The following is a 69043-nucleotide window of genomic DNA, read 5'->3' as shown; positions in this document are numbered from 1 at the left end:
ATAGTGTTTACTATGTAATAATTCAACTTCAATTACTTCATATGGCAAATAATAAAACCCACTTCACAGAGGGATATTATATTTCAAAACAAGTATTTTTACTGTTGAATTCTATCTTGTGTATATGCATTTTCCTGAGATGAATGGAGATATGAGAAAATGGAGATGTTGGGAGGGATGGAAATGAGAGGAATAGAGTTGATAAGGGTGATGGAGATAATGGGAGGAATGAGGGTGATGGAGATGTGGGATGGAGGGGAAACTGAGGATGGAGATGAGAGATAGAGTGATGGAGATGGTGAGACGAGGGATGGAGATGAACTCATATGATAAGGGAGATGATTAGAGGAGAGATGTAGATGAGAGGGATACATATAAATAAGAGGAGTGATGAAGATGAACGGGGATGATCATTACTATCGTCATCAACATCATGAACATTACCATCATCATCAACACTAACATCACCATTGCCATCTTTATTGTCATCAACCTCATTATCATCACCACCAACATCGTCACCACCATTACATGTATAACCACCACCACACTTGTCACCATCATCCTCATCACCACCAAAGTCATCTTGATCATCTTCATGATTATTTCGTCCAAATCAGGAAACAAGGCAAAAGACTACTCTTCTTTTGTCATTTCTGTATATCTTTATTAAATTTGCATGAAACCATCTTGCACCTTGGAAAATCACACCAGGAAATTGCATAAAATATAACACACTGAAAATCTAATAATTGGCATTTTAAAAACATTGCAAAATTACAAACATTTGTGAAATAATAAGGTCTAAGTTTTGATATATTGCCACATCATTCTTGTATTACAATACAATAATGGCCCAAATGAATAATTATTGTTAATTATTAACTGGTATTTTTCTGGTTGCCCGAGTCGAGCTCTACTTGTTAGGCTACCTGGTTTCCCAAACTAGGCCATCAGGTTATCCTTTGGGGTCAATTGAAATTATTTTTTTTTTCCAAGAAAATGCATTAATTGCCCTTTTAATTTGTTTCATTCATGCTCCCTAAATGTGCATGTGCCAGGCCAAGCTAGTGTTTTCCTGTTTGCCAGAGTTGAGCTCTACTCATAAGGCTACCTGGTTGCCCTAGCTAGGCTGTTGCCCTGGGGACACTTGAAAATAATACATTTCAACAAAAACAAGGTGAACCACCAGTCTCGCCTGATATCACAATCAAACTAAAGTGTATGCTATATGATCTTTTGACCTTATTATCCTCTTGGACATGCATATGATATTTAATCCCCAGTGGTTATCTGTACAAAGTGTAAACACAACTGATGCAAAAACAAAGAAACAGCAATGAGAATCGATGACCCCCATGGACACATACGCATATTTTGGGGCATGCAATAAACTTTCTGTGAGCTATCAAAGTTTTAATCTTAAGCATTTGAAATAGACAATTTAAATTATGTGAGAATATTTCACATGAAAAAGTAAATGAGGAATTTGCATTTGATGCGTCCTGATTAAATAGCGTTTTTTTTAATGAAAAAATAATTGAAGATACATGTAGTCTGAAAGAAAATAAATCTGATAAAAGTTCATTTCAAATACTTGTATTCATGTGAAATTCTTAGTAATAATGTGCTCTTTTAACCCTACATGTAAAACCCGGGGGGGCAGGAGGGGGCATAGAACTATGGTGGGGGTAGGGTGAATTCAATTCAATTCAATTCTTTTATTTCATTTCCATTCAAAACATAATACAAAGTAATATAAAACAATATAAATCAAATACAATTTTACAGAAGGGCATTCTTACTTCGTAAAAAAAACACAGTATAATATAGAGCATAAATGGATATGGAAATGGAAATGAGGGGGATCCACTAAAAAGCAAAGCTTGTAAAATTGTGGATCCCCCTTGGAAAAGAAGAAATTATAGTCGACTTACTATATGCGTACATGCATGTATTACAGGAAAGAAAAAGAGAAAAAGAAATCATATTGACGGAAACATAAAAACTGAACAAATGCAAAGCTTTTCACACAAAGAGGTCTTCGTTGTAAAGGATATGTTGCGCAAGACAGGAAAAAACAGAGAGAGGGGATGACAAGACGTAGAAGACAAGACAAAACAAGAGACAGGACAGTACAAGACAACTAGTTTTTAAAAGGAGTAAAACTAAGAATGGGAAAGGGCTGACCATGAACCAGTTTGATCTGGTGAAATAACAAAGGATATGACTGGACAATATAGATGAAAAAAGATAAAATAAAAGTGAAAAATGTAAGGATTATAATCAAGATAATGAAGTGTTAGTTCCGTTGAGAAGAATTATAGGAATTAAGCAGGATACGTTTGAGTTTACGTTTGAATGAATTCAAGGAGACACTGTCTTTAACATTATTAGCGAGTGAGTTCCAGAATTTAGGACCGTTGAATAAGAATGTATTTTTGGCCAGTAAAGTTCTGTAAAGTGGGATGTGAAGTTCGTCAGAGTGTCTCGTGGGGTAGTTATGATAAAATTGATTTTTAGGGAACATGGCATCAAAAATATGGGGAAGTGCATTATTATTATAACTATACATGAAGTGCCCTAACTGTAGTAAATACAGGTCTTTGACTTTCAACGGTTTACTTTCTAGAAAAAGTGGGTCCGTATGAGAACGGAAACATGTACTATGAATAATACGAAGTGCTTTCTTTTGCAAAAGCAACAATTTATCTAATAAATATTGATGGGTATCACCCCAAATAAGAATCCCATAGTTCAAATAAGGCAAGATTAAGGATGAGTAGAGCATGATTAATGATGTGGAGGGAATGCAAAATTTTAGCCTATTAATAATACCAATATTTCGTGAAATTATTTTGGATATATTTTCAATATGATTTTTCCAAGAAAGTTTACTGTCAACTGTTATTCCAAGAAATTTGGTGTAAGGTACCATTTCTAATGGGGTATTATCAAATATAATGTTCATCGGTAACTTGTCTATGGAATTACTAAATAACATGTATTTTGTTTTGTTAAGGTTCAAAGATAATCGATTGGCTCTTATCCACTCAGTAACATTAATAAGTTCAGAATTAATAACATCAACTAAAGTTTGTGGATTCTGATGAGAAAAAAATAAGGTCGAATCATCTGCAAACAAGATAAGGGATAATATTTTGGATGATCTACAGAAATCATTTATATAAATTGTGAAAAGAAGTGGGCCCAATAAGCTACCCTGGGGGACTCCACAGTTAACATATTTCAAATTGGAGTTATGATCTTTAACAAACACGTATTGTTGTCTGTTAAGTAGGTAGCTCCTGAACCACTCCAAGGCCTTCCCTCGCACACCATAGTGAGATATTTTTTTAAGTAGGATTTCATGATTAATGGTATCGAAGGCCTTGGAGTAGTCCAGGAAAATACCCACAAGGTGACTAGATTTGTCTAGAGCATTGACTACTTTGTTGACAAAATTCATCAGGGCATGAGTGGTGTTGTGCTTGTCGCGAAACCCAAATTGAACATCAGATAAAATATTATGCATTGACAAAAAATTTTCTGTTCTGACGTATACTATTCTTTCAAGGATCTTAGAAAATGTGGACAAAAGAGAAATAGGTCGGTAATTACCGACATCCAACTTATCACCTTTTTTAAATAAAGGAATTACCTTGGCTATCTTCATTTGATTTGGTACTGTACCATTTTCTAAGGAAAGGTTGAATATATGCACCAGCGGGGAAACAATAGAATTTATTACGGATTTTAAAATAAAATTATTAATTTCATCAAATCCAGGGCTTTTTTTATTTTTCAAACCAGATACTATATCAATAACTTCTTGATTATATGTTGGAGCAAAAAATATTGAATTTGGATTAGGCGGGCCGAGAAAGTCCGAAAAACTTTTCGTCGCGGGAGGAATATCTTTAGCTAGATTTACGCCAATGGAAGAGAAATGGTTATTAAAAATATTTGAAAGGTTGTCACCATCATCAACAATGACATTATTAAATCTAATTTTGGAAATACTTGATTTATTATTGGAGAGATTCATGGTCTGTTTTAGAACCTTCCATGTGTTTTGCATGTCGTGTTTATATAGAGCCAACTGCCTCGCAAAGTAATTTTTCTTTTCAATGCGTAATATTTTAGTAAGTGTATTCTTATAAGATGTGTATTTTATTTTTGATTGTTCTGTACCTTTCATTTTGAATTTATAAAATAAGCTATTTTTTCTATTAATCGAACGTAAGATAGATGGCGATATCCATGGTGACTTAGAAATCGTTTTGTATGTATTACGCTTATCTTTTTTAAGGGTATATGCAGGTCTAATTTCTCATTTATTATATTCATAAAAAGGTTAAAGGACGCATTAACATCTACAGAATTGTATACAACTGACCAGTCGACATTATCCAAAGAAGCACCTAGACTGGCTGTATTTTCGTGCGTAGGTCTACGTCTTCGTTGTTGGGAGTGTATCGGTCTAATTGGTCGTCTTAATGAAAAATGAGTAAGAATCGGGAAATGGTCCGTCATGTCAGAAAGTATTATAAAAGAATCGGGAGGAGGGAGAATGTTGCAGAAAATATTGTCAATAAGTGTAGCAGTTTCATTAACTACACGAGTTGGTTTAGAAATCAGAGGCAAGGAGGCCGAAAAAAAAGTTTCAAGAAAATCTTGAGATATATTGTTGTGTTTCAATAAATCAATGTTAAAATCACCTATAAATATTACATCCTTATTAACGAGAGCTGGATTATTTGTTGTTTGGGAAAGGTAATTTAGAAAGTCATTTGTATTTGAGTTTGGGGGTCTATAAACTACACCAATAATCATATTTTTACTACCAGGAATATTAATTTCAATAAATAGAGATTCTACAGTGGCGTTCATGGAGTTAAGATAATCACAAACCGTATACTCGTAGTCATGTGAAATATAGAACGCTACCCCACCCCCAGGTCTGTCTTCTCGGTTATTCATTACGAAATCATATCCGTTAAGAGAAAATTGATGGTTAGAATCACACGATATCCATGTCTCAGTAAGGCCAATTAAAGAAAAGGGGCATTTTTTAGAATTTGAAGTGTTATTCAAAAGTAACTGAAGTTCATCAAAATGTTTATTTAAACTTCTTATATTAGCATGCATTATGCTGAATGTATCGTCGTTAAAATTTTTTGTAAGATTATTTAACTGATTTTGCGTAATATACTCAGAAGAAGGATTTTGCAATATGTTATGATCCTGTTCAAAATCGAGATCTAATTCTTCCGAAGCTAAATTTATATTATTAGTAACAAAATTATCATAAAATGAAGGATTCATTGGGTTGTTAAGTACAGTATCCTGAGGTCTCAATTCGCTAAAGAGGTCATCATTATCCAATGATGTAAATGGAAACTGAGGTGTATTGTCTATGCTAAGAAGTCAGTACATATCCGAAAGTGTTGTGTTATGTCCAATAAAGTGTCGGTCAAGGTCATAAAAGAGGCAGTAAAGCAAAGTAACAAAGTGAGGGGAGAAGGCAAAGAACACAAAACACATATAGAACATGAAGAAGGACGAGGAGGCGCAACACAAAGGATTCTTACGCAAAAACGAGAACGTAGGGCAAAGACCTCTAAGTGTGAACGATGCAAAGTCAGTGAGAACGGAACGATTATCGAAACAGACATTGGCGGAGGAGATAAAGTGAGAAGCTCCAAAATAAAATAAAATGTAGTGAGATACACCTATAAAATAGTACATTCAAATATCAAGATATAATTTCAAATACGTATAGTGAGTAAAGATTAAAGGAATACGACATACATGGCATGATAATTGAACATATTTGAGCACAAGTCTTCTAATAATCTTTGCATTCTAATAATTGAACAAGAGTACCAATCACCAAATACTCAGAAATTATTTCATAGTTGTGGCAAGAGCGAACAAAAACAAAGTCAATGAGTTGAAAGAAGGGGACATGCCCAACATGTTGAAATGTCAAATGGATAATAGAAAAGGAAGATTGTCATTTAATGTTAATAAAAGTAATTATTAACAAGAGGCAGACATTTCCTTTTCAAGTATTGTGTAAACAAAATGTGGATTATTCAACTTGTAATCCATAGTAAAACTGACAACAAAAAGTGATGCAAGCATGCCTGGCATGATCAAGAGCAAGTAAACACAGATTATTTTTTTTATATATATAATTGGGTAATGCTAATGTTACAAAAATATGGAAGTCAAAATTGGCATTAATCGAGACTGAAGACATTGTAGTTCATGATTTGCATAACTCAGACGCTGTTTTATGATCTTGCAAGATACTGAAACATGTGAGGGATATAACATGCATGGCATGATAAATTAACGTAATCAAACAGGTCCTTTATGTATTCTGAGAAACAATCAGGAATACCAAATTCACAGTAATTATTTTAAAGATGTGGCAAGAGTGAACAAAAAGTTAGGAGTTCACCATGGACCCATCCACACAGGATCATCCATTGCTACGAGGGAGGGGGGGGGGGCGCTGAGACAATGCTAAGCAAAAACAGAAAAATCCCCCGTGGATGGGACCATGGAGTTATAACAATTGAAGGAGAGGTCATGCCCAGCATGTTCAAACACCAAATGGATAATATTAAAGGAATATTGCCATTGGTGAAACAGCCATTGGAAATTATCACAAAGTGCAGACATTACCATAATCAAGCATTTTTTTAAACAAGGTGTTGATTATTCAATTGGAAAACGATAGTATAATAGACGAATAATGAGGCAGCATGCTTGACATGGTCAAGAGCAAATAACAAAGATCTTTACTCATAAAATTGGGTAATGTTAATGTTACAAGAATAAAAGAGTAAGTCAAGCATGGCATTAATCGAAACTGAAGACATTTGTAGTAAATGATTTGTTTATCTTTGGCGATCTTATATGATCTTGCAAGATACTAACCATGTGAGGAATGGCATGCGAGGCATGATAAGTGAACATGATTGTTTAAGCACAAGTCCTTTTTGTATTCTGATAAACAATCAGGAATACCAAAACACCAAATACTCAGTAATTATTTTATAGATGTGCATGGCAAGAGCTAACAAATAGTAAGGACTTAACGTATTGAAAGAAAGGGTCATGTCCGACATGTTCAAATACCAAATAGATAATATAAAAGGAAGATTGCCATTTGGTGAAGCAGCCATTGGAAGTTATCACAAAGGGCAGATAATTACCAAGCATTTTTTAAACAAAGTGTTGATTATTCAATTGGAAATCGATAGTAACATAAACGAATAATGAGGCAGCATGCTTGACATGGTCAAAGCTAATAGCACAGATCTTTACTCATAAAATTGGGTAATGTTAATGTTACAAGAATAAAAGAGTAAGTCAAGCATGGCATTAATCGAAACTGAAGACATTTGTAGTAAATGATTTGCGTTATCTTTGGCGCTCTTTTATGATGTTGCAAGATACTAAAACATGTGAGGAATGGCATGCGAGGCATGATAAGTGAACAAAATTGTTTAAGCACAAGTCCTTTTTGTATTCTAATAAACAATCAGGAATACCAAACACCAAATACTCAGTAATTATTTTATAGATGTGAATGGCAAGAGCTAACAAAAAGTAAGGACTTAACGAATTGAAAGAAGGGGTCATGTCCGACATGTTCAAATACCAAATAGATAATATAAAAGGAAGATTGCCATTTGGTGAAGCAGCCATTGGAAGTTATAACAAAGGGCAGACAATTACCAAGCATTTTTTAAACAAGTGTTGATTATTCAATTGGAAATCGATAGTAACATAGACGAATAATGAGGCAGCATGCTTGACATGGTCAAAGCTAATAGCACAGATCTTTACTCATAAAATTGGGTAATGTTAATGTTACAAGAATAAAAGAGTAAGTCAAGCATGGCATTAATCGAAACTGAAGACATTTGTAGTAAATGATTTGCGTAACTATCTTTGGCGCTCTTTTATGATGTTGTAAGATACTAAAACATGTGAGGAATGGCATGCGTGGCATGATAAGTGAACAAAATTGTTTAAGCACAAGTCCTTTTTGTATTCTGACAAACAATCAGGAATACCGAACACCAAATTCTCAGTAATTATTTAATAGATGAGGCAAGAGCTAACAAAAAGTTAGGACTTAACGAATTGAAAGAAGGGGTCATGTCAACATGTTCAAACACCAAATGGATAATATAAAAGGAAGATTGCCATTTGGTGAAGCCAGCCATTGGAAGTTATTACAAAGGGCAGACATTATATAATCAAGCATTTTTTTTTAAACAAAGTGTTAATTATTCAATTGGAAATCGATAGTAAAATAGACGAATAATGAGGCAGCATGCTTGACATGGTCAAGAGCTAATGACACAGATCTTCTCTCAAACAATTGGGTATTGTTAAAGTTACAAGAATAAAGAAGTCAAGAATGACATTAATCGAAACTGAAGACATTGGTAATTAATGATTTGCATATCTTTGGCGCTCTTTTATGATCTTGCAAGATACTAAAATATGTGAGGGATATGGCATGCGAGGCATGATAAGTGAATATAATTATTAAGCACAAGTCCTTTTTGTATTCTGACAATCAGGAATACCAAACACCAAATTCTCAGTAATTATTTTATAGGTGCGGCGAGAGCGAACAAAAGGTTGGCAGTGAACGAATTGAAAGAAGGATCATGCCCAAATGTTTAAACACAAATAGATAATAGAAAAAAATGCCATTCTGGTAAAACCAGTCATTAGAAGCCAATATCAAAAAAGGGTGGTCATTACGATAGAAATAAAACAAGATGTCGATAATTCAACTTGAGATCTATAGTAGAACAGACAAATAGTGATGCGAGCATGTTTTGCAAGCATGGCCACGGGCTCACAACTAAACACAGATATTTACTTATTCTCTAATTAGGTAATGTAGTTATTGCAAGGGCGAACAAGGAATGTTAAATAATGATGCAAGCATGCTTGGCATGATCAAGAGCTACAGAACACAGGACTTAAACTAATTTTTAAAATTGGGTAAAAATTGGTATTGCATATGAAGGTGAGGGAAAAAAAAGAATTAAGAATTAACGAAACAAAAACAGTGATTTCAAATTACTAAAAGGGCATGCCTGATAGAATCAACTTTCAAGAGAAGGTGAAAAATATATGCAATGATACCAAGCCAGGTTTCGGTCACACGAAGAGGAACTTATGTAAATAACTAGAGTAGATCACTAGATATTACAGATAGATGAATAATAGATGCATGAAGATATTCATCCGTTTGTGGCAATGATATTTGAACGTTCAATACTATGATGCTAAATACTAAAATAAAAGAATGTAAGCATGGTGTGAACAAATTCATTATGTTAATAAAGACAAAATAATAAGGTAGCAATATAAAATTTGTGATACCAGCCAGGATATGATTAGCATAGCGAGAAATGGTCAAAAAAGGGTGTTGAAATAAGATAAGAATTAAAAAGATAATAAAATAATAAAAAACTTAATCAAGCATTGTAATGAGTAATAACAGTTACAAATAACGTTACCATTTAGATAATGATATTGGTGTAAAAAATGAATAAAATGAAATAAAAAGGGCATACATGACATGACAGAGGAACATACATGAATTTGTCAATGTTGCTTACCTCTAAATGTACATGTACCAGTCCCATAACTTACTATGGCTATTAGAGCTATGCACAAAATCTAATCTAAATGTAAAAGGGAAAATGAAATAAGTGTTCATGGAGATAATTAACAAAATAGATATAATTAGCGAAGCAAATAATGGTGAAGAAAAGGGTGTTGTAATGAAAATAAAGATTAAAACAAAATAAATAGCCATGCATTGTAATAGTAATAATAATAATAATAATTAATAAGCAGTTGCTGTACCATTAAACAACATTACCATTTGGATGATATTGGTGAAAGAAAAAAAAAATAAATAAATAAATCTGATGAAATAAAGGAAGTATGCATGACATGGCCAGAGGAACATACTAGTACTAGTAAATTAAATCGTCAATATTACTTACATGTAGCTGTAAAGTATCAGTCTACATAACCTACTATGGCTTTTTGGACTAAGCACAAAATCTTATATGTAACTGTAAACTACCAGTCTACATAACCTACTATGGCTTTCTGGACTAAGCACAAAATCTTTATCTAAATATAAAAGGGGAAATGCAATAATGTATTCATTAAAGACATAAAATTCCAATAATTTGTAAAATGAAATGACATTAATTATTGGAGAGGGTCAAACGAAACTAGAATTCAGTAAAAATAAAGAAATGCAGTTGTATTGACAAGCTAAACATATACTATAATCATAGCAATAGAGGTTATTGTTTCAATATATCAGTCAACATAACCTACAGTGACTTTCAGTGCTATGCCCAATAAGTATAGTCAAATTGTAAAAGGGAAATAATGTATTCATTTCAGAAAACATAAAATTCCAATTGTTATGCATGAAAAAAAAAAATGACATTAATTATTACTGGAAAGGGTCAAACAGTATAGGATCCAGTAATAATGAACCCCCTCCCTCAACATATTCCACAACCATTCCGCTGTGCGAAATTTTACAACCATTCTACTCGCAAACTTTTTACTTTGAAGTCATGCACATCTTTTGAGATCAAATTTACGATGCATGGGCATGCTGTTGGAAAATTACTCAACTTTACATAAGTGCATGTCTGACCCAAAATTGCTCCAAAACGTGATTTTGTGTACAAAGTCAATGTTCAATTTTCTCATCTTCTTCATATGGACATGATTATTTTTACTTTCGCATGTGAAATTACTTGATTTCAGCATAATTATGCTTCAAAAAAATGTTCTATAATTTTGGCAAAAAACAAGTTTGAAAAACAAAGATATACATAAGACATTTATAAAACAATAAAATACATAAGAAATTCATTTTCAATCTAGGATTTTTTTTTTCATTTTGATTGTTAGCAATGGTATAAAAGTATGATTTATGCAGAAATTAGCATAATTAATTAATGTAAAAGATCTGACGATTTCAGAAAAATTAACCAAACAGCATTGCACAGGACATCCCCCACTATTATCATACCAATTTTCAAGGCGTTAATGTGATCATTGGCAGAGATCTCAAGAGAGGTTGATTCAACCCCCTCCCCACCCCTGAAAGTGTTAAAAAAGACACAAATAGATAATGAAATTCTTACTTGTACATTACAAAAAATACCTGTTCTAGAGCAAGTCCACTGTACAAAAAAAGTTAATGTGAATGGAATAGAGATAAATAAAACATGCATGACACTGAAAACGTCAAAATAGGATGTAAAATAAGAAATTAATTAATCAAGTGGTAAAACAGGTGATATGCAAACAAGTCTATATCACACACTCACTCTTTCTTCTGTAGAAATATATTATAATGCTTGATATTTTACAGAATTCACAATTATGAGAAAACTCTTCATCGAATTGAGAGGAAAAAATCATGATACTAGCATATTACAAAAAGAAACACTGAGTGGAGAACGTCACTTTGTCACTCATTTGCATACTGACCAGGATGTGCATATATCTGTTTTGTGAAAATAAGCGAAACTTCAAAATGTCAACACTTTCTCATTTTACATCAAATTTTGATGAAATGTTCATTGTTATGCTCATTGGACTTTTCTCTATTATATCAGAGAAACTTTTTGTTGGGGTGGACTTGCCCTTCAGGAAAGTACAAGGCTTGTTTCCCTCCAGGAATTCTTGTATAGACATGGGTCCCATCGATCACTCACACAGTTGTTGTTGGGTAGTCTCAATCTCATCTCTGGTTGTTGAAGTTCTCACAAAACTTCTTTTTTCTTGCTATGGCTTGTGAAACATCTTTGATCACTCACAGATAATTGCAACACTGATGCCTCATCACCACATATTCCCTGAAATTATCCTGTAAATGAAGATATATTGCCAGAAGTTGCATCTTACGCTGCGTTTTTATTTTTTTAAGATGACAAAGAGAAAACAAAATGTAACTATTCTATTGTCTTTACATTGTAAGATTTGAAAAAAAAAATGGTTCCAATATGGAATCCTTTAAAAATTACTTTACTGGTCTAAAGGCTAAGCTTATCCGTATCCCATAAACATTTGTGTGACAAACATACATTGAGCATAGCGATGCAATACTTTTTTCAAATAACCAAGATAATGATGCAACCTCTCATATTTTTTTCTTTAATGTAAATTAGGGATTTGGAACAATCTGTCCACAATGGATGACAAAACATATAGTTCTAATTTACATTTCTGATTGCATTATCATATTCACAGTTCATTGTAAATTAAAAACAGGCAGTTGCCAAAATTTATTATCACTTTTTACATTGAGTCTTCTTTCTTACAAGAATATCACTAATACTTGCATACACTAGGCTTGTCTTGAGATGTTATTGTCATATAACTTTCTTATTAAATAAAATACTTACACCATACGAAAGCAGAATTGTCAATACATGCAGAGAGAAAGGTAGTCTACCACTAGGCCCTTTGTCCCTCTTCAGGCTCAGATCATTTTCAAACATGTTGATGAGGTAGTGTGTGGTCTCTTTTAAAAAGTTTCCTCCTGTCAATGACTCCTAATTGCAGTTCTTGTTGGCATATTCCTATTGAGTTAGAGTGAGAAGCAAAAGAAAATATTTAAACATTGAAAAAAAAATGTATTCTTAACTACCTTTACTGCGTACTATCAAAATTAATAGGCCTACCTTTTAAATCTGCATATATTTGGTCAGTTGACTTTTTTTGCCAACAACCTAATCAGATCGCCATTCTCATTAAGTTAAATTTAAATTGATCAACTGGATCTACAAATATTTAACATTTAGGCATTATACTCTATGACCATGTGACATGGAATTTAGATCAATTCAGTCACTGTCAGATGTGTACATCAACCAAGATTGAAATTGATCAAAATAAGTGGTTCTTAATCATGACAACAAATTTTATGATAAAAGAGTTTTAGATGGTGATAAAGAAAAAAATTAGAAAATAGACAATAGTCCACATAGAAACAACAACAAAAATGAACATACCTCTCTAACAATCCTCCTTTAATAGTCTCTCAGGACAGCCTGTGCATGTTGTAAGATGTTTTCATCCATTCAAAAATTTACTGCGGAAATAAACAAAGTACAGATAGATCTACATTAAATTAAGTTTTAAATCTAATGGACATGAAACATAATTCAACATCTCTTCAAACCTGCCAGATTTCCAACCAAAATGTAAATTCTTATTATCATTTGGGGTGATTTGTTAAAATAATCCATTCAATTAATTGTTCTACAGAACGGTGCTTCATAACGTAGCTCATCGTATTGTAGCTACATCATGTAAACAAAGCGAGTCAAGCCTATTGTTTTACGCAGTGCGCAGCAAGGGATGGGAAGATTTTGCAAAAAAAAAATGGCCACCAGATCGATCTGATTATTTAGGCCCTATAAGAATATTCATTCCTTTTATTATATAAGGTGTAAAAAAGGTATAAAACTTAAATTTAGTGTATTTAATCAATTTGCAGTGATATGGATATTGAAGGGGATTCCATCATTGTTTACCAGCTTCGACACACACTGACACAGCCCTAGGACCTACCCAAGGCCAGGGCCTAGACTAGCGACAGCGTGTCTAACTTGGGCTACGGCTTCATGATGAAAAAAAAATCATAAAAAAATATCAGAGTCCTCGAGGGGCGCGAGGCTAGATCTACTCCATTTCTCAAGTTAGATCTGAATAAGTGAATTTGGAAAAATAATTTTTGCAATCACTAGACTACTTGGAGACAGGATCTCAGGTAGACCGTTTAGTGTTTTCCCATTCACTAAAATTTGACCCAAGCCCAAGGCAATTTTTTTTATGCTGTTACTTTTATTATTATTATTATTAATTCTGCAATTTTGTGCAGTTACTTTAGACTACTAAGATAAGGTACAAATTAATTAAAAACAAAATTTTCTTGAATTTTGCACAATTGTGGTTGAAAGTCTGACTAATTTGGCGGCTTTGTCATGTTATCGCTATGCAGCAAGATAATAATATAAGGCCTATATCACAATGCCTTCTCCTGAGCGAGTCGGTGGGATCTGGGACAGCTCTTCGTTATATTTTGACAGGGCACAAAACTTCACGCGTGGGACTAAAAATAACTTGCGTGCGATAATGCTTTTTCCATCCCAAGAACACCGTTCCACTCTTAACTTTGCATGCATTTACAGCATTAATTATAATATTTCTTCACAAACAAATACATGCAGACGCAGAAAAATATATTCATTGTCGCTATAAAATGGTAAATTACTTACGATGTTCTCACAGCTCGGCAAATACCGGTATTAAGCACTTCGCTCCTCTTCATTTCGTGCAAAGCTATTTATCGTCGTCTATGCACAGCTTGCTCAGCTAGCTAGCAGCGCTCGCTAAACTAGGCCCAGCAATGTACCGAAATACTGTTCTGTGATTGGTCAATGTGCCTAAAAACCATGGTTTTCCTAAAACCCACGGTTTGAAACCACCTAAAACAGTTGACTCAAAATCATGCCGAAAACCCACGGTTGAAACCATGGTTTCATTTGAAACCACCTTTGTGAATACCAAAATCAGCAAAACCCACGGTTGAAACCATGGTTTCTGCAGAAACCACCTTTGTGAATTCGGGCCGATACGACTGGCGTTCATTCTTATTTATATGTTTGCCTGGTCGTCTATTGACCACGCCATTTTTTTTATTACCGCTTGCTAATAATTGTGTCTTGCAAGTAGTTGTAAGTAAAATTAACATCTAATTAGAAATTTTAATATAATTATACTGTATCTGTGAAATTAAAAGAAGTGATTTTATCATACGCAATGTTAGTTTGATTTAAATGTTTCGCAACTCTGTGAGACTAGATTCCGGTCTACCAGGTCTGTACACAAATAAATAGAACGTGATTACAAAGGTCACTCAACCGTTTTTTCCCCTCTCACTCACAGCTACTATTATTATTTCTGTTACATGCATAAATAATGATATTAATGATGATCATGCTGCTGATGATGATGATAATGATAATAATGATGTGCTACATTCATATAGCGCTCAAAAATGCTTCTAAGTTTGGCATACTATTACCTTGAATTTAGCAAGGCTACCCTAATCGTGTGCTCAAGCATACAAGGAATATCTTCAACCAGGTACCCATCTGCTACACCTTGGTGCAGAGTGGCAGACGTTAATAAACGCCCTTACCAAACAACGCAAGTATCATGGTCGGAGTAGAGTTTACCTTTCTGATATTTGTAGGTATTCGCCTATTATAATGATAACCAATATTTTGCACATCCGGCTGAAAGCAGCCAGAGCGACGGTCTTACGTTGCTCTCACGCACAATAAGTGTCAGGCTCTACATTACCAGATGATGGTAATTAGCAGTTTGCAACCAAAACATCGTGGTTGTTTAATATGTTATCTCGGATGACAACTATATCTGCCACTCAAAATATTGATAGAGATATTGTTAAATCATTGTTACGTAAATAGAAATAAATTGAAATTAAAAGTGCACAAGAGACAGAAATGCTTCTTTATTTGACTTACTGCATGCTGATTCATCTTCATAGCGATCGCAATGGTACACTCCATCACACAGGACATCCGATGACACGCTCAATGTGCAATTCAACAGGGCTGATGCTGATAAGGAGGAGAAAGGAAAGGAGGAAAATCGTACGGCTATATATGAACACAAGAACTCGGACATTGCACTATACTACATCTACATGTTTGTTTTCTCTTAGTAATATTCCTCATACCTCCGGGGAAAGGCTTTATTCTCACAGGTTTTATACTTTTTAAATGAGAGTTGGCAGGCCCTTGTTAATCTATACATCATATAAATGTAACAACGCTGTTTACAGTAAGAACTTTACAATAGTTGTTTAAGAAGGCGTTCTTTTTATCTTAATTTGTTCTTTGGGACTGATGTTGCCATCATAAAATAATGAAAAGTGGCCCATGACTGCCACATTAAAAGCCATAATCAAATTATTAGTACAAACTTTTACATCGAGCCAATTAAATATGAATTAAAGCTGTTCTTAAATCTGTCCATGTTTATGAGCTGAATATGTTAGAAGTGAGTTCCACAGCCGAGCCGTCATTGCTATATTTATGAAGTAAAATGTTTGACTCTGGGACAATGAATATGTAGTGGTGGGCAGCTGCAGTAGAGCGTGTCAGATAGACATCGGGGCCAAGTGGAATTAAAGACAACTCAAGGGATAATTTCAGGAAGAAGTGACGGTAGAAGCTCCAGAGACGGAACATTTCTCCGGTGCTCTAGTGGATAAGTCCAACCTTGGAAAGGTCTTCAGTTCTAAGGAGGGGTGATTTCCCCTGTAACCTATCAGGAGGTGCGAGTACCTGCTTGAGCCCAATATCGGACGTGTGTGCTCCATTAATGATTAAGGGCATTATATTTATCTTTAACAACAAGGTTTAATTCTTAATATTTTATTTTCAATAAATTCAGCATAGTTGATTAAACTATTAAAAATTATTATAACGTTCAAACCGTAAGCAGTGTTGCATATACAAAAAAAATCGGTAAAACTTTGAGTAATAATATCATACTTACTTGAAAGGTCGATAGCAACGATGTTCGCAATAATGTAAAAATATGTGTAATCCGGTCCTCCTATGGCAGCAATCCACATCTCATTGGTAACTACGTAGACATCATCAGTGTAGTATCTAGATCCATTAATAGTTGTGATGACAGACTGTAGATCAGATGGATCAGTACCTGTCCCAATTTGGATTTTATCACTATAACCGATATAGAAATATTGGAACACGATTCGAAATCCATTCGTATCATTTGTTTGTAGCAAGGTTGCGTGGTAAGATCGGCTGATATAGTTGTATGATATGTAGAATGAATAGGATTCACCAGGTTGCAGATATGTCATAGAATAATCTAAGAAGATGCAAAGAAAAACAGAAATAATAACCTGTTAAAGACTCGATACGACTGGCATTCATTCTTATTTATAATTATGTTTGCCTGGTCGTATATTGACCGCGCCATTTTTTTTATTACCGCTTGCTAATAATTGTCTCTTGCAAGTAAACCCCTCAAAAAAAGTTTTGCAACTCTGTTTCGGAGGATGATATCTTTTTGGTTAATGAAGTATAAAAGTTGAAACTGGTATCATTGGAAAGATGAATTATTCTTCTTTACAATGACATGCCATTTTCTGTGATTATGTAATCATGGAATATGCAATCACCCTGAACATCGAGAAAAGTCAGAAGTGAAATGTTGCAAAATGCATTGATTTCTAACAACAGTCTCCATTTCTATAGAATTTCCACCAAGCAGGTAACAGTACAGTGAATGCACTCGGTCCATCCTCGAAACAATTGGGAATTCGCTATTGAAAACGACGCATTTTGCATCATTTCATGTCTAAAGGCGCTGTCACACCTTGGCGTTTTAGACAGCGTATGCCCGACGTATGAGGAATTTGGCGAATACGCTGGCGTACGTCGAATACGTTACGGGTAAGTTTTGCATACGTTAAGAGTACGCTAAAACACGCTGGTATACGTCGTCATACGGCGAGGTCGTCGAAAAATTTTGTGCAAGCTCAAAATTTTTCGACGTATGCCGGCGTATGGCTCATACGTCCCGCATACGCGGGCCATAAGTTGTAGGCAAGTTACGCGATCGTTGATACACGTTGACACACGTTACTCGTAAGTTACTCATAAGTCGATGTACGTCGAGATAATGTCCAGCGTACCCTAAAACTTACTTCTAACCTATGAGTAACGTGCTTTGAACGTATGTGTAACTTAACTCCAACGTATATTGACGTATGAAGACGTGCTCCGGACGACCACAAAACTTACTGAACGTGTTTATAACTTACAGCTACCGTATAAATGCGTATTGACAACGTTTATAGGAATTGGTATATAAAGGTGGGGTTCACAGGAGTTTTCTTCGGCATGGCGGTGGTATTGATAGGTGATGTATCGTGCGGTTATGGCGCTGTCACACCTTGGCGTTTTAGACAGCGTATGCCCGACGTATCAAAATTTCTTTAAAACGTCGGCATACGCTGAACTTTGATTTTTTTTCAACTCTGGGCGTATACTTAGCGTATTCATAACGAGTTGGACGTATACATAACGTATTAGTAACTTATATCGAACGCTTCGTTAACTTATAAGTAACGTATTCCAACGAATGCTTAGCGTATTGCTGGCGTACACAACTTATGCCCTACGATAGCCTAACTTACGCATAGCGCGCTGCAGCGTATCGCTGACGAACACGTGTCGTAGCCTATAAAAAGGCTGCCGCTCGACTATTCAAATCATAACCGCACAATACACCACCGCCATGCCGAAGAAAACTCCTGTGAACCCCACCTTTATATACCAATTCCTATAAACGTTGTCAATACGCCATTATACGGTAGCTGTAAGTTATAAACACGTTCAGAGTAAGTTTTAGGGTACGCTGGACATTATCTCGACGTACATCGACTTATGAGTAACTTACGAGTAACGTGTGTCAACGTGTATCAATGATCGCGTAACTTGCCTACAACTTATGGCCCGCGTATGCGGGACGTATGAGCCATACGCTGGCATACGTCGAAAAATTTTGTGCTTGCACAAAATTTTTCGACGACCTCGCCGTATGACGACGTATACCAGCGTGTTTTAGCGTACTCTTAACGTATGCAAAACTTACTCGTAACGTATTCGACGTACGCCAGCGTATTCGCCAAATTCCTCCTACGTCGGGCATACGCTGTCTAAAACGCCTAGGTGTGACAGCGCCGAGCGGCAGCCTTTTTATAGGCTACGACACGTGTTCGTCAGCGATACGCTGCCGCGCGCTATGCGTAAGTTAGGCTATCGTAGGGCATAAGTTGTGTACGCCAGCAAAACGCTAAGCATTCGTTGGAATACGTTACTTATAAGTTAACGAAGCGTTCGATATAAGTTACTAATACGTTATGTATACGTCCAATTCGTTATGAATACGCTAAGTATACGCCCGGAGTTGAAAAAAAAATATCAAAGTTCAGCGTATGCCGACGTTTTAGAGAAATTTTGATACGTCGGGCATACGCTGTCTAAAACGCCAAGGTGTGACACCACCTTTACATTGCTGCGTATTATCATGTCTGTGTATTTCATTATAACACTAGCATTATAAATGACACATGATTGTAAAGAAGAATAAACATGCTTTCTAAAGATATCACTTTTGCACATGATGATGGTATATTAAGAAATTTATTAGCACTCAAACTTGCAGTTTTAGTTGCCGAACTCAAACACTGACATGGCAACGAATTTTGCAACATTTCATTTTTTCCATTGCTGCATATTTATCATGTCTGTGTATTCCATGATATCACTAGCATTTCAAATGACACATGATCGTAAAGAGGAATAATCATACTTTCCAATGATTCCACTTTTACATATGATGATGGCACACTAAAAAAATTTATTAGCACTCAAACTTGAGTTGCGGAACTTTTTTGAGGGGTTTAGTTGTAAGTAAAATTAACATCTAATTAGAAATTTTATTATAAATATACTGTATCTGTGAAATTAAGAGAAGTGATATGTCAGTTTGATTTAAATGTTTCGCAACTCTGTGAGACTAGATTCCGGTCTACCAGGTCTGTACACAAATAAATAGAACGTGATTACAAAGGACACTCATCGGGTTTTTTTTCTTTCACTCAGAGATATTATTATAATACATGCATGAATAATGATATTGATGATAACAATAATGATGATCATGCTGATAATGATGATGATAATGATAATAATGATGTGCTACATTCATATAGCGCTCAAAAATGCTTCTTAGTTTGGCATACTATTACCTTGAATTTAGCAAGGCTACCCTAATCGTGTGCTCGAGCATACAAGGAATATCTTCAACCAGGTACCCATCTGCTACACCTTGGTGCAGAGTGGCAGACGTTAATAAACGCCCTTACCAAACAACGCAAGTATCATGATCGGAGTAGAGTTTACCTTTCTGATATTTGTAGGCATTTGCCTATTATAATGATAACCAATATTTTGCACATCCGGCTGAAAGCAGCCAGAGCGACGGTCTTACGTTGCTCTCACGCACAGTAAGTGTCAGGCTCTACATTACCAGATGATGGTAATTAGCAGTTTGCAACCAAAACATCGTGGTTGTTTAATATGTTATCTCGGATGACTATATCTGCCACTCAAAATATTGATAGAGATATTGTTAAATCATTGTTACATAAATAGAAATAAATTGAAATCAAAAGTGCACAAGAGACAGAAATGCTTCTTTATTTGACTTACTGCATGCTGATTCATCTTCATAGCGATCGCAATGGTACACTCCATCACACAGGACTGATGACACGTTCAATGTGCAATTAAACAGGGCTGATCGGGAGGAGAAAGGAAAGGAGGAAAATCGTACGGCTATATCAACACAAGAACTCGGACATTGCACTATACTACATCTACTTGCATCTTCATGTTTGTTTTCTCTTAGTAATATTCCTCATACCTCCGGGGGGCAGGCTTTATTCTCACAGGTTTTATACTTTTTAAATGATAGTTGGTAGGCCCTTGTTAATCTATACATCATATAAATGTAACAACGCTGTTTATAGTAAGAACTTTACAATAGTTGTTTAAAAAAGCGTTCATTTTATCTTAATTTGTTCTTTGAGACTGATATTATTATCATAAAATAATGGAAAGTGGCCTATGACGGCCACATTAAAAGAAATAATTTAATTATTTGTACAAACTTTTACATCGAGCTAATTAAATATGAATTAAAGCTGTTCTTAAATCTGTCCATGTTATGAGCTGAATATGTTAGAAGTGAGTTCCACAGCCGAGCCGTCATTGCTATATTGATGAAGTAAAGTGTTTGACTCTGGGACAATGAATATGTAGTGGTGGGCAGCTGCAGTAGAGCGTGTCAGATAGACAATGGGGCCAAGTGGAGTTCCAGACAACTCAAGGGATGGTTTCAGGAAGAAGTGACAGTAGAAGCTCCAGAGACGGAACATTTCTCCGGTGCTCAAGTGGATAAAGTCTAACCTTGGAAAGGTCTTCAGTTCTCAGGAGGAGTGCTTTCCCCTGTAACCTATCAGGAGGTTTTAGTACCTGCTTGAGCCCAATATCGGACGTGTGTGCTATATTTAAGGACATTATTTTAATGTTTAACAACAAGGTTTAATTCTTAATATTTTATTTTCAATAAATTCAGCATGGTTGATTTAACTGTTAAAAATTATTATAACGTTCAAACCGTAAACAGTGTTGAATATACAAAAAAAATTATCGGTAAAACTTTTTGGGTATTAATATCATACTCACTTGTAGCGTCGAAAGCAAAGATGTTCGCATTAAGGTTAAAATAGGTGTAACCCGGTCCTCCTATGGCAGCAATCCACATCTCATTGGTCTCTACGTAGACATCATCAGCGTAGCCTCTATATCCATAGATAGTTGTGGTGATAGACTGTGGATCAGATGGATCAGTACCTGTCCCAATTTGGATTCCATCACCATGTAACATATTTAAATATCGGAACACGATTCGAAATCCATTCGTTTCATTTGTTTGTAGCAAGGTTGCGTGGTAAGATCGGCTGATGTAGTTGTATGGTATGTAGAGTGAATAGGATTCACCAGGTTGCAGATATGTCATTGAATAATCTAAGAAGATGCAAAGAAAAACGCAAACAATAACCTGTTAAAGACTTGTTACTATTAACATTGTGTCATTAAGGCTTCGCAGCTAGCCCTTACAAGGAGTTGTAATTCATATCAATCTCAAACTGGAAACTTAGAGAAGTGATTTTATCAAACGCAGTTTCAGTTTGATTTTTATGTTTCGCAACTCGGTTGTGGTCTGCCAGTGTCAGTACGCAAATAAACGAAACCTTATTACAAAGGAAACTCCTAATATTATGCTTCTGTTAAATGTATGAATAATACTGATAGTGATAATAATAATAATTATTATAATTATGATAAGATGATAATGATAACAATAACAATAATAATAGTAACAACAACAGCAACAAAAGTAACATGCTACAATTATATATCCTAAGAATTGTTTCTTAGCGCTGTTTATTACACACTTATTTTATTTACTGATTGATCGGTTTTCAGTTTCATTTAACCAAGGTGGCCTCATAAGTTACACAATCTGCTGTCCTTGCAGGGTCTTGAGATAAAAATCAATATGTACAATATTTACCCCAAAAAAATACTACAATCAAAAGGGCATATACAGGTATTACGGTATTACTAAAACAGATGCATATAACAGACATTAAAATACAATAAAATAAAAGATCAAAATCGAATTGCAAGAAAAGGTTACTGTAAAGCAATCCCCGCTTTAAATAGCGCGGTTACGCTGATAAGGTGCTCAAGCTTGAAAGAAATTACTTCAACCGGGTACCCATTCGCTACACCTAGGTGAAAAGTTGCTTCTGTAAATAAATGCCTTTCCAAAGGACCCGAGTGTCATGGTGAGAGTAGAGCCTATTTTAATGGTGACCAATATTTTGCACACCCGGGTGAAAGCAGCCAGAGCGACGGTCATAGAATGCACTCTGCATCATTTAGTGTCCAGCTCTACATTAACAGATGATGGTAATTAGCAGTTTGCAACAAAAACATCGCGGTCGTTTAGTAATAGTATGCTTCTTTAGATGACAACTATATCTACACTGTAAGAAATGAAGTGCTAATTTAGCACTCGTAGTGCAGTCACTATACAAGCACTGTAAGTGCTAAATTAGTACTTTATTTTTAACAATGTAGCAATCAAATTATTGATATAAATAGTGTTATCATTATACTTTATCATTGTTTCTTAAAACGAAAGGAAATAATATCTAAAAATAAACAAGAAACAGGAATGCTTCTTTATTTGACTTACTGCATGCCGATTCATCTTCATAGTGATCGCAATGGTACGCTCCATCACACAGAACATCTGATGATACGCTCATATTGCTCATTGTGCAATTGAGCAGGGCTGATAGGGAGGAGAATGGATGCAAAGAAAATCGTATTAGCACAAAATTCAGACATTGCATTATGATAGATCTACTGGCATCTGTATACAGAGTGAGTCAGAAAAAATATCCCACTTTTGTAAACTTGAATTGTTTAAAATATGAATGTTTAATCATTAGTTTGATGATATGTCTTGATAGAGGTATCCTCCAAGTCAGATGTCAGATCTCACTTGCGCCAAGTTACTGGGTGATGAATAAAACAGTGCTTTAGACAAAGACAGTCAGACAGACTGGCATGCTCACACACACACACACACATGCACACGCACTGGCAGACCAACTCAAACATGCACACACAAGCACACGCACCCACACACACACTCACACAATTACTGCAAACGTCGGTAAATAAAAACACAAACAACTGCTGGGACACCGAACATCTGGGTAACTGCTACACTCTGAGTCCTTGCATACTCGGTGACCATAAATGACCTATGTTGTGGTGTGAATTAAAGACGAACCATGATTCGTGTACTTTTGCTACTGTAAAAAGAGGCTCAAGTGACTGCTACCTAACTCAGGCAAGCCCTTTTATAGGCAAGTGCAACAAAAGCACAGACATCCATTGTAAATTTTCATTGTTAACCAACAAAAGACATAACCAGCATATTGGATTTATGTGCACTTGATGATGATGATGAAGATCAAGATGATGACAATGAGGATGATGATTATGATATCATGGTGGTAGTGAATGTGTTTTAAGGGGAAAGATTGTCGGGAATTGCCACTTAAACATTAGCGATCTTGCTAAAAAATCAATGCTTAATCAGAAAAGAGAAAATTATGAACCAGTTATTACCATGTGTGTTGTGTGTGTTTGTGTGTGTGAGGGTGTGTGTGCGTGGGTGTGTGTGTGTGTTTCAGTCTGTCGGACTTTCTTTGTTCAAAAGAGTGTTTTTTTCCCCACCCTGTAACTGGCGCAAGTGAGACAGTCTTCTAAAGATTGTCCGCTGTTCAGTCATGCGTGCAGGGGATCAAATGAAAAAGGTACCTGAATGTACTGGGAGGATACCTCTATCAAGACATATCATGAAACTAATGATTACATATTCATATTTTAAACACTTCAACTTTAAAAAAGTGGGACATTTTTTCTGACTCACTCTGTATATATATATATATATATATATATATATATATATATATATATATCTTCAGTGCGTATCAAAAAAAACTTACACTTTGAAAAAGCCCTTTGAATTAAAAAGTATACAGCATGTGGGTATTTTTTGACATATAATCTTGGGTTTGGGTCTCTTCTATCCAATGAAAGTAAAAGTTTTGACAGAATGTTACATAAGAGTGAGCACAGTCTATTTTTTTAAAGCTCGCAGAAATATGTTTGCGCAGAAATGCTCCTTTTAACGCTGTGTCAAGGGGAAAGGGCGAAATCAAAATCACCCTTGTATACATTTCCCTTGCAATTTTAGTCAATTGAAATAAAACGGATACATTCAGGCATTTTGTAACAATTTTGCCACCCAAACTGAAATTTCAACACTTAGTAAGCACAACCTTTACCCTTTTGTGCCAACTGGATCTGAGGACATAACTGTCCTCTGAACAAAAGTTTATATCAGACATCTCCAGCATTTTTTCACTAAGTTTTTATCATTTAAAATGGGTTTACATATTTTTTTCTTTAATACTTGTTTCTCCACACTTTTCCCAAGCTTGACAATGATTAACAAAATGAAAATCAAGCCTTAGCCAGTTCATGTACAGTAAGTAGTATATATAGGTACTCGTTCGCACCACGGTGGAGCAGGTGGATCAAGGTTGCTCCACAATGACGTCATACATAAATCCGGATATGACATCATCATGACTATGCATGGTGTAATTGTGACGTCATACCTAAGAACAAATATGACATCATCATGACTATGCAAAATGTCATTGTGACCTAATATCTATTTACAGATATGACATCATCATGGCAATGTATGAAGTCATTTCCTGTGTCAATTTGATAGGTGATAATGAGGATGGGGGAGTGGGTATTTCACTCATGCATAGAGCGATGCGTGATTCATCACTCGAGCGTGACATAGGCCTATTGCACAACTTTTGAAAATATTACATGGACTTTTTTGTACGTTCACACAGCATTATCCACAATATGAATATTATTGGGCATTCCTCAAGCATGTCGTCAATCCCTACTCGATCATTATTGTGTAGCGATATCGCATAAGGTTGAATATTACATGGTTAGGTAAAGTGTGACATTGAATTTTCCAAACAGATAACATTGTAAACGAACATAGTTGATTTTGAGCATTAAATCTCGACTTTTTATACTCTCAGTAAGGTAGCGGAAGTGAGTATTTTCCCTTCTCATGAAGCCTATGCATGATTGATCATTCGAGCTTAACACGGTATTGCAAGTCAATGATATGCTCTCATTTTGTACAAAATCAAGTCGACGTTGCACAATCCAAGAGTGCATTGCGTAATCTGAGAAGTGATGACGTCATGAATCCTTAAAACATTTCCAAACATTTCGAATAATCAGTTTTGTCATTTATTCCCATATAAGGTCTGCTAGTACCAGGGTCCCCTACCCAGGAGGTTATGCATGTATAAGGATCGCATCTTGTTAGAAATTGAAAGTTTGTAAAACTAGAAAGTCCCCTCATCACGTGTCAGATACAAGGGAGATGAGGTCATACTCTTCTTTGAAGAATAATACAATATAATCAATGAAGCCATTCAGATCTTCTTCCCAACTTTGGTTGCTGATTGTACAACGAGTAAAATCAATTTACTGACCGGTTTCCAATATATCGCACTATATGGTCTTCATGGATTGTGTCTATGTGTATTGACCATATCTGACCAATATAGGTTATCGATAACTTACTCTTGACATTAAAGCTATATTGCATCAAAGCATACCCTCTCCCCGTTTCATTATCGTAATAGAAAAGTAAAACTACGATGATGAAGATAATGTGGAATAATGGGGGGGGGAGTGTATGTGAGTCTCATTGACGCATATGAGGCAAGTTCTTGACTAATTTCTTTTCACCTGATCATATTCATTACCGCTTCATGTGCGTTTTGTTTTTCCTTTTGTACATGATCATAACATTTCAAATTTCACAAGACCGTATCTCTCTGAATCTATTAGGCAATCCAAACAGTGCATGAAGGAATAGTGAGGTCTCCCATAATTTTCACCATCAATTCTCTCTGACATTTCATACTCTTTACTTCACTTCCATACTCTTCAGTTTTGACTCATGGGACTCTCTTACAAATCTAGGCGTAGAGCACAACCAGTAAATGACAAATTTAGATTATAATCACTAACGTCATTCATCCGCAGTACAAAAAATGGTATAATGAAACACTGTGCAGTATAGAATTATATTTGTTATTATTTTTATTTTGTTTCAATAAGGACAGCTCCAAACATGTATACACAGTAAACATTTATACAAAATACTTTTTTCTTTCATTCCATTTCAATGTGAACAATTCGAAATAGGTATACACAGTATTTTTATACAATCGTATAATATCCTAAATATATGTTTAGATTATTAATAACCAAAAATATTAAACACACACTTTGATCTTTTTCATTGGAATTATGCATACTGCTTATTTCGGTTATACCATACATACATAGTCAAAGTTGTAAACAAATAATTGTTAACTGAAAAATTAAACTCAAGTACACAGAATCTCATTTCACTGGAAGTAAGTATATCGCTCAACTTGATTGTACCACACATACATGTAAATCTATAGTCTGTATGGCATTCAGAAATTTAGATTGATATTCAGAAATGTCAGAGAGAATTGATGATGAAAATTATGGGAGACCTCAAAAGATTGTCCGCTATCAGTCCTTCATGCACTGTTTGGATTACCTAATAGATTCAGAGACATACGGTCTTGTAAAATTTGAAATGTTATGATCATGTACAAAAGGAAAAACAAAACGCACATGAAGCGGTGATGAATATGATCAGGTGAAAAGAAATTAGTCAAGAACTTGCCTCATATGCGTCAATGAGATTCACCCCCCCCCCCCCATTATTCCACATTATATTCATCATCGTAGTTTTACTTTTCTATTACGATTATGAAACGGGGAGATATAATGCTTTGATGCAATACAGCTTTAATGTCAAGAATAAGTTATTTATTAACTACAGTGCGTATCAAAAAAAGTTTACACTTTGAAAAAGGTGTGGGAATTAAAACGTGTGGATAATATTTTCACATACAATCTTGGGTTTGGGTCTCATCTATCCAATGAAAGTAAACGTTTTGACAAAATGTTACACTTGAGTGAGCACTGTCCATTCCCGTAAAGCTCGCAGAAATCTGTTTGCGCAGAAATGATCGTTTTCACGCTGTGTTAAAGGGAAAGGGCGAAATCAAACTTAATCTGCGAAATATTTCCTTTGCAATTTTAGTCAACTGAAATAAAAACGGATTCATTCAAGCATTTTGTAACAATTTAGCCACCAAAATTGAAATTTCAACACTTAGTAAGCACAACCTTTACTACCCTTTTGTACCAGCTAGATCTGAGGACATTACTGTATCTGAACAAAAGTTTATACCAGACATCTCCAGCATTTTTCACTAAGTTTTTGTCATTTAAAGTGGGCTTACATTTCATGTTTTATTTAATACTTGTTTCTTCACACTTTCCCAAGCTTGACAATGATTAACTAAATGAAAATCAAGCCTAAGCCATTTCATGTAAATCACATCTCAGTGTAAAGTAAATATTGTCACGATGGCCACGGTGTGTGGGGGAGTGGGGATGGGCGCAATGCACTCTTCGAAGTGTTTTGGGCATGGAAATTAGTTAAATAAAGGGTAAATATACAATGTATCTTCAAATCAGTTTTACTAGCTAAATTCCACGTGTTCCTCATGATTAAGGTCTACTTTTATTCGCATAACTGTCTCAAAGATCTGCGCAAATCATTTTTCACTAACTTTTCAAAAGTTAGTGGTGCTCACTTAAGCGGAAATATTTTTCGACAGTTACAACGTCATTTGCTTAAATGAATCTGTACCAATGTGTAAATGTTAAAAAAATCTTCAGGATATTACATATGTATAATTTTACAGGATTTGTTCTAAGTGTAAACTTCCTTTTGATACACACTGTATATTGGTCAGATATGGTCAATACACATAGACACAGTCCATGAAGACCATATAGTGCGATATATAAATAGTGTACAATCTATTGTACAATATACTGGATTATATGTACGACAAATATAAAATTATCCCGAGTGCAGGTTTATTTCACCGAGGCCGAAGGCCGAGGTGAAATAGGCTTGCACGAGGGATAATTTTATATTTGGAGTTCATATAGTCCAGTAATATTGTATGATAGAACGTTCACTATTTATTATAGTAAATAGATCCCTTAATCTAAGCCCCCCATCATGGATTTTGCCATCCAAAAATCGAAAGTTATATTGTACATATGTACAATATAACTTTTTGAAGGGAGGTCACGTGGTACAAATCCAGCCAATCACAGCTCGTATTTTACTACCACTATTTACTATAGTGCGATATATTGGAAACCGGTCAGTATATTGATTTTACTCGTTGTTGTACAATCAGCAACCAAAGTTGTGAAGACCTGAATGGCTTCATTGATTATATTGTATTATTCTTCAAAGAAGAGTATGACCTCATCTCCCTTGTATCTGACACGTGATGAGGGGACTTTCTAGTTTTACAAACTTTCAATTTCTAACAAGATGCGATCCTTATACATGCATAACCTCCTGGGTAGGGGACCCTGGTACTAGCAGACCTTATATGGGAATAAATGACAAAACTGATTATTCGAAATGTTTGGAAATGTTTTAAGGATTCATGACGTCATCACTTCTCAGATTACGCAATGCACTCTTGGATTGTGCAACGTCGACTTGATTTTGTACAAAATGAGAGCATATCATTGACTTGCAATACCGTGTTAAGCTCGAATGATCAATCATGCATAGGCTTCATGAGAAGGGAAAATACTCACTTCCGCTACCTTACTGAGAGTATAAAAAGTCGAGATTTAATGCTCAAAATCAACTATGTCCGTATAAAATGTTATCTGTTTGGAAAATTCAATGTCACACTTTACCCTACCATGTAATATTCAACCTTATGCGATATCGCTACACAAGAATGATCGAGTAGGGATTGACGACATGCTTGAGGGAATACCCAATAATATTCATATTGTGTGTGAACGTACAAAAAGTCCATGTAAAATTTTCAAAAGGCCTATCGTCAGCGAAACACGCATCGCTTTATGCATTAGAGAAGTACAATTTTCCCCCATCCTCATTATCACCTATCAAACTGACACAGGAAATGACTTCATACATTGCTATGATGATGTCATATCTGTATATAGGTATTAGGTAACAATGAAATTTTGCAAGTCATGATGATGTCATATTCGTTCTTAGGTATGACGTCACAATAACACCATGCATAGTCATGATGATGTCATATCCGGATTTAGGTATGACGTCATTGTGAAACAACCTTGCTCCACCTGCTCCACCGTGGTGCGAACGGGTACCTATATATACTACTCATGTAAGTTACAGCTCAGTGTAAAGCAAATATCGTCACGATGGCCTCGGAGTTTTAGGAGGGGTGGGGCGTAATGCACTCTTCGAAATGTTTTGGGCAAGGAAACAAATTGAAAAAATGTAAAAGATATCTTCAAATCAATTTTACTAGCTAAATTCTACGTATTTCTCATGATGAAGCTCTACTTTTATTCGCATAACTATTTCAAAGTACTGCGCAAATAAGTTTTCACCAACATTACAAAAGTGGTGCTCATCCAAGCGGAAATATTTTTCTACACTGATAGCGTAAGTTGCTGAAATGGATCTGTACCAATGTTAAAATGTCGAAAAATATTCAGGATGTTACAAATGTATAATTTTACAGGAGTTTTTCTAAGTGTTAACTGTTTTGATACGCACTAAATATATACAATGCGTCCCCGAAAAAACGAAACCGAGATTAATCGATGATTTATCATAACTTAATCACAAACACGATAGATAAATGACATACCATTGGAAAGCTTAGAATCTCCTCATCTGAAATTACTTGAATTGTTTCTCATTCACGCATGAGTGAGCAAAAACAATTTGAAGAGGGGATACCAAAAAGTCATTTGGCGGGCTGTATCTGGGTTTAAAAAAAAAACTACATTTCTAAAAAGTTCAATATCTGCTCTTTAATTTGATACCTTAATTACAGAAAAATAAGGCTTGAATTTCAATAATTTCATAAAATGAAGAGGTTTTACAAGCGAGCGTTCAAACTCACTGGACACTCCGTTTTGTTAACGATCAGTCATGCATTCAGTCTTTTGTTAACCGTGTGATAGCTTCTGTGGGAAACCGGTGAAAACACGTTTATTTAATGAAATTATGGAAATACAAGCATTGTTTCGAGGGAACATAACTTTGTTACTTCTTTGTAATTACCATGTTTGCGATTAAGGTATCAAATAAAAGAGCAGATATTGAACTTTTTATAGGCATGTGATTTTCCTTTTGGAAATCAGATACCCCCGCCAAATGAGTTTTTAGTATACTTTCCTCAAATTAATTTTGCTCACTCTTGCGTGAATGGGGAATATTCTAAGTAATATCAGATGAAAGAGGAGATCCTAAGCTTTACATTGATAGGTCATTTGTCCATTGTATTTACGATTAAGTTAAGATAAATCATCGCTAAATCTCAGTTTCGTTTTTTTCTGGGACGCACTGTATATATATATACATACATACACCCACAACAAAATAACAAATAATATCCAATTCTCAATAAGCGCCGTAGTTTGAGCTCTAAGTAGTAACTGTAAGGTATTCATTGTAGACTGCGTTGTAATAAAGAGTAAACAACATTTTTACTGTATAAAACTGTTAGTAAAAAAACATACTCACTAGATAGGTCGAAAGCAACGATGTTCGCATAAATCTCAGTAAAGGTGTCATAGGTGCCTATGACAGCAATCCAAACTTCATTGGTCTCTACGTAGACATCATCAGCGTAGTCTCTATATCCATGGATAGTTGTGATGACAGACTGTAGATCAGATGGATCAGTACCCGCCCCTATTTGGACTTGATTAGCATTATCGATATGGAAATCTTGGAATACGAATCGAAATCCATTCGTATCATTTGTTTGTAGCAAGGTTGCGTGGTAAGATCGGCTGATGTAGTTGTATGATATGTGGAATGAATAGGATTCACCAGGTTGCAGATATGTCATTGAATAATCTAAGAAGATGTACAGAAAAACACAAACAATAACCCGTTAAAGACTCGTTACGACTAACATTGAAGAGCATTAGTCCAAAATAGGCTTAAGAAAGGAAATTTCTGGTAACAAGCTGATTTTTTCAGGATAGGTCCAGGAAAATGTCTAGAATAACATACTAAAAGTCCTCATCAATCCTTCTTGGGGGGGTTTCCGTATCAAGATGGTGTCCAAAATGGCCGCCATTCACAGAAAATAGACATAACTCACTCATTATTCACACTAAATATCAAATTTCGGTGCATACTTCATGATTTAAAGGGAAAAAAGATCTCGTGATACAGGTAAGAGTGAAAATAAGCAGACTAGGGTACGTAACAATCCAACATGGCGTCCAAAATGGCGGCCAAAGCTTAAAAATCAATTATTCATCTATTACTTTCTTTAATGTCTTTAATTTTGTTTCTATTCAATGGTTTTAATGGCCAAGTAATAAATTGGAACAAGTTACAAGGACAGTCAGTGGTCAAGTATGTGCGAAAATGCAAGATGGAGTCTAAATTGACCGCTGGTACTTAATAAAAATACATACTTTATTTGATATCTGCCAGTGAGGTATGATTTTGGTTTTTAAGCCCATGGTCTAAAGAGCCAAATGAAAGAGCCAAATGAAAGAGCCAAATGAAACATTGGGACAACTTACTAGGACAGTCAGTGGTCCAGTATGTCCAAACATCCAAGATGGCTTCCAAAAATGGAGTCTAACTTGTCCAAATGTTTTTATTTGACCCTTCAAACCATGGTTTAGACGCCAAAATCTTATCTCCCACGCAGATATTAAATGACCAATGTCGATTTGTATGTAGCAGCAGCCATTTAAGACTCCATTTTTAGCAGCCGTCTTCGATTTTTGGACATACTGGACCTCTGATTGTCCCTTCTACTTGTGCTTATGTATTATTTCGACACTTAAAACCATAGTAAAGACACCACAACCATATCTCTAGGGTGTATTTTTAATAAATTATGACAATTTTTCAGTAACAGCAGTCAATTTAGACTCTATTTTTGGAAGCCATCTTGGGTTTTTGGACATACTTGACCACTGAATGGCCTTTAACGTGTCCAAATGTATTATTTGACCTTTCAAACCATGGTTTAGACACTAAAATCATACTGTATATCTCAGGCAGATATCATGTTTCATATCATATCTATTTTTCGAAGCCATCTCGATTTTTGGACATACTTGACCAATGAATGTCCTTGTAACGTGTTCCAATTTATTACTTGACCATTAAAACCATTGAATAGAAACAAAATTAAAGACATTAAAGTAATAGAAAAATAGTGGATTTTTAGGCTTTGGCAGCCATTTTGGACGCCATCTTGGATTTTTAGGTACCCTGGTCTACTTACTTCCACTCTAACCTATATCACTAGATTTTTTCCTCTTGAAACCATGAAATATCCACTGAAATGTGATGTCTAGTGTGAATAATGAGTGAGTTCTGCCCATTTTCTGTGAATGGCGGCCATTTTGGACGCCAACTTGGATTACGGAAAACCCCCATGGAGGATTTATGAGGACTTTTAGTATCAGTTACTCGGGACACATTCCAGGACCTATCCTGAAAAAAATCAGCTTGTTACTAGAAATTTCCATGTTAAACCTAATGCTCTTGGCCTATTAGTCTGTTTTGCTGGTCGTCTATTGACCACGCCAGTTTGTCATTATGGCTTCCCAGCTAGCCTTTACAAGGAGTTGTAATATCTACCAATCTTAAACTGCAAATATTGACTTATATAAAGTGAGAGAAGTATTTTTTATCAAACGAAATATCAGTTTGATTTCAATGTCTCTCAATTCTTAGTGTGACTTGGTTCCCGTCTACCTGTGTCAGCATACAAATAAAAGAAACGTTATTACGAATGACAATCCTAATGTTTTGCTTCTTGTAAAAATACGAATAATAGGGACAAAGGGTCCCCTTGGAAAATCCCCCTTTGAAATCGAAATTTGTTTACGGTCGACCCTTGTGTTCGAACTTGTCCTGAGCGTGAACCATACAAATTCTTAATGTAGTTATGGATCAATTGTGGAAAATTGTGCCCTTCTAATGTAAAGCAGATAAGGTCATGGTTGACTGACCCGAAAGCGTCAGCCAAGTCAAACGACATTGTATGATGGATTGATCTATGTTTACTTCCGAACACACTCTTCTGTATATGAATTTAATAAACATGATGCATTTTCTTTATCGCGTTGTTTCTCAGTCGTTCATTTCAACTGTAAAAGCATTAAAAAAATGATCATCTTGACATGTTTCTTGATAATAAAAATCATAAATTCAAAATCATTGGCCTCACTGAAACATGGCTTACCAATTCTTCAGCAACTAATCTTTACAACATTCCTAAATATTAATTCCTAAACAATCCACGTGATTATGGACGAGGCGGCGGAACTGCATTATATATTCATAAGTCTTTACGTTTTAAGACGCAAAATGATCTGACATGTGTTAAAAAACCATAGAAACTTTTTGTAGAAATATTATGCAAACATAAACACAAGATCATTGATGTAACATACCGTCCTCCAGGAGAATCAATAGAGGAATTCGAAGTCGAATTATCTAATATTTTGAACAAATTGAACTTTATTTCTAACTCTTGTTTTATAATGGGAGATTTTAATTCGAATTTGATCAATAATAACTCCAACAGTATTGAAGATTTTATGAATCTCATGCTTACTTTTTCTTTATGTGCAACTTTTTTTCAAACCCACCAGAATCACTAATTCTTCAGCCACCCTACTTGATAACATTTTCACAAATTCGACTGATTTCAATGATTCTGGAATTTTAGTGACAGACGTAAGTGATCATTTTCTGGTATTTCTTTTGCTACCTTCGATCTCCTATTATGATAACAAACCTACTGATACTCCTTACACTAAGAGAAGCTTTGATGACCTATCGTTACAGAACTCAATTTGATGTTAGTTCAAGTAGCAACACTGAAGCAAAGTACAATCATTTTTAGGTATATTTTTACGTCATTACAATGACTGCTTCCCCATAAGAAGCTATTCCATAAAGAAAAGGAATAAAAAACAACATGGATGACTAGGGAACTTAGAAAATTATGTACAAAAAATAGCCTATACAAGAAATATATCAGAAATCCAACAAATTTAAATGAAATCAAATATAAAAAAATATAGAAATTGTGTGGCTTATCAGCTGCGCAAAGTCAAATCTAATTATTACACACAAGAATTCAAACAGGTGAAAGACAATGTCCATTCTACATGGAAATTAAAGAATAATATAATGGGTAAGAAACTTTTAAATCTAAACCTATTGACTCAATTATTACTCCTGATGGTCAAACATTGTCTTACAATTCACTTATTGCGAATGCATTTAACAATCATTTTGTAACTATTGATGAAAAATTTATAAATCAACATACTGCTATTTACTCTTCATCTGTACTTTCATTTTAGGATTACATTCCACATCGAAACCTGAAATCCGTGTTTTTTAAACCAATAACATGCACAGAAATCTATGATATTGTGAAAGATATGTCAAACTCTCTCCCGCTTGTCATCCGGACTGCACCCACCATCCAAACCTTTAAGACTGCACTTAAAACGTACCTGTTTAACAATTGATTTTTTTTCAATACCCATATTGTATAATTTGAGATATTTAATTCATGTATATGTGAAGCGCATAGAGACCTTGTGTATTATGCGCTATAGAAATTTAATTTATTATTATTATTAAAGTAGATTCGATTAAAATCGTCTAGAACTAGACTAGGGGGCTTGTAGCTTGGACGCAGATCATACATGAAAATGTTTACATCGTGTCCATTTGGTCCATTGTAAAGATTCGCAATTGCCCGCGAGTACTCATATCCAAAATCTTTGTTTGGTCTAAGTTACTGGCAAATAATGGTATTAAAACTGTTGTTATAGGGTAGAAGAGTTATTTATAAAGCTACAATGTACTCATAATTATTGAACCTTGGCTCATGTTGCGAGTACTATAACAACTTTGTAAAGTCAGTTTGTGATGCCTGTCAAGTATATATTGAGGATAAATGGAAAAGGTATATTTTGATGATATAAGGAAAAAAGCAAATGCAAGAAACAAACTTAGAACCATTCGTAACTTTAAGCAATCATTATCCACTTCAAGCTATATACTATTCAGTGCCAAAATAGATCAACAAGACGTGCATTTGCCTTGTTTAGATGTGGATGTGCTCCTATTGGAATTGAAACTGGTCGTTATCAAAATATACATTATGAAGAACGTTTTTGTATCATTTGTAATTCGGATAATATTGAAGATGGGTTCCATTGTTTTCATGATTTGTCCTGCCTATGAAATTTACAGATTGCCGCTACTCAATACCATTTCACACAGTTACCCTGAGTTCAATAATTTAGTATCCCATAATTAGTAACCATCTGGAATAAAATTATTTGAAATGGTTTTTTGACCAAAAGAAAGTTAGGAAGAATACGGGTTGGGGAAAGCGCTTTTTTTAAAGGTCAAAGGTCAATGACCTTTTTAAATATACTGTATCATGGTATCTCCCAGATAAAATACTACAAGTTGGTGATCATGGTTTCAAAATGCACAGATTCTTACAAGAAGATCAAATAAAATCAAATCAAGTACCTACAATGCTCATTCACCGATGAAATTCAAGGTCAAAGCCTTTCAAAGGTCAATGACCCTTTTTTACACTATATACCATATACGGTATAGTGGTATCTCTGAGATGAAAAGGCACAGGTTGGTGATCTTGGTGTCGGAATGCCGAGGTTCTTACAGGAAGATCAAATAAAATGAAATTAAGTCCCCAGAATGCACATTAACCAAAAACATCCAAGGTCAAAGCCTTTCAAAGGTCATTGACCTTTTTAAAAATAAAAACCATATATACGGTATAATGGTATATCTGAGATGAAAAGGCGCAGGTTGGTGATCCTGGAGGCTGTTCTCACTACGTTCCTAAAATTAGTTTACTGGAAACTAGTTTAACGCGTAGTGAGAACAGTCAAAGCGGTCTTGGAAGTGATCTTCCAAACCAGTTTGGAAAACCACCTCGCGATGTAGTTTTCAAGATCGCTTTGCCTCGTTTTAGCGTAAGTAAGTGAGGACACAACTGTTCTTCGGTAAAGCCCCTTTTACACCTTCACGGAAGCAACACGGATCATCCCGAATTGTCAATCCGGGGTCATCCGTGTACAGTCCGGGACTACCGTCTACACTCCGGCTACTCATCCGGCGCCATCCTTGATGTACCGGCATGTCCGGGAGAAAATTGAACATGTTCAATTTCTCATCCCGGAGTACACGGACTGATAATCATCCGTGTTCATCCTTGTAGCCTCCTGTAGGCTCCTTGTTAGAACCGGGTGATCCGTTGATACCGGCTTTATCCGGGGTCAAATGTTTGTATTGTTTGCGTACATGAATAATAGTCCGTATTCATAACCAAGCACTTGCATGCTCCAGATGCTGCAAAAAGGGACGAAACTTCATTCTAGCAAGCTGCCGGCGACAAGAAGTGGTAAGATTGTGTAAAGACCCAGTAACATCCGTGATCATCCGGGTATTCCGTGTTGGCTCCGGGAGCATATCAAACAGGATCCCTATTGCTAACTTTGCCTATCCTTGTAGACTCCGTACTTTTCCGTACATATCCGTGTTAATAACCAGTTAACTCCGTACTCACTCCGGGAATGTTAGGAAAATACAAATTTGGCACCCCGGATCATCACGGACTGAGATCCGTGATGATCCGTGTTGCATCCGTGAAGGTGTAAAAGGAGCGCGCTACTCCACACGACAGGTGTAGAATGCCTATGCTGCGGTTTCGAATTTCGCGCGAAACATGTCACCCTCTGAGAGCGTTTCCATGGGAACAACAGCGCTTTACGTGAAGTGATTTACAAAACCACTTTCGTGCGATCAAGTGGGAACGCTAGCAAAGCGATCTTCCAAACTGGTTTCCTGAAACGGCTTCCAGTAAACTAGTTTAAGAAAGCGTAATGAGAACGGCCTCCATGCACAGATTCTTACATGAAGATCAAATCAAGTACCTACAATGCTTATTCATCAATGAATTTCAAGGCCAAAGCCTTTCAAAGGTCAATGACCCTTTTTACATTATATGCCATATACGGTACAATGGTATCTCTGAGATGAAAAGGCGCAGGTTGGTGATCTTGGTGTCAAAATGCACATATTCTTACAAGAAGATCAAATAAAGTACCTGCAGTTCTCATTTACCAATGAAATTCAAGGTCAAAGCCTTTCAAAGGTCAATGACCTTTCTACATTATATACGGTATAATGGTATCTCTGAGATGAAAAGTCGCAGGTTGGTGATCTTGTTGTCAAAATGCAGAGGTTCTTACAGGAAGATCAAATGAAATAAAATCAAGTACCAAGAATGCATATCAATCCATTAAGTTCAAGCACTGTTAAAAAACCGTGATTTTACAGAAAATAAACAGAAGATTTTATAAAAAGCAATAACAGAATCATTCTGTAAATTCATAAAACAAGAATTTTTCTGCAACTTAACAGAACAGGTCTGTTTAAAAAAGGGGAAAGGGTGTTTTATTCAAGGAAATTTGTAAGATTCCATACATCAAGTACCAATTTCCTGTAAGATTACGCAATTCGGTAAGATCACAAGTATTCTCGAGACTCTGCTGCAGGAACTTCTTTTATTTTTTCTAACAGTGAGGTCAAAGACCTATTTCCATAGGCTGTATATTGTATAATGGTATCTCTGAAATAAAATGCTGCATGTTGGTGATTTGGTGTCAAAAAGCAATTTTTGCAAGAAGATGAAAAGGCACAAAATTATCATAAAGAATTAACCTTCACCTTTTATATCCAAAGTCAAAGGTCAAAAGTTAATAAATATTTATATATAAGGCAGTCATTAGAGCTGCAGCTTTTGTCATAGTAAATGAAGTTAAGTGTCTCAACTTCACCAAAGCGTAATTAAACTCTTGAAAACCTTCTGACATTTTCAGGACTTTGATCTGGCCCATTCAATGAAAGCCTAATAACGTTCTGTCAAGGGATATCAGACCAGGGTCTATATTATTACTGATATGTTGCATAGCTTGATTCTCAAGAACTGGACGTGCTGCTGTAGGAGTTTTGTTAGGTTAATGGATGTGTACTTTTAAGCTATTATTTCCTTCTGAATTTCATCATCATATCATATGCCTAATTTGTGCATGATAACACTCAGTTATTCTGGACCAAATAATGATCCTTGTACAAACTGATACCTAGTATAGAAATAACATCATGGGTGACGTACGGCAGAGAGCAGATATGAAGTTTTGTCCTGCAACATTAGCATCTCAAGAAATTCTGGCAGCTCGCAATGAGAGGTAATGAATAATAATACGGGAATTCATCTTTGTTGAAGCTGATATACATGTAGCTCTAATGATGGCCTTCACTTCATCATCATCCCTCTGCTGTTTGGAAATGCTCTCAGATGATGCTAGCTGTGACATGAGAGTTAGACCTATCCTACCCATTTTCAGAAGGTTCTTGTACAAATCTTTGCATTTTGGCGCCAAGATCACTAACCTGCGGTGTTTTATCTCAGAGATACCATTATTATTATCTAATGTAAAAAAAACACTGACCTTTGTCTTTGAATTTTAAGGGTGAATGTGCATTGTCGATACTTAATTTCATTTTATTTGATCTTCCTGTAAGATTCTGTGTATTCTGACACCAAGAACACCAACCTGCGCCGTTTTATCTTCGAGAGACCATTATAAGGTCATTGACCTTTGGCCTTAAATGTTATGGGTGAATATGCATTCTATGTCCTTAATTTTATTTTATTTGATCTCCTGATCAGAATCTGCATTTTTACATCATGATCACCAATCTGCGCCTTTTCATCTCAGAGATACCACTATACAGTATGATATATATAATGTAAAAAGGTCATTGACCTTTTGAAAGCTTTGAACTTGAATTTTATTGGTGAATGTCCATTCTAGGTACTCACATTTATTCTATTTTACCTTCTTGTAAGAATCTGTACATTTTGACACCATGATCACTAGCCTGTACGTTAACATCTCGGAGATACCATTATACAGTATGGTATATATTGTAAAAAAGGTCATTGACCTATGAAAGGCTTTGACCTTGAATTTTATCGGTGAATGTGCATGCTAGGTACTTAATTGTATTTTATTTGATATTCTGGTAGAAATTTGTGCATTTTGACACCATTATCACCAACCTGCGCTTTTCCATCTCAGAGATATCATTATACAGTATATATGAAAAGGTCATTGACCTTTGACTTTGAAAAAAAAAAACACTTTCCCCAACCCGTATTCCTCCTAACTTTTTTTTGGTAAATGTTGACACCCATACCTACTCAAATCAGTTGAAAAAACATTTCCAATAATTTTATTCCAGATTGGCTATTTTGAGGTCTAATTTAGGGATACTAATTCAACCACTTACCAACAATTTATCTTTATTATGTCTTCTGATACACTCTGCTGCTCAATAGACAGATATGCAAATGAAATTTTCACTCTACGTAAAGAAATACTATACCCAAGAAATATTTGACCTCCATTCTTTTATGTATTCATTAATGCGCTATTTTAATGTTAGGTTTTCTTTGTGTATACATTATTTACTTTTGCTATAATTATACGTGATTTTTATATGTAACTTTTTGATGCCATCACTCAAAGGCCTTCTTAGGCCGGCCTAAAAAGGGTCGGCTGACGGGTGTTACTTTTTAATAAAGAATAAACAACTTCTATCCAAATATTTACGTCCGTTTGAAAATAAATTGAAATTGAATTGTTTACGGACAAGTACAGATGCTGCGGAAAATTGCGTCCGTTTATGGAAGCCTCAAGCCAACCGTGCATGCCTTCCCCTAGCCGTACTATCTTGCTTCTTGTGGAAATTTTCAAAATCAAGTTCAAATTCATTTTATTTATACAAGGAAAATCAACATCATGACTTCGGGGAGGGGGGGTAAACCAACATGCTGTGGATGTAGGTGATTGGTCAGAGACCTATCGGGGTCAACCCCCTTAAGTTCTGCACATTACCAGTTGATGGAGAGATATGCATAATCATGTTTAAAACAATATAATAATAACAAACTGGTAGGCCTAATTGGTTAGTCCCTAACTATCATCACGATAGAGATGGTCACGTTTTAATTTCTGTTGTCCAAATCTTTCTAAACGGCATGCCCTTTGCGTCTAATGTGAAAGGAAATCGCAACCCAAAATTTAAGATAAACTGCCATGAAAATGGAATTTTAAATAGTTTGTGTTTGTATTTGAGAGTCGTATGCAATAAGTGTACAAGAAGAGAATAGATACTTGACATAATCAAATAATGCGAGCGCGCATCGCGAGCTGAAAATGTTGATATTCAGACCATAAGACGGATATTTTACAATCAAGTTGTCAATCAAACAAATTAATAAAAGGTCGATGTCCGAGTTGAAATTTGTTTTGTACTTTGATTTCAAAACTTGATATTTCATACTCCATATCAATCAATTGAGCAGGATATGTATCTCATTGATCAGGAAATACGAGCGCGAAGCGTAAGCGAAAATTTCATGAAGTGGCATGAAAGAATTTTGGTTTTAATTTTCCAAGTCTTCCCTCAACTTCTTTTGTTCACTAGTCTTCCCCTTATAATTTCTCATTTTCTTTTCCCTTCTTTTTCTTTTTTTAAATGCCGCCAATTGGGGAGCTCTAGGGCCCCTGGATCCGCATATGTAACTTTATTATCATTATACTTGATTGACTTCATTTTGATTATTGAATGATTATCATTGTTACTTGCATTGAAATCAAATGAAATAAAAAGTGCACAAAGGACATGAATGCCTTATTATTTGACTTACTGCATGCCGATTCATCTTCATAGTGATCGCAATGGTACACTCCATCACACAGAACATCTGATGACACGCTCATATTGCTCATTGTGCAATTAAACATGGCTGATAGGGAGGATAAAGGAGAGGAGGAAAATCGTACAGCTATATGATTACAAAATTCAGACATTGCATTATGATAGATCTATACTGGCATCTGTTTTTCATACCTGCGTGGAATGGCTTTATTCTCACAGGTTTTATATTCTTTAATGAAAATTGGCAGGCTCTTGATACTTAAACAGTAACAACGCTGTTTACAATACGGACCTTACAGTAGGTCTTTAAACAAGTTGTCTTTTAATATTTAACAAAAATAAATAATCTTAATATTTTGTTTTCAATAGATTTAGCATGGTTGATTACACCGTTCACAACTGTTAAATAAACAGTGTTTTATTGAAAAAAATCACAGAGTAAAACCTTCTGGGTGAAAATTACTGAGTAAATATCATACTCACATGAAAGGTCAAAAGCAACGATGTTCGCATCAACGTCAAGATAGGTGTAAGCCGGTCCTCCTATGGCAGCCATCCACATCTCATTGGCCTCTATGTAGATATCTTCAACGTAGCCTCTATATCCATAGATAGTTGTGATGACAGACTCTTCATCAGATGGATCAGTACCTGTCCCTATTTGCACTTGACTGGTAAGACTGGTGGAGAATTCATTGAACACGACTCGAAATACATTAGTATCATTTGTTTGTAGCGCTGTTGCGTGGTAAAATCGTCTGGTGTAGTTGCGTGGTATGTAGATTGGGTATGATTTACCTGATTGCAGATACGTCGCAGTGGAATCTATTTATAATTCCAGAAAAAGGGTTATAGATAAGTTCTTTGACCAAACCTACAATAAAGAACACACAGTACCACATTGTGAAAACACAGTGCAACAACTTTCCATTTCACACAATGTAATGCAATGTAAATCGACTTACGCGATATGATAAAACAAGTTTTCACTTGTTTCCGCTTGCCGTCGTCATGTAAGAACGTATACTTTTCGCTCCACTTCGTTTTTGGCTCCTACCTTTTGCCTTATGTAGTAAAGTCACGGATTACAATGAGGTTTTTTCCGAGAATTTTCTTCGTGAATTTGAAACATACGTGATATTACTCCAATTTTCAACATTATATGCTTGATTTAATTGATGAAACGAGAGGCCAGTGATTGTTGACATTCTACTTCGAGAAGCTTTTGTGTCTTTTTGAAACTTGCCAGTGAGTTTACAATCATGACACGGTCCCGTATTTCAGCGGAAGAATTAACGAAGGAAATCCGAAGTGAGGTGAGAAATGCCATTGAATCTAGCAATGATTATCATCGATAAACTTGTAAAGAGGATCAAGGAGGCATTGATAGAGGAGTTAACCAATACTATACGGAAAACGTTGCTGGAAATATTAAAGGAACTCTTGACTTCGAGCTCAACGAGATGGACAAGATAGACCAGATGGAAATTGATAGCCCGAAGGAGAAGCAGGAGGATGCAGAGCAATATTCTAGGAGGAATTGCTTGATTTTCCATAGCCTACCAGAGAAATTGCTAGCAGAAGGTATGTTGGAGAATACTGATACTACAGTGATGGAGATGTGTGAAGAAACACTTAACATAAGGTTGCAGAAAACAGATATACATGTAGATAGATCTCATAGATTAGGTCCTAACAGAGGAAAGGTGAGAGGGATCATTATGCGTTTTACTAACTATAAAGTACGTAATCCCATATACCAAGCAACGAGATAGCTTAGAGAACAAGAAGGACAACAAATCTACATACATGTAAAGGAAAGTCTAACAAAAAGCAGAGGTGATCTGCTTGGTTTCCTTGGCAGACTTGGGCGATTTGTTAATGAATCTAGTTTAAATTTAATATATTCTTCGGTTATCCTTCCACACTTTGATTATGCTGATATTGTTTGGCAATCTGCATCTAAAAAATATTTGGATTAATTGCAAAAACTACAAAATCGTGCAGGAAGAATTATTCTAAAAATTGATCCATATTTGCATACTTCATCCTCATACATCCATGACATCTTGAAATGGAAGACTTTAAATACCCGGCAAAAGGAACATATGTACGTAATGATGTTTAAAATTTTGAATAATTTCGCACCTGATTACATGAAAACACAATTTTCTCGTAAATCATACCCTTACTCTCTCCGTACAGAAAATCACCTCAGTCTCCCAAAACCAAAGTCAAACAGCTGTAAACGGACATTTTTGTATAGGGGGCTACACTTTATAACAAATTACCAATTCATTTATCGTCTACGTCTAGTTCAACGATACAGTCATTTAAATCAAATATTCAATTGTATCTCGGTTTCCCATAATGATTTGCCTGTTGTTGCACTTTATTTTTTTTGGGGGGGTGGGTAATAATTTTTCATTCTTTTCATGCATTCGATTAAGTTTTGTGTATATTTTGTATATTTGTTTTATATGCATGTATTTATGTGTTAAGGACCCCATGGAAGAATAGTGGTATCTTATTGATACCGCTGAAATGGGCCATCCTCCATCTGTATGTTAAAGTAGATCATGTATATATTTTATCTTTTTATATGGAAATAAATAAAAACAAACAAACAGTATGGTAGTCTGTCAACACTAAACTACTCAGTCCAACACAATGTTATAACAATAGAGTGAACTTAGAACCATTATTGTGGAATGGTTTCGTGTCCTGAGAAAATACGCAATTTCCGTCACAAAACAAACACATCATGATGAAAAACTCATATATACATTTCTTATCAAATAGTGCCCACGTGGGCTACATGACTGTTCGCAAATTAATTCACCACAAGATTGATTTCAGTTAGTCCGGGGGCTGGGGGGGGGAGTTTATTGAGCTGATCGGGTACAAAAGGTTTGATGGTCCCAACATGTTAGCAAAAAAATATGTTGCTGCCGGGTCATATCCTGTACGGAAGGCCCAGAGGATCCCATTTTTGTCGGCCATCTTGGATTTTTCATGAAAATCAAATATTTTCATATTTTCGCACAAACAAATGAAAATATCAAATAAAGACGTATTTCACAATGATTTAGATAGTATAAATCGATTTCAATCGTTTTCTGAACAGTCCGGTTAATATTTTTTGATAAATATAAGAATTTATGCCAAAATTTCGATGTTTTTAGGCAAAACTTTGCATGTGCATTGATATCTTTATGTTTTGTCATTAATATCAACAATTAATGCAAAATATCAGCATTCTACACGAAAGAGGATATATTAGCGAGAACATTGATATGCTTCATGACAGTATTAATGTCTTAACTTGCTTAAATATAGGGTAAATACCCACAAATGTATTCCCCGATATTGCGATAAAATGACACCAAAGAAGCAACCTCCTTCACTAGTCAAACTAGTAATACCGACTACAATGCCCTCGCTGGCTTGCCTTTCAAAAGAGTACAATAGACTCAATCGGTCTTGCCTCGCCTTTTTTGGTGTGACTAGCACGCATAAATGCATGTAATTAGCGTCGCGTTAGAAAAGTGTACATTACATTATATGGGTATGAGGGCAAAAGGCGTTTTTTAACATATTAAAGCAACTTTTATGTTAATGAAACCTCTTGGAAAAGTTAGAGGAGGCTTTTCTCTGCTTGTCGCAAGCAATTACATTCGGGCACCTGAAAACATAGTCCCGCAAGAACCTGTCGAAGGTACCCCACTCTTATCCGAAGCTTGACTATTAAAACATATTGCCTTTTGGAGCCCTCAATGTGGCAAAATGTTGCTTCGAATAGGTAAAAAAACGACACTTCTTTTATTAATCACTAGGAGACGCAAGAGTAGGCCTTTCTCTATCAGCTACATTTAGAGAAGTGAGGGCACAGCAAAGCCTACCCTCATAGGGGGCTGCCCCAAGTCACCCAGCCCCTTTTTCGTATTTTGCCCATTTCAGAATTCGACATTTTGGAGCAACATTGATGAAAAATTGATAAAAATTATTCTACTATTTGGGAAGCCACTTTTAATGTTTTAAACCACTTGGAGACAAAAGAGTAGACATTCTTCAATCTGCTACATATAAAGAATTGCTGGAAAATCGAGGCCATCCCCATCAGTGGGTTGCCGAAGACACCATCCCCTTTTTCCGTATTTTACAAATTTATCGAAAAATCTGCAAATTTGGAGCCCCCACTGAGGCTAAAGGGTGTTTCTGCTAAAAAGCAATCCATTTTCATTGTCTTAAAACCACATGAAGACGAAAGAGTTGCCTTTTCTCTATCAGTTACTTATAAAGAAGTGCTGGTACAGCAAAGCCTACCCCCGTCAGTGGCTCCTGAAATTACCACCCCTTTTCTCTTAGATTACCTTTTTATTAGAAAATCTGCGAATTCGGAGCACACATTGAGGCAAAAAGATGTTTCTCCTATATAGCTAACTACTTTCATTGTCTTAACACCACTTGGATAAAAAAGTAGTATTTTTGTTCTATCTCCTTTATATAACGAAATGCTGGCATATCGAAGCCTACCCCCTCAGGGGTGGCTGAAGTCACACAACCCCCCAGTTTCGCATTTTAACAATTTATAGGAAAATCTGTCAATTTGGTGCCCCTATTAAGGCAAAAAGGTGTTTCTGCTATATATCAATCAATTTCATTGCCTTAATCCACTTGGAGACAAAAGAGTAGCATTTATTCTTTCAGTCTGCTAGTACAGCAAAGCCTACCCCCCTTTAAGGGCTCCCGAAATTACCTAACCCTTTTCCCTATTTTACCTTTTTATCAGAAAATCTGCGAGTTTGGAGCCCACATTGAGGCACAAAGAAGTTTCTCCTAGATAGCAAACCCCCTCAGGGGGCAGCTGAAGTCACCCTACCCCTATTTCATATTTTGCCAATTGACAAACGACGTTTCTGCTTTGCAGAAAAGTCACTTTTATTGTTTTGTAACTCTTGGGAGACGAAAAGGTAGGATTTTGTCTAACAGCTTCATTTGAAGACGCGCTCGCACACTGAAGCCTACACCCGTCAGGGGCTCCCGAAATTACCCAACCCTTTTGCGTATTTTACCTTTTTATTAAAAAATCTGCGAAATTGGAGCCCACATTGAGGCACAAAGATGTTTCTCCTGAATAGCAAACCACTTTCATTGTCTTAAAGCCCCATTAGATGCAAAAAAAGTTGTATTTTCTCTATCTGCTACATTATAACGAATTGCTGGCACATCGAAGCCTTACCCCCTCAGGGCACGATAAAAGTCACCCAACCTCTATTTTGTATATTGCCCATTTCTAGGAAAATTCGCCATTTTGGGGCCTCATTGAGACAAACGGCGTTTCTGCTTTGCAGAAAGTAACTTTTATTGTTTTGTAACTCATGGGAGACAAAAAGGTAGGATTTTCTCCATCAACTTAATTTGAAGACGTGCTCGCACACAGAATCCTACCCCCGTCAAAGGCTGCCGAATCCCTCCCCCCACCCTCTTGCCTATTTTCCTACTTTATCAGTTTATTGAATAATTCGCAGTTTTTTACCCCCTCGATCAGGCAAAATAACATTCCTGTTATATAATGAAGCCAAATTATTTTTTTAAGCAACTTAAATATGAAAGAATAGGCTTTCATGTATCAGCTACATGCACAAAACGTGCTGGCATATTAAAGCTACTCAATTCAGGGGCTGCTGGAGTCACCCCACCTTTTTGCCTATTTTACCTCTTTATTGGAAAATTCGCAGTGTTTAGCCCCATTGATGCAAAAAGGGTATTTCCGCTATGAAGTAAAACCACTTTAATTATTTTAACTCCCCTGGGCTTGGGGATGAAAGAGTAGGCTTTTTAAATAAAGAAGGGCTGGCACATCAACGCCTACCCTCTCCATGGGCTGCCGAATATTAAGTCACCCCATCCTCTTTGTCCATTTTGTCGAATTATTTAAAAAAAAAATCGTCATTTTCGAGTCACCATTGAGGCAAAGGGCGTTTCAGATATAATAATAAAGTCACTTTAAATATTTAAACCACCTGGAAATGAAAAAGAAGGCTTATATATATATATATATATATATATATATATATATATATATATATATATATATATATATATATATATATCAGCTACATATAAAAAGATGCTGGCATATCATATCGACGCCTACCCTCTTCAGTGGCTTCAATTTGGCAAAATACGGAAAGGGGACGGGGGACTACAACAGCCCCCTGAGGGGGTAGGCTTCGATGTGCCAGCACTTCGTTATATGTAGCAGATAGAGAAAATAGACTTTTCGTATCCAAGTGGTTTTAAGGAAAGCGGTTCGCTGTATAGGAGAAACATGTTTTTGCCTCAATATGGGCTCCAAATTTGCAGATTTTCTATCAAAAAAGGTAAAATACGGAAAAGAGGTGGGCGATTTTGAGAGCCCCTAACCGGGGTAGACTTTGGTGTTCCAGTACTTCTTTATATTAAATTGATAGAGGAAAGGCAACTCTTTCGTCTCCATGTGGTTTGAAGACAATGAAAATTAACTGCTTTTTTCAGCAGAAATACCCTTTAGCCTCAGTGGGGGCTCGAAGTTTCCAGATTTTCTAATAAAAAAATATAATACGGAAAAGGGACGGATGATTTCGGGTGCTCCTGACGGGGAAAAGGTTAGGTGTGCGAGTGCGTCTTCAAATGAAGCTGATAGAGAAAATACTACCTTTTCGTCTCCCAGGGGTTACAAAGCAATAAAAGTGACTTTTCCGTAAAGCAGAAACGTCGTTTGTCATGTTTGTCTCAATGGGGCTCCAAAATGGCGAATTTTCCTAGAAATTGAAAAAATATGAAATAGGTGTTGGGTGACTTCAGCTGCCCCCTGAGTGGGTAGGCTTCAATATGCCCGCACTTCGTTATAATGTAACAGATAGAGAAAATACTACTTATTTGCATCCAATTGGTTTTATCCAATTGGTTTTAAGACAATGAAAGTGGTTTGCTATTTAGGAGAAACATCTTGTGGGTTCCAAATTCGCAGATTTTCTAATAAAAAGGTATAATACGGAATAGAGTTGGGTGATTTCGGGAACCCTTGACGGGGGTAGGCTTTGCTGTACCAGCAATCCTTTATTATGTAACTGATAGAATAAATGCTACTCTTTTGTCTCCAAGTAGATCAAAGCAATGAAATGGATTGATATAAAGTAGAAACACCTTTTTGCCTGAATGGGGGCACCAAATCGACAGATTTTCCTATAAATTGTTAAATTGCGAAATTAAGGGTTGTGTGACTTAAGCCGCCCCCTGAGGGGGTAGGCTTCGATGTGCCAGCATTTCGTTATATGAAGCAGATAGAAAATATACTAATTTTTTATCCAAGTGGTGTGAAGACGATGAAAGTGGGTTGCTATATAGGAGAAACATCTTTTGCCTCAATGTGGGCTCCAAATTCGCAGATTTTCTAATAAAAATGTAATCTAAGAGAAAAGGGGTGGATAATTTCAGGAGCCACTGACGGGGGTAGGCTTTGCTGTACCAGCACTTCTTTACAAGTAACTGATAGAGGAAAGGCAACTCTTTCGTCTCCATGTGGTTTTAAGACAATGAAAATGGATTGCTTTTTAGCAGAAACACCCTTTAGCCTCAGTGGGGGCTCCAAATTTGCAGATTTTTCGATAAATTTGCAAAATACGGAAAAGGGGAAGGTGTCTTCGGCAACCCACTGATGGGGATGGCCTCGATTTTCCAGCAATTCTTTATATGTAGCAGATAGAAGAATGTCTACCTTTCTGTCTCCAAGTGGTTTAAGACATTAAAAGTGGCTTCCCAAATAGTAGAATCACTTTTATCAATTTTTCATCAATGTAGCTCCAAAATGTCGAATTTTCCAAGAAATGGGCAAAATACAAAAAGGGGCTGGGTGACTTGGGGCAGCCACCTGAGAGGGTAGACTTTGCTGTGCCCTCACTTCTTTCAATGTAGCTGATAGAGAAATGCCTACTCTTGCGTCTCTAAGTGGTTTCAAAAAAATAAATGTCGTTTTTTACCTATTCGAAGCATCATATTGCCACATTGAGGGCTCCTAAAGGCAATATATTTTAATAGTCAAGCTTCGGATAAGGGTGGGGTACCTTCGACAGGTTCTTGCGGGACTATGGCCCGAATGTAATTGCTTGCGACAAGCAGAGCAATGCCTCCTCTAACTTTTCCAAGAGGTTTCATTAACATAAAGTTGCTTAAATTATGTTTTAAAAAACGCCAAAGGGAGATTGCATATATGTCAGCCAAAAATAGAAATAAATTGCCAATTCACTTTAAGAAATGGCGTTTCACCTTTTGAACTTCCTGCTTATTCGATGCATTTCTAAAGTTTTTTTATTATTTATATCCCTTATATTTTTGGTTACTTTGTGAATTTTAATGCTTTATCTCCCTTATCAAAGACTTATTACGCAACTTTCGATAGTTGAAATTCCAGTCATAATATTTCACCTGCTATTGTTGTACATGTACGGTTATACATTCACTCTGCTTTCATTGTTCTGTATTGTTATGTACTCTTCCTAAAAGAAATTGGCCTATTACTTCGATTTTGTATATATATCTGCTACTTGTTTATTCTTTTTTGATGTAACTTTTTCTTTTTTGCCAATCAGACAAATTGTTTGTAAATTTTGTGATTTGACATTGATTTCCTAATAAAACATATAATTATAAAAAAATATATATAAAAAAATAATGTACCACATTTTAAAATTAATAAATCACTAAATTATTGTTACAATTTTTTGTACATCTTCAGTAACACAGGATGAAATTCTGTCAAAATAAACCAGTCTCCTAATTTCACCCGGATTTAGCCAAACTCATTTTGTGCCACCAAAATCATCTCAGAGCACCTTTTAGTAGATTGTAGAGTTGATTTATTTTCATTTCCTCTTTATCATTATTTTTGCTTGAAAAGTTTTTACATCAAATATCATGCTTAAAAATATGAAATAATTGTTCTTATATTTTTCATAAAATATTACATGGTGGTGACAACGGTTTTATGACTTTGCATATCAATATGATTACAAGTATACGTGACGTTGAATACATCTTCATCTAAATTTCGCTGCACCATATGCACCTCCACAATCCAGCACCGCCTCTTGAGTATACCAGCGCCATGGCTGGCATGACCGCGCCGGCAGCCCTGGCCGGTCGGTGCTGAGGTACGTAGGGTACGGTTGGCTGCACGCATATGCTAGTTAACACATTCTTTTGTAAAATTATGGAATGAAAATAATAAATGTGACATAGCCCATCGCCCATTGATAGTTCTCAAGTCAAGACCCGTCGGAATGTACAGCTCGACACTGAACCAGATAATTTCTGTGTAATATTAGGCATAGGCGGCGGAAGCGGGGGGGGGGGGGGGGACGGGGGGTACATGTCCCCCCCCCCTAAATTTTTAGTTGGGACGGTCCCCCCCTAAATTTTGTTTTGATAACCTTTTTTTTTTTTGCTTGTCAACTTTTTTTCCTGCGTCCCCCCCCCCTAAATTCACGTGGCCCCCCATGAAACGTGTGTTGTCCCCCCCCCTAAAATTTAGGTTGATGACCTTTTTTTTTTTTTTTTTGCTTGTTACAAATTTTTGGTTAGCAAGTCCTAAATTTGTAGATGATGACCTTTTTTTTTTTTTGCTTGTCAAAACATTTTTTGGTTACCAAATCATAAAATTTCAGGTGGACACCCTCTAAATTTTCTGGCTTCCGCCGCCAATGATATTAGGTATAACGTTAGTCTAGAACATGGCTTTGCTAGTCAGTAGTGGCCATATTCGATCCTGCCTGATGGATTGCAAATGTAGGTTGGATTTGTGGATATAGCATAATTATTTCAGAATTTCAGACTACAATCTACACTGTAAGTTAAAATCAAAATTCTAACCTTGAATATTTATCGTTGCTCATCCGCCATAGTGCCAATAACAGACCAAGGGTGGTATTCTGAGATCCATTATCTCAGATAAAATAAAATATTTTATCTCCGTTAAAATCAGTGAGATAAAATTCCCTTAAATCTCTCCGAATCGGTATTCTGAGAACCATTTTATCTGCATTTTATCTCTGTAAGACACACCTATTTTTTAATCAATATCCAATTAGAAACGCTTTTATAGCTCTCTCATATTACTCAACCAATTAAAATCCATTCGGCCAGGAGGTGTGGCAAAGGGGCCAGATTGCGTCAATTTATTGACTTCAAATACGCTTGCACTATACGCTTGCGCGTCTTTACGGAGATTTCTTTTTAACAAAAAGAACAATACTTATCTTTTTTCGAAGTCTATATCGCATCTTTTCAAACATCATTTCAAAGACAGTATTAGTAAAGAAAAGTCTTATGAAATACTTTCTGATTGTACAGGAACAGCTTTAAGGTGTTATTCTCAATAAATATATAATTTTTCTTCATTTTCATGTCACCATTTGGGGTTAATTCACCTAGAAATACTGGTGAAATCAACGTCGCATAGATAAAATATCCTCTACCCTCTTTTAAGTTTATTTTATTTTTTCTTCAAAGTAACATGGGCGCAAGCACATCATCTGCGTTGCAATGGCCAGATACGCGATGGGTATGTGAACGCAGGCATTGTTCTGTTGCGTATCATTAGTAGATACGCAAGATAAAATCTAATATTTTATCTGAGAGATAAAATCTCATCTCAGAATACCAATTTCATTTTAAGAGATAAAATAAAATATTTTAAAGATAAAATGACCTCAGAATACCATCCCTGGTTGTGATATGCTTTCTAAAAATTGTGAAAATAGAATTAGTGGCGTTGCATTCGTGTCGAGATTATCCTGCCAGTGCAGTGCAGCCAGCATATCATTCGCGCAGCGCAGTACGCGCACCGAGGTACAGGTGACCGGGGAAGTTTCGGCGCGGCCAGACCAGAACATCACGATCTTCGCTCTGGCGTTAGCTTGTGTAGATTGGTAGGGGCAGCGAAATTAAGCAGAAGAACGGTAACACAAATGTCATCAGTCTATGTATTTTATTGCTATGTAAACTAAAAGAATCATGATTACCTTTTGCCTCAATTTTTTTTTAATACACAAATAGTAAAATAATATTATTTAACATATTGTTGTGGAGGTTTTACTATCGATCAAAAATAGTAAAATTGAACAAACGAAGAAAAATCAACTCTACAATCTTCCAAAAAAGTGCTCTGGGAGAAAATGGTCACAAAATCTGAGCGAAGTGGACCTTCCTAAAAGCAACACGCTCGTGTGTTGCTGCCTCTACGTTCGTTGGTTTATCCATACATAATTATAGTAATATTTGAAAAAAGGGAGCAAAAATACCGAAAGCGGAAAGCAAAATCCCATAAGCGCACATCGCTTTGGGCAGTCTTGCGCATTCAGCCAGCTGAAAGTAATTTCATGTAGTATTTATTCAATTACTCTGTAACATGTGATTGTATATGTTTGTAAATACTTTGTAAATATAATTGAAATGATTTTGAATATGTTATGTTCTATATGATAATATCCCCAATACCCGAATTAGGGTGACATGGGTAAATAAATCATTGTCATCATTGTCATTGTCATTGTCATTGTCATTGTCATTGTCAGCTGGCTTGTACGCGTATTGTTCATTTTTACTGAGCGCGATGAATTAAATCGTATTGTGACGTCACCTCCTAAAGCCGTGCAATGGTACATTTTGGATGGTACGTCTTTTGTGCAACGGTACGAATGTTTGGCATTCAGACTCCAAATTGCTCGCGTACAACAAGCTAATATAAGTAGGCGTTGTACAATACCCAATAACAGGGGCGGATCCAGCCTCCGCCAATAGGGGGGGGGGGGCGAAATTTTTTTACACCCATATTTTCCCCGATCGGCCGAAATGGCGTATCGCGTAAAATTAATTAGAAGTTACGAGCGAGTGAAGCGAGCGAGCAAAACTTCAATAATACAAGTTCGTGATAGATTTTAACATAATGTTTGAAAAATAATATTATGTTTTACCCTTTTCACTTTCCTTTTCTCTCTTTCTTTTCGTGATCGTGATATTTTTTCTTCTTTTTCTTTTTTTCTTTCTTTTTTTTTTTTTTGGGGGGGGGCAAAACGCCCATGTCCTAACTGTAATTTCTTAGCTTTATTCTTATAACAACCTAAATGTTTCAGGAGCCCTATTAAATAGTGTGAGCGCGGAGTGCGGGCTAAACAATTTTGAAATTTCATATATTTGGTCCTGAAAATTCAGTTGAACATTTATGGCAATGTTTGTAAAAACCTGAAGAAGATACGGATGTAACTAGATAATTAATGCGAGCGCGAAGCGCGAGCAAAAATTTGTGTAATTCATTCTGACCTTGTCGAAAAGTGACCTGTTAAGGACGATTTGCAGTTAGCCGTATATTAAGATGATAGATATTTCAATGATTAAATATTATTGACGTTCCGGCCTAAAAGAAACGTTCTTTGCACTTTTTGTAATCATAAAAGGTATAGGTATATAACCAAACAATAATTGATGCGAGTGCGAAGCGCAAGCGGAAAAAATGAGATTTCAAATCTGAAAACGGTTTTGTAAATCATGAAAAAAATGGGTATAACTTGATATCTTCCTACATTAATAATGCGAGCGCAAAGGGTGAGCAGAAAGTTGTTGATATTCCGATCTGAAACTTGATAAATAGGCTCATCATGATTGAAATAGAGAACAAGCTGCGTATCCGAATAAACATGTGGGCGTGTGTTTAAGTTTTCGACCTAGAATCTGGGCATTCTAAATACCTTTTTTTCATCATGAAAATCAATAAAGCGAGCGCGAAGCTCAAGCTTAAAATATTTGATATTTCAGTCTGAAAAGGGGTCAATTTAAGCTCCGTATATATTTCAAGCACTTTGTAGGAAAATTATGAGGTGGATATGAATCACAATTAAAAAAAATAATTTGATATGCTTCATTATTATTACTTTGAGTTTTGACATAGGACAGGGACATTCTAAGAACATTATGTAATCATATAAAAATGATGATTTTTTTCCTATTTCTCTTCCTAAGCGGGGGATGAAACTTGTTGATATTCCATTCTGAAAACTTGGGCAATTTCCTTTAGTAAATTAATATCTTTATTAATTTAATAAGCCTAATGAAAGCGCGAAATCTGTTAATTCATTATGGCCTGAAAACTGGACATTTCAAGCAATTTTGTAATTATAAAAAAGATGCTTGAGTTAATATATTTTAATCAATTAATGCGAGCGCAAATCGCGAGCCTAATTTTTTTTCTTTTTTTGAGAAAACTGCCATGAAATGGGGATTTTTTTTTTAGTAGTTTGTTATAGAATTAGTATTGAGATAAACATATCAAATCACCAATCAGAATGCGAGCGTGCAGTGCTAGCTATTACGTTTTGACAATTTGACCTGAATAGGGACATTTGAAAACTTTATGGAATACAGGAAAATAATAGGTTCCTGTGCGAGCGCGCAGCGCGAGCAGAAAATGTTAATATTCAGAAAATGAAACATACATTCTTACAGAGCACTTTTTAAAAATCAATGTGCAAACGAAACAAAAAAATAAAAGTTCGAATATCCGAGCTGAAATATGTTTTGTATATTGACTACAAAATTTGATATTTAAGCTCTATATTGGGCAAGATATATAAATCACCTAAAAGGCAATGCGAGCGCGAAGCGCGAGCGAAATTTTTAAACTGTACAGTGGCATGAAAGATTTCACAAATTATTTTCCAAGTCTTCCCCTCATCTTATTTTATTCACTCGCCTTCTTTCTCTTATGTTTCCCCTTCCTTTTTCTCCTCTCTTTTCCCTTCCTTATTATTTTTTTTTCCTTTCCCCCTTTTTTTTTTGGCTTAGATACGCCCTCGTGAATACATAATTTGCCCTATTGAAATCAATGTATTATTGGCCTGGTTCTAAATTGTAGGAACCCGGCCACTCTATTCTTACCCAAAATCATTGATCTGAAAAGACCGTTGACTTTTAGTATCTAACATCTGTTTACCATTACATCCATGCTTAATATTAGACTGAGTAATAATTCATTTTTTTATTCTTTTTTTTTTAGTTGATTTCAGTTTATCGACCCCAAATAACTTTGCAGCTTCTCATAGTGACCTGAAACTTGATACATTCGATCATTTTTTTGCTTATACTTGATAATCATTACATGAATGTTTTATGGAATAGGGGCTCAAACTTACAAATCATCTAAACATTTCAAAATCTTGACCTTGGTTAACGTTTGGATTATGATACCACAACTGGTTAAAGTTCATTGACCCTAAATGATTTTCATCTTCATCGTGTGACATTACACTCATGCAACATTATTAGTGATACTTGCGTATCTCTGAAAGAAAAAAAAATCATTATGAACAATTAAAAATGAAACTTATTAATTTCATATAACATTATATGTGGGAAAGCTACTCGAGATAACTTCACAAATCAAAAATTCAAAATTTTGATTTTTTTTTTATTTTCATGTCTTTGGTGGATTTTCCTCAAACAATAAATAATTTTCCCTACTACTCATATAACAAATTTTTCGCCAGGATGGATTTCCCCTTTACATCAATCAAATCTGCATTATATTCTTAACACTAATACGAGTACTTATGGTTATTCAGTTGCTTCGGGACGATACAATATCATTTAGCTTTATATATAAGCAAGCCTTCTCTTTCGTGTTCAGTAATAATATGAAATGCTTAACTGCGTCCAAGGTTTAATGAATAGGGTGGTACGTGAATCTATCATATGCAGACATTAGCATGATAACTGTCGTTTCACGAACACATTAAACACACTCTCGCTATTCTCTGAAAACAGAATTCATCTTACTGGAATTATTTTTATTAATTAGTTGTAATGTAATTTAGAAACTTTTGGGGGCCCCTGTACCCCCTAAAAAAAGTTGTCTTTCACAGAATTCATCTGTGAATTTTGTGATATCTATGAGACTAGGATTCCTCAAATTTTATCAATTTCCATTACCATGGGAATTTGATCAATTATAATCACTAACACCCTTGCAGGCAAAATCTGTAAATAAAAGAAACGTACCTGATGCTGCCTGTGCATGTTGAACAAGAAGCACTGTCAAGGCGAATGTCGCAACGAGATTGCTAACGGAGCCCATACTTACGGGCGCCCTTCCGAAATTTCTCAACCAGAAACGGTCTCCTGTGGAAGAAGGGGAAATGAATATACATTAAGAACTTCTAGCACCGTGCAATTTTCTGACTGTACACAGTAAAAACGCTGTTTAAGATCTTATACAAAGCTGTTTGCTATATGGAACTTTGCAGTATTTGTTTAACCGTTCAAACTATCATGTTTAATTTATTGACAATTAGATATTAAAAATTAAACTATGTTTCTTAAGATTCAAACAGTTGTTTAAACTGTTTAAACAATCACTGTAAGTTTCATATATTAAACAGCGTTGATTAATTTTTTTTATTGTGGAGACCAAAGTGGTAAGAAACCGCTCAAATGGCGTATTCCAAAAATAAAGTCCCAACGCAGACTTCCGGCAAATCCGGGAGGAGAGTGAGATTGGGTTGCTTAGGACCAGGACTGAGTTGCCATTAATAATGAGATGACATGAACCTGACGCTCCCAACGCACCCTTTCGACTAAACCAGAAGGGTTTGGACGGGCTTATGTCGAAAGGGTGGGTGCTGTCGCGTTAGGGTGCGTCAACGCGAACGCGAAGATTCGTCCAGAGCCCCCCCCCCCCGGTTTGGCCGAAAGGGTGCATTGGGAGCCCCACGTCGCGTCGCGTTCACTGGAACGCGCCCTTTCGTCCAACCCCCCCCCCCCCCCGGTTTGGACGAAAGGGTGTGTTTAATAATAATGAATAAATAAATACAAATATTTATAAGAAAGCTGAATATAAGGTATTTTGTCAAACATTGCCAATTTGCACGTAAAATAGTGGATTTTCAATCATTTAAAGCATTAACAATTTGAGGAAAAGAAAGAAAAGTTCAACTAAGAATAATAATGATAATAATAATAATAATAATAATGATAATAATAATAATGATAATAAAATCAGATACCCACCCTTGCAATAAGCCACTTGGCGCGAATTTTTCACTCCAAATTCATTTCCATAAATTCACTCTTTGGGGTGAAAATTATTATTATTATCATTATTGCAAGTATTATTATTATTGTTATTATTTCTATTATTATAAGTATTATTATTATTATACAAACAACACGCACATATTATTATTATTATTATTATTATTATACACACAACACACACACATACACAACAGATACATCTCACAAAATATACTGAGGCAGGGTCTCAAGTGTAAAATATAGTAAAGTAGGGTCTGAAGAGTTAAACGTTGTGAATGCTGACCCGACATCAATTTTTGCCTTGCCCTTCCAGGACACATCTGCCGTAAATTTTATAATTTGGGGGACACCAAATATCTCCAGGTATACGAATGTTTTCCTTTGTAATAAATACACACCTGCAAAGTATAAAATTGAAAGTAAGTTACTTTTTTATTTGAAAGAACCTTAAAATCAGTCATAATTTTACATGTATCAATATTACACCATAAAAAGTTTCCACCGAAAAATCCTCATGCAGCATGCCGCCAATGTTTTTTTTTTACCTTAAAAAGAATGTTTGTGCCATATGATGATTTATGTTCCTATGCAAATTTCACACATCACTCGTCTTTTTTGTTTGTTCAGCTTTCTTATAAATATTTGTATTTATTTATTCATTATTATTAAACACACCCTTTCGTCCAAACCGGGGGGGGGGGGGCTTTGGACGAAAGGGCGCGTTCCAGTGAACGCGACGCGACGTGGCGCTCCCAACGCACCCTTTCGGCCAAACCGGGGGGCTTTGGACGAATCTTCGCGTTCGCGTTGACGCACCCTAACGCGACAGCACTCACCCTTTCGAAATAAGCCGTTTGGACGAACGGTGTGCGTGGTTTCCCGTTAACGCGACGCGATGCGACGTCAATCGGGACGCAGACCAATCGTAAGGCATGCAGTGGCCTTAAAACTGACGGCCGTGATTAGATCATACCAAAAAAAAGTCACGTCGAGCACATACTCCTGAAATGTATCAAATAATCAAGATACAGTGTAGATGAATCCTTTCAAACAACTGGGGGCAGTGGCGGACCGTGACCCCGAGGAGACAAAGCATTGGGGGGCACGGCATTGTTCACACACAATGCAGTGCCCCCCCCCCCCCAATGCTTTGTCTCCTCCGGGTCACTGTCCGCTACTGAATGGGGATAAAAGAAGACATTTAAATAAGATATTAACATAACATTTATGATATTTTTTTAGTTATTATTATTTTATTTAAAAAAAACCCATGAAATTACAACGGACTACATCAGTTAAAATGAAGCTAAAAAATGAATTACCTATATACCATACATACAGAACCTGAGGATTTAGATACCATTTTAGTGAATGGAAAAAAATTCTATGTTAGTGAATAAATATGAAAAAATAGATGAGGATGGTCTACTTCCTCTCATTTTTAGTTCCCCGCACACCCTCCCACCGCGTTCCTCTTACACAGGAACTCAGATTTTTGAAATAATGATTTTGTAATGTTCTTTTGCTTCTACTCGTCATGTTATTGATTAAGGTAATTAAGTACCTTATCATGATTATACTGAAGGTTTGTCAATTAATCCTCTAATGTTACATATGTGTATTTCTACATGAACACTCACATCCTTATCCTCATCCATAAATTCAGTTCAATTCAATTCTTTATTCATTCAAATTCAAATAGGTTTAAAAAGCCCCACCACCCCCCCCCCCCCCACCTGAAAAATGGATCGACGCCCCTGGTTGCGGGGTATGGAATTCCAAACAGTGCGAGAACTAAAGCGGAAAGATTTTTTGTGAAGGTTTCAAATTTCAAATAAATGAAAATAATTGTTCGCTCGAGTGTTATGATAGCAATTTATCTGAAACACCTGTAAAACATTCGATGGTAATACATTTTGAGAAGAAAAGAATCCAAGAACGGCAGTATAACAAATGCATAAGTAATAAACATTCAATTTGATTTTTAAATAATGGTGCAGAATGTGCAAGATAACTTTATGAATTGTAAAATCACACTCTCTATAGACAAGTTGTTTCCAAGAAATGTCGAAATAAGATTACAAATATGATTAAATTAGCAAAAATAATATAGCAAAAAAAATGCAGAAGTCCGCAGGGTGCAATTCTCGGCCCTCTATTGTTTTTAATGTATGTAAATGATTTCTATAAGGCTTCTGACATGAAAGGTATTGTAGTTGCTGATGAGACCATAGCATTTTTTATGTCTCACAAGGATATGTCAGTGCTTGAGGTTGTTTTAAATCAATAAGTTCAATTGGCTGGCCGCATCCCACTTTGCAAGTGAGTTTATCCTTTCTTGTTTTGCTACTAATCATGCTAATGTTGTGATATGCCTACTGTTTAATTGTGCATTTTTGTTTAGTCATATTAAAATGAATTGAATGAATTTGAATAGAATGAAATTGGATTAAGGACTTACTCCTTATAAGAAATAATCACCCCCCCCCCCCTTTAATAAAGAGGTGAAGGCTAGTTCCTTCCCTGGTAAAGAAATTATAGCTCCCGCTCGTGTTACTATACAGTGCGTATCAAAAAAAAGTTTACACCTTGAAAAAATCCTGTGAAATTATACATTTGTAATATTCTGAAGATTTTTCCACATTTTAACATTGGTACAGATCCATTTAAGCAAATGACGATATAACTATCGAAAAATATTTCCGCTTGAGGGAGCACCACTTACTTTTTAAAAGTTAGTGAAAATGATTTGCGCAGAACTTTGAAAAATAAAAGTAGACCTTAATCATGAAGAACACGTGGAATTTAGCTAATAAAATTGATTTGAAGAAATCTTTTAACTTTTTAAAACTTGTTTCCTTGCCCAAAACACTTTGAAGAGTGCATTGCACCCCACCTCACTCCCCATAAACCGAGGGCATCAAGACGATATTTGCTTTACACTGAGCTGTGATTTACATGAAATGGCTTAGGCTTGATTTTCATTTTGTTCATCATTTTCAAGCTTGGGAAAAGTGTGGAGAAACAAGCATAAAATGAAAAATAAAATGTAAACCCACTTTAAATGATAAAAACTTAGTGAAAAACTGCTGGAGATGTCTGATGTAAACTTTTGTTCAGATTCAGTTATGTCTTCAGATCCAGCTGGCACAAAAAGGGTAAAGGTTGTGCTTATTAAGTGTTGAAATTTCAATTTGGGTGGCAGAATTGTTAGGAAATGCTTGAATGTATCCGTTTTATCTAAGTTGACTAAAAGTGCGAGGGAAATGTATGAAAAAATGTTTCGCAGGTAAGTTTGATTTCGCCCGTTCCCCTTGACACAGCATGAAAATTAGCATTTCTGCGCAAACAGATTTCTGCGAGCTTTAGAAAAATGGACAGTGCTCACTCAAGTGTAACATTCTGTCAAAATTTTTACTTTTATTTGATAGATGAGACCCAAACCCAAGATTATAATGTGGAAAAATTACCCACATGTTTCATATTTTTTAATTCCCAGGGCTTTTTCAAAGTGTAACCTTTTTTTTGATACGCACTGTATATAGCAGGGCCTACTCTGATGAAAAGTTAAACTAAACTGAAACCCCAAAGTGCTTAGAATTCAGTGTTTTCAGGTCGCGTTTCTTTTTTTTTACATGGTATTACATCTTATTCATGGATATTTCTTCATGAAAACATTTTGAAAAAGGTGGTCTTCAGTTGCCTTTTCATGTGATTATGAAATAAGATAATTCAGCATGCGTTTAAGGCACCTAAAACAGTTCGCCTGGAGAGAACGGGGGTGCAATTTTCAAAAAGTACACAGGGGCGCCAAAATTAGGTCAGCCCACGTGGTTGCAAAACCCTGGATGCGTGCCTGATAGGAACCATGGCAACTGCTGGAGTACGAAAACGTTTGATAGTCCTCATCATTCATGACAATCGGTAAACAAATGTCTTTATAGACCAATAAATGTAAGTGATGAACTACTTTTGCCAACTGAACCATCGCGCATTTTATTCGAAGTATAAAATCATAATTTCACCAAAAAAAAACCTTTCACTACAAGCCATTCAGAAGTTATGACACCTACCCTACTTAGAATGATTGAGTAATGACAAAAATGTACTCAAAATGTACTCACCAGTATAGTTTCTCAACTACCCAGGCTATGCGTCGTTTCCTCAGTGAACGGCTTAAAACGATCTGACACAGAGCGTTCCTCAAACCTGTGCAAAACCTTGCTTAAGTTTGTGGATGCGCCGACCAATAGGAAACGTCTAAAGGTCTTGTTTGAACAAAGGGTTCGACAGAGGTTCGAACAACCCCTATAGTAGGCATAGATCAGTAGCATTATCACTATGCAGTGCGCCATAACATACAATTTTCCAAAATGCTGCTCAATTTTATTTAAAATGTAAAGTCGATTCTTTTTAATAGTTGTATACACTGTAAAAACACTGTTCAAAGTGTTAAAGGACAAGTCCACCCCAACAAAAAGTTGATCTGCATAAAAGGAGAAAAATTCAACAAGCATAACACTGAAAAATTTCATCAAAATTGGATGTAAAGTAAGAAAGTTAAGGCATATTAAAGTTTCGCTTCATTTACAAAACAGTTATATGCACATCTCGGTCGGTATGCAAATGAGGAACTGATGACATCACTCACTCACTATTTCTTTTGTATTTTATTATATACAAATAGCGAATAGGCTTGAGTGCTAAGTAGGCGTTGTACAATGTGAAATATGAAATATTTTAATTTTCTCGTCATTGTCATGTGAAATGAAGTTTCATTCCTCCCTGAACAATTGGAATTCCATTATTTTAACATTTTGTGCTTCAGGCAAGGAGGTCCTAATCGTCAAATTATTAAAAAAATGAAATATTGTATAATTCAAACAATAAAAAATAAAAGAAATAGTGAGTGAGTGATATCATCAACTCTCTCATTTGGATGTAACTGGCTCGTTCATATTTTTTTTTTAAATAAGCGAAACTTTGAAATGTCATAGCTTTCTTATTTCACATCCGATTTTGATGAAATTTTCAGCATTGCGCTTGTCTGATTTTTCTCTATTGATTCAAATCAACATTTTTCTGAGGTGGACTTGACCTTTAAGTTCGGGATTCAATAATAAGTAGTTTAAACTTGAAAATCAAGCTAAACATTTTGAAAATTATTTCAACGTTTTAATCTATACTTGTTTACAACTTTAATCGTTTTTCTAGCGGCTACTGCTGTAGGAACAATAGAAGACCCTCTATCTTTTGAAGATTAACCTCAACAGATTTCTTTAGACACTCTCAAAGTCTGTTAGGGAATACGTATTCGTTCCACAGAAAAGGTCAAACTTAAACAATTTATTGCTTAGAATCTGCCAGAATTTTGGTCGTCATTGCATGGCCATGGATATCGGTCGGAGTCAACAACAAATTTGCTTCATTCACTAATCTTTTCAACGGTGCAATGTAACGGATTTTTTTTTCCATACGCCGTGTAGTTAAAGCAGTTGTTTTCTTTTTCAATACATTTTCTAAAGCATAAAGCGAAATTGTATTTTTTATGGCATATGATAAAGGAGTGTCTCTACAGTTTATTACCAATAAAGAATCCCTTCACATTTTTATTTCTATATTTCAACGTTTATTTCTGCATTTTTTCAAGGAAAAAACTATTTCTCTGCAAACGCGTCTTGGGCTGCGTTTATGCGACCTCAACCCAGAATCATGATTTGAATCACCATTTGAATCATGATTCAAAACAGCAACATGAATCACGATCCGACAGAATCAGCGTTTATACGACCATCTTTCTAACGCTGTTTCTCCCTGAATTCGGGCCGATCCAGTGCGCATCACAGTGCGCAGTTTGACCCAGAAAGTATAGGTCAACATTTTCGCGCGTGTTTCTAGCTTCACGTCGGCTGCTAGATTTTTGCTGCCGCCGGAGCTAACGCGCGATCGTTTGTGCAAGTGCAACGTTTACTCGGCTTCCGAAAAATAAATCTTTTACTTCCAGAATTCCGTGTATTGTACCTCGTATTGTTTTTGTTTACTTGTATTAATCTTGTCGGTTCATCGAAAATGGTGTTCGGTACGTAGCCGTAGTACTGGGCACGAATTCTTTTAATTTTGTCTCGACAGGCGGTGCCACATCTCCGTTGAAATCCCTCCCTCGCAAGCGCCGCTGAAAGGGACTCGTAGATCGTCTTATTTCTGTGAATCCCGGTAAGGGATGCTTGTGCTTCAGGCCTAGCCTGAGCCCAAAGCACAAGCAGAGCCCTGAGTTCGTCGTCAGTCCAATTTGTGCCTTTGGAACTTGAAGATATGATTGATGAAAACAATGAAATATACAAATGACGCTACAGTACAACCCCGGGGGTACAATACACAGAATGATAATTCCTAAATGCACGTGTCAATTGGCATATACCGGTACTAGTACACTGGCAATACTGCTACACGAAAAGTAAGCTGCACGCACGAAACACAGCGCGCGCCTTTGAGTCGAACCCGGAAGAAGCACGACACAATGACGTCACAGAATCATGATTCAAATCACGATACGTTTATACGACCTTTTTCGTTCGTGATTCTACAGAAACGTCTTTCCAAACGGCTTATTATAAACACTCGCGTCGCGGGCGGGTTCGTAATCACTCGGGTTTTGGATTTTGGACGATTTTTTTTTATTTCGGTGCAATTGTTTTTCTAACGGAGTCTTCAATGGGACAAACATGCTGGGAAAATAAAATGAATTTGAAATTAGAGTTTCGTTTTAAGCCGGCATTAAAGTGCCTGAAATAAAATGTACTCGACTACTGTTTTAACACAGCTAACAAGCAAAATCTGACTATTGTTTTAACATAATCACATTCCACATATTTGACCTGATTTCTGTTGATTTTGTTTACATCCCACATCGTTATCTCCCATTTACACCAACATGTACTTCTCTCTCCGCACACTCGATTTTGGTACCGGTACTTAACTGAAGTTATTGGTCACAAACACATTCTTGTGCAAGTCGTATTTTACTTTTTTTGCTGTGCTTTTCTCTCTAGACACTCTTAGCCTCTTGACACCTAACTTGAATTTCACTGAATCTCTTATATCTTTGTTGTTGTTGTTTTTTTTTGGTCGGTGAAAATCATCCAATACATGAGCGCGCCAGCGAGGGCTCCAATGACATATTAAATATTCATGATTGAGGCTGAAGATCATAATACTGTTGCTGGAACACGAAACGATCTGGAAGCATTCACTATTTCATTAGGTGAAATGATTCCTACACGTAAATTAGGCCATTGCACGCCAAATTAAACCTTAGAGCCATAGGCGGCGGAAGGGGGGGGGGGGGCTCCCCCTCAAAAAGGGGGAAAGAAAGGAAGGGAGAGAGGGAGAAAAAGGGGAAAAATAAAGAAAAAAAGAAAGAATCAAGGAAAGAAAGGAGAAAAGGAATGAAGAAAGAAGAAAAAGGAGGAAAGGCTACTCTCGATTTTGCTTTGGAGGATCTCTTTTGAAGTCTGTGGTATCCTTTATAAAGCATAGAGAGGTGCTACAATTTCATATTATTTATCTTGCTTCTCCCTTTCTTTGTGAATTATTCTACACTAACGTAGAAATGGGGGAGGAAAAAAGTGCTGAATAAGAAAAGTAAGAAGGAAGGAGGAGAAGTAGAAGAAGAAAAAAAGAAGATGGAGGAGGATATAAGGGGAGTAAAAATGAAACTGAGAAGAGAAAATTGAGGGGAGGATGTAGAAGAATAAGAGAAAGAGAAGGATAAAATAAGGGGGAAGACTGAGAAGAGAAAAGGAAGGGATGAGAAGGGGGAAGAGGGAGATGAAAAAGGAGGAGGGAAGAAATGGAGAATTAGAAGAAAAGTTACAAAAAGTCGGAGCAAAACAGGGAGGAGAAGAATAATAAGACGACACAAAAATCGTACCAAAATACAAAAAAAATTGCCAAAAATCCCAGACCCGAGTGATTTCGAAAGCGACCTGAGTGATTACGAACCCGCCCGCGACGCGAGTGTTTATAATAAGCCTTCCAAACGCCCCCTTTTCCGTGTTTCATGTTTGTGATTTGAAAGACGTTTATTTCCACTTTCAACTCGTGATTCTGCAGAATCATGATTTGAATCATGATTCTAATCATGATTCTCGGGTAAAAAAGTGTCGAATAAACGCACCCCTAGTTATAACCCATGGGATTGTTTTGATATGATTAGCATTTTGATGACAGAAATATTTTCATTGAAGTCAAATTTACTTAAGAAGTCAATTAATCATGTGAAGTAATAAAAGTATTTGATGGAAAGTCTGCCGAGCTTGGGTCGGGTACGAATATCCTAAGTCATTGGAAAGCGCAAGTAGAGAGGTCGAATAAAAGGGAGATTTTTGCCACACAAGAACAGAAACATTTTTATTATTATTATGATTATCAATGTTACTGTAAATGTTGTTTTTGTTTTCATTTTTTTATATCATTATTCTTTATATTATCATTACTATCCAGCATTATTTTTATTATTATAATTCATTGAAAACTCCTCTTTAAGAATAATCCGTTCCTCTGATTTGTCAAAAGTGGGGTGAAGTATTTCACCATGCCTGCAAAACAACAAATTAAGGTGGTTACCAATGGCAACGGGCATAGTTAACAAGGTCTCTGCCCTTTACCCCCTGATCCGCCCGTGAGATCCCCATTAAATCGCGTACAAAAATGTTGATCGCTAGAATAAAATACAGATCAAACATGAAATTGCCATTTCTCAATTTTATTGCAATTGGGGGATTTTCCCCTGAATCATTAAAACGACATTTACAATTTGTTAACAAGCACACATTTTCAACGCAATCAACCAGATTTTACAGGGGAAACCGGGGGCGGTATTCTGAACATTGTCTTTTCTCCATATTTTATCTTTTCTCAGAGATATGACAAAAATACGCGGCTTTAGATGCGCGTAATCTTTTTATCCAAGCGAAAGATATGACAAAAGTTATGACAGGGGGTAGCAGTCATAAATTTTGTCATATCTTTTAGTACCAAACATCCCGATACCCTTCCTGACTGAATGTCAAGCACATAATGATATTATTTAGACTAGATTTTGGTATTAGTTTCACTCATCATCCATGACAATTCTTAAAATGATTTTTTTCATGCTACAATTAGTTAGACCCTACATATCAATTCCTCCTTTTTCCCCCTGTTTTCCTTCTTTTTCTACTTCTTTTCTAAAATCCATCACAGCTCCCTGTCTCTGTTTGTAATTAAGCGCATCAATATTCGCGTAGTTGCGCGATGCAAGCAGCACTACCTGTCACGGTGCCTTCCTATTGGCTAGAAGGGCTCCCACTGGGAACTAACGATAAATTTGATTGGATTGCTTCCGAAAAGATGGGCGGTAACTTTAAGAGATATGACAGGGAAAATACAATGTTCAGAATACCGATTTGTGACAATCATAGCGGTGTCACATCTCGGAGAGAAATGACAAAATCATGACAAAAGTTAAGACAGTGTTCTAGAATACCACCCCAGGGGTGGTATTCTGAGGTCATTTTATCTATAAAATATGTTATTTTATCTCTTAAAATGAAATTCAAAATTTTATCTTGCGTATCTATGATGATACGCAACAGAGCAGTGGCTGCATAGACATACCCATCGCGTATCTGGCCATTGCAACGCGGGTGATGTGCTTGCACCCAAGTTACTTTGAAGAAAAAAATAAAATAAACTTAAAAGAGGGTAGGGGCTATTTTATCTCCGCGACGTTGATTTCGTCAATATTTTTAGGTGAATTGATTCCAAATGTTGGCAGGAAAATTAAGAAAAATTATATATTCATTGAGAACAACACCTTAAAGTTATTCCTGTACAATCAGGAAGCATTTCATAAGACTTTTCTTGACTATATATCATGATATATTGTCTTTGAAATGATGCTTAAAAAGAAGCAACGCGGACTTCGAAAAAAGGATGAGATTATTGCCATTTTTCTTTAAAAAATATATCTGTAAAGACGACGACGACGCGCAAGCGTATAGTGCAAGCGTATTGAAGTCAATAAATTGACGCAATCTCACTCCTTCGCCACGCCTCCTAGCAGAATGGATTTCCATTGGTTGAGTGATATGAGAGAGCTATAAAAGCGCGTTTCTAACTGGATATTGGTGATGCCGAAAAAATGTCTCTGCCGGGACCAGGGGTGGAAACTCCGCTTCTGCATCCGGTCAGAATTGAAAAAAAATTTGGAGGGTCAAAAGTGCACAATGGAGGCGTGGTTATTAAACGTCGTTCGCGCATAGCGTAAAAATATGTAAATTAGCATTTGGTCACTAATTAGCATAATGCACGACCTGATTTAAGATCGTTAGTGTCTGTGATTATAGTACATCATGCCACTCATATTCTTAAGTAATCTTATTTTTATTGATTTTAGCTGCAAGTTGCCAGGATCATTGTTTAGGCAATAACTGGAAACTTTATGGGGGGGGGGGAATTTAATTGAGCTTGATTTGCCCTCTTTTCATATAATTTTCATTGTAATTACATTCACTATTTATTTTACAGAAGAGGTTCCCAAAGAAAATATTTTCATAATATTTTGTTTTGCCTTAAATCGTGTAAGTGTTCATCGGTTGACAATAATGGTTTAATGTAATTACGATGGCATCTATTTATGTTTCTCAAGCCCTTATTTGAAGAGCTCACTTGCAAAAGGGGTAAGGTTCATTTTTCATCAAATTTGATTTTTTTATGTCTCAATGTATAGATTTTTAGTAGATGATACCAAAGAACAGTTGAAATTCCCATTAAAGAATGATCTAAAATGGCCAAGAAAAATCTTTTTTTTTTAAAAGGGGTTAAGGTCCATTTCGGTTTTGTTGCAAAAGGGGTTAGGTCCATACAATTTTTTATTTGGAAATAAATATTTTACAAAATATGAAGACAGGTAGATTTCTTTCATAGCCAATTTTATGTTCTCATGGTAGGGCGTCATAAAAATTAGTTGTGCACAAAAATATCGCAATATGGGAAAGTGGACCTAACCCCTTTTGCAACCAAACCTTTCTGAAGAGCTCATTTGTCAAAAGGGGTTAGGTCTATTGTTCATAAATTTTTATTGTTTTCTGTCTCAAAACCTCTACATTTTTAGTCGTTCTAATGAAAACAACGAAAGTTTGAAATTCACAAGAATCAAATCGTGAATAAAAGTGGCAAAGAAAAATCACCTTTTTAATCAAAATTGATTGGATTCATTTCAGTTTAGTTGCAAAATAGGTTAGGTCCACAATAATATTTTTAAAGAATATATGGAAAAAATTGAGGACAGGTACATTTTTTATACCCAATTTTATGTTCACATGATAGTAAAGGGTAGTACATCGTGACAAATTAGTTTCTCATAAGA

At 35.9% G+C, this 69043-nt stretch overlaps 1 protein-coding gene and 1 long non-coding RNA gene across 2 annotated transcripts; both read right to left on the bottom strand.

Annotated features, from left to right (window-relative positions):
- Nucleotides 1-12595: 12595 nt before the first annotated feature.
- On the bottom strand, nt 12596-14458 carry LOC121424675. Its single transcript, XR_005971409.1, has 3 exons — nt 14382-14458; nt 13113-13192; nt 12596-12680 (listed from the first exon to the last, which is right to left on the bottom strand). It is a non-coding gene; the product is annotated as an uncharacterized LOC121424675 (long non-coding RNA).
- A 421-nt stretch (nt 14459-14879) lies between these two features.
- Nucleotides 14880-56716, bottom strand: LOC121425284. Its single transcript, XM_041621310.1, has 10 exons — nt 56599-56716; nt 41992-42333; nt 41498-41596; nt 31192-31530; nt 23071-23169; nt 21489-21830; nt 20451-20504; nt 16696-17037; nt 15657-15746; nt 14880-14890 (listed from the first exon to the last, which is right to left on the bottom strand). The coding sequence occupies exons 1-10, from the start codon at nt 56672-56674 to the stop codon at nt 14880-14882; spliced, it is 1794 nt and encodes a 597-aa protein (XP_041477244.1). The 5' UTR covers nt 56675-56716.
- Between the last annotated feature and the right edge of the window lie 12327 nt (nt 56717-69043).

This window comes from Lytechinus variegatus, chromosome 12, assembly GCF_018143015.1.
Source record: "Lytechinus variegatus isolate NC3 chromosome 12, Lvar_3.0, whole genome shotgun sequence".
Lineage (NCBI taxonomy): Eukaryota > Metazoa > Echinodermata > Echinoidea > Temnopleuroida > Toxopneustidae > Lytechinus > Lytechinus variegatus.
Note: the sequence above shows the minus strand (reverse complement) of the source record. Positions and strands in the feature narration are given on the sequence as shown.

Bases quoted from the DNA above. Each gene is read 5' to 3' on its own strand.
- LOC121425284 (XM_041621310.1), bottom strand. From the start codon at position 56,674: ATGGGCTCCGTTAGCAATCTCGTTGCGACATTCGCCTTGACAGTGCTT. The intron at 31,531-41,497 runs GTAAGTCAAATA...ACATCTTCTTAG, and splicing joins TGAAGATGAATCGGCATGCA to ATTATTCAATGACATATCTG. The intron at 17,038-20,450 runs GTAAGTCAAATA...GCATCTTCTTAG, and splicing joins TGAAGATGAATCAGCATGCA to ATTATTCTATGACATATCTG.